This window comes from Solanum dulcamara, chromosome 3 (genome assembly GCF_947179165.1).
Source record: "Solanum dulcamara chromosome 3, daSolDulc1.2, whole genome shotgun sequence".
In the NCBI taxonomy this organism is placed as follows: domain Eukaryota; kingdom Viridiplantae; phylum Streptophyta; class Magnoliopsida; order Solanales; family Solanaceae; genus Solanum; species Solanum dulcamara.
The window spans coordinates 73,834,289-73,896,061 of NC_077239.1; the positions used below are offsets into that span (position 1 = coordinate 73,834,289).

Here is a 61,773-nt window from a genome sequence, read left to right on the forward strand (position 1 = left end):
AAAACACGCCACATAAACTGAGGCAGAGATAGCACATAGGTAAAATTAGGAAATTTTAGCAATTAGTCAATAATATCTAGCATCATCTATCATATAAATCAAATTATTTTAAAAAAAAAAAACATTATTTTCTGAACTTAAGTTCGAGCTTCAAGCTTTTTTACAACTATTGTGATAGAGAACTAGATATTTAGGAGAGAAAAGATATAATAGAGAATTTGGTAAATGTTATTGGTGTATTGAATATATATGTGAAAATGGATCAAAACACCCTTATTTATAACCTAGTTTCGACAGCCATAAGTCCAGAGAACTTTGTCTCGCTCGGCATAAGTTTAGAGAACTTTTGTTTCATTAAGCATAAGTTCTATAGGAATTAAGTTATGATACATAAGTTGTCAATTAGTATTTCTATGTCCTAATTTTCTCTTGGCATAAGTTTAGAGAACTTTTGCCTTGCTCAACATAAGTTATGTAGGAATTAAACTTGTGGGTTCTTTAATTGAAATTTTACTTTTATTGACATAAATTTTGTAGGAATTAAATTATTCGACATAAGTTATGTTAGAATTTTTATGTCCTAATTTTTGCTAGACACAAATTTAAGGAATTTTTGCCTTGCTCAACATAAATTTTGTAGGAATTAAGTTATGCTCTTTGCAACCTGTGCACAATATGGGTAAACTTTACCAAGTAATGATATATTAAAGGAACAACGGCAGAAAATAATAAAAATGGTTCTTTATGTTCGAGCACTCATTGAGAATAGTAGGGGTGTACATGGACCGGGTTGGTTCGGATTTTTTACAAATCAAACCAAACCATTTGTGTCGGGTTATTAAATCTATAAACAAAACCAAAATAATAAAAATTGGGTTTTTCGATATCAATTTTTCTCGAGTTTTTCGGTTTTTCGGGTTTCTCGGATTTTTCATAGTATCTAATAAAAAGCACAGAGAAGTGCTTCTTAAAAAGAGTTCTAGTACAAAATAGCAACATATAAGATGGAGGCAGAACATTGTTTGAAGTTTTAACTTTATAATATAACTTTATAAGATGGACTTTTTTGTATATTATTTAGATGGGCTTCTCAAGTCCAAATCTAAATGTAAGAAAGAAAACAAAAATTATGAAAAAATTTTAAAAAATATTTATAAATTACATTTTAATAAATATTTTTATGTATAACATAATTTAAAAGTAGTAAATCTATAATCGGGTCGGTTTGGGTTCGATTTGACTTTTTTTAGTTAAAACCAAACCAACCATATAATGGTCGGGTTTTTTTTTCAAACACCAAACCAAGTCAAACCAAACCACTAGTCGGGTTTTTTTTCCGGTTTGGTTCGGTTTGTCGGTTTGATGCGGTTTATCAATTTGCCATGTACAGCCCTAGAGAATAGTCTTTTAAGTATGTCTTGAACTGTTTGATATTTTAAGTTTGTCAAAAATTAATATTTTTAGTCTTCATCATATATATTTTTATCAAATTTTGTTTATTAGATCTGACGAAAACTATGAAAAATTTTAAAGCCAGAAGGAACACACTTTTTGAGGTAAATTTTTTATAGTTTAGGTTTTTTTTTCTTTCTAGAGGGAACTCAAAATAGTTTAGTGTCTTGTGTAATTTTTTATGTTGCATATTTTAGAATTTGATGGTATTTTTTTTAAATATTTTTTGTTAATTTTTTTAATTGTTTTCATCAAATCTAATAAATATAAATTGTTAAATATTTGTCGAAGATCAAAAATTTAACTTTCGACAAACTTAAGAGATTAAAATTATTTAGTGCATATTTGAGGGGCTATTTTGATCTTACCCTCAAAATTAACCAAAGCTATGCAGTGCACTTGGTGAATGCAAATTTATAATTTCATCGTATTTGAAGAATGCGTTTTAACAGTAACTTTTTTGCCTAAAATCTGAATGGGATTTATTTGCTACTAATATATATTGTCCATCAAGAATTCTTTAACACTAAGTAGACATTTGTACATGTGATTTTATCTTGTGATTTAAAATTATGAGATGAAAACACCGTTTGGGCTTGCAATTTTATTTCATGAGATGAAATTTCAATTCTCCAAAAAAATTGAATTGAAAATTTCATATCATGATTTCACATTTTTCTAATACAAAATTGACCCACAAATTTATATTTTGTATTTTTGTAAAAGAAAACCTATCATTTTATATCTATATAATTTTTTGCGAGAATACCAAAGTAGTGATGAATACTCACCGAATTATGAACATGATGATATATTTACCAATAAATTGAACAACAAATAGCTCAAAGTAAAGAGTATTTACAAATTTCAATCACAAGCAGCAATTGCCTCCATCAACATAAGTTTGTTAGGAACTAAGTTATACCTTTTAGTTAGGGCATACCTTATGGGTTCTAAACTGAACTTTTGCCTCTATCGACATAAGTTCTGTAGAAATTAAGCGACACAACTTGTTATGCCTTTTAAGGCATAACTTATATTATGTTGTGATACGAAAATACAATCGTATGTCGAGCAAAAATTACTTGTTATTTCAGTATTAAAGATATTTTTGAATCACTTATTTTTTTAATTTGAGACCATCAAATTAATCTAAAGACAACAATTAAAAATCATCTCAAAATAAAAATATTTGTATGAATGACATCAACTTGGGCCACTAATTAGCATAAAACAATTTTAAGCTATTGAATTAGCATATATATATATATATATATATATGATGGCTCACATCATATTTCATATTAAAAAGTTTCACACACACCTCTCCCCTCGGCCTTTCTAAAGCTTGAATCTTTTTACTTTTCCCCAAATATCTTTAATTTTCCAAATTTCTCAATCATTGAACTCGAATTTTTAGGTTGAAATTGATACAATATTTTCAGGCATTTTAAAGTTTTCGGACGCTACGGTAAATGTATTTATTTTCATTTTTTGAACTCTTCATTAATTCATTGTTGGGTTGGAATATTCACTCATTTTTCGAATTTTGTATTGATATTTTGAAAATAAGGACCTAAAAAGACCACTGAAGATTGGTTTGAATTTTTTGATACGGGTTTTCGTGATTCATCGTGACTAAGTTATATCAGATTTTGTTGGAAATACCTTAAGAAGTTTGAATATCAATTTTGGAGATATTTCAAAATGAAGTTAGATGGGTTTAAGTTGAATTTCAGATTAAAATACACGTGATATACAATATGGTATACATTTTTCATAATGATGTCCATGAGAATTAGATGTATGTGATATACATGATATATAATGTGATATACACTGATCGCAATGGCGTTTATTTTGCACATGAAACAAGGTCAAATTACTTCTATATACCTCAATTGTGTATACAATCTTATCAAGGTATCCTTTCAAGTATATCCCACCCACATTCGTTCAATTCAATAAAAGGAGAAGAAAGTTGAAATTTGTTTTTTTTTCTTTCTTTTTGTTCTTGATTTTTACTTCTGGACTTCTTTTATCTGAAATGAAAATAATTATGTTAAATTTTTTGAACGAGATATATATTCCTATTGTATAGTATTAAGAGGAGAGTCTTCAGAATCTCTTATTATCTTAGTTGGATTTTGTTATATATGGTTATAGAATATCAAAAAAAAAAATTGGAGAATTTTCGTATATAGCTACTCAAAAATACATTAATTATGCTCCATAGCTATAGTTTGTTAATTACAATTCGTAGCTATAGTTATAGCAGCGTTTGTATAATTCGCGCAACATTTATATATGTTTGTATAATTCGCTATGCAATTCACAGTTTTTGTATAACGTTTGTATATTTCACTATACAATCAATGCACAATGTTTGTATAATTCGCTATACAATTTGTAGTGTTTATATATTTCGCTATACAATTCGATTCGGGCACAGCGTTTGTATAAATCGCGCAAATTATACAAAACTCAACTGTATAATTAATTCAAACTATATCGATGATAGCTAATTAACTAGTATATATTTGCTTATTCGCATAATTTTTCCAAAACTATTAGCTTTAGCTTCAGGTCAATTTTTTAAAAAAAATAGTCATATTTAATAAATTATTTTAAAATAGCCACTTTTGATATAAAACACCAAAACAGTGCCATGAAATTCAATATCTCATATATTTCGAACTTAAAAGAATAAAATAGAACTCCATGATAGTGTTTTGGATTTGGTCCAAAATACTATGATAGAATTTCATTTTAATGGGAAAACTACACAAATTAGATCTATTAAGGAAAATATTTATTCAAATTAGATCCAATCAAATATATTTATTTTTATTGGACTCATAATCCAAATATGAAAAAATTATCCAAAAAAACACTTTTTAATAACAATTACTGATTTTAGCTACACTTTTTATTTATTATCATCTATAAGAATATATAGCAATATTACGATATATTTATCATGTATTAAAAGTGAATTATGCATATTATATAAATGTATTATAAGTGTTTTAAAATATATTATATTTGTTTGGTAAGAAATTGACAAAATGTATTATAAGTGTATTAAAGTGAGTGATAAATATACTATCCATAAATAAAATTTATATTATATGAGTTTTATAAATTATTCTCGCTATTATGTATTAAAATTGTATTAAAACTATATTATAAATATATTATAAGTGTCTGGCAAAAAAAATATTATTATTATAAATGATAATATAGTATATTTATGTACCCCGTCCCCCCGAAATATTTACCTGAGATGCCCCCACCAATACTGACCTTTCTACGTGGACTTCTCCTTAGACTTAGGGTCCTTTTGTTCTTCTTTTTAATCTTTCGAATTATAGTCTCTGTCTTTCATTTATTATCTTTGTGCTTTAATTTATTATTTTTGCTTATTATTTATTATCTTTATACTTTAATTTATTATTTTTATCTTTTCACTGATTATTTTTGTCCGCTACTCATTTATTATTTGATTCTTGTTGTAAAGTAATGGTGGTTGTCCATGTGACTGGGGCCACCACTATTTTTTATGTAGAAATTTGGCCATAAAAAGGGCAATTTTTAGAGAAATAAGATACACCAAAATCTCACAATTCTCTCTCTTTTTTTACTATTTCTCTTTTTTATTAATTTGCTAAATTTAATTTATTTTATAACACGTTATTAGCATGAAATTTTAATTTTCTCCAGACGAATTAACTTCTATATCAGGTTTATCTACTGAATAAATTTAATTTTAGTTATCTTTTTATTTTTAAATTAATTTCTATCTCAGCTTTTATCATGTCAAATTTATCAAAACTTGAGTTTGTGACACTTGACATTACCGAAAAAAAAATTATTTGTCATGGATTCTTGATGCTGAAATTCACCTTGACGCTAAAGGTCTTGGTGATACTATTAAACAAGAAAATAAAGCATCTAGTCAAGATAAAGCAAAGGCCGTGATTTTTCTCTGTCATCATATTCCTGAAGGATTAAAAACTAAATATTTAATTGTGAAAGACCCTCTTGAATTATGGACTAATTTGAAGAATCGATATCACCACATAAAATTTACGGTGTTACCAAAAGCTCGATATGACTAGATACACCTTCGATTTCAAAATTTTAAAACTGTGACAGAGTATAATTCTGTTATTCACAAGGTAAGTTACATGTTAAAATTATGTGGAGATACTATCACTAATGATGACTTACTTGAAAAAATTCTTTTCCACTTTTCACGCTTTAAATATGTTGCTACAACAACAATATCGTGAAAAGGGATTTAAAAAATATTTTGAATTAATTACATGCCTACTTGTGGCCGAGCAGAATAATACTCTACTAATGAAAAATCATGAAGCCCGTCCCAGCCAAAAGCTTCATGGAGAGCAACAAAAGTCCACAGACCCCCCAATTGACTAGATTTGCTCTATTTCCTGAAGCGAATGTTGTAGCAGTACATAATCATTATGAATCAAGACAAAATAATTATCGTGATCGCGGCTGTGGTCGTGATCGTGGACGTGGGCGAGGACGAAACAATTATCGTCATCATGATAGAAATAAACATGAGAACAATAAAGTTCCTCAAAATAATTCTTCCAGAGGTAATTCAATATTTGCCACCAGTGTGGTATGAAGGGTCATTGGGCATGTGAATGTCGTACGCCCGATCATTTTGTAAAACTTTATCAAGCCTCTCTCAAAAGAAGAGATAATAATGTAGAGGCGCACTTGAATTTTCGGAATGATGATAATGAAGCAACTCCCTCAAATAAATATGAAGATATTGAGGCAAATCTTGCTTATAAAGATGATGATTTTGAAGGTCTATCAAATATTACTCATTTAGAAGCTGAAGCTTTTTATGAATATTGACTAAAGAATTGATATAATTAGGGATAAATATTATACATAGTTATTGTTTTTCTTATTATGTTTGATATTATGTTGTCATTCGTAAAAATATTTCTTAAGGCTGTGCAATTTTCTTAAAGTTTTTTATGTTGTTAGTTTTTCACGTTCTTATAATGTATCTTTTTATTTATGAAGAATATGAAAATTCTCCAGTCATCAGTTGGATCCAAAATCAATTATGATAATATGTGTCTTATTGATAGTGCCACAACACACACTATTTTAAGAGATAAGAAATATTTCTCTTGTTTGATTATGAAAAAAGCTAATATTAATACAATATCTGACAGCACAAGATTAATTGAAGGATCCGAAAAAGCTAAAGTTATACTTGTCAGAGGAACAAATTTAACAATTAATGAAGCATTATATTGTAGTAATTCTCAAAAAAATTTATTAAGTTTCAAAGACATTTATCATTATCATATTGAGATTACAAATGATGAAAATAATGAATATCTTTACATTACTACAATGATGTCGGATAAAAAGTTTATAATTGAAAAGTTACCCGTTCTTTCATCCGGCTTATACTTTACAAGTATTAGCATGGTTAAAACACATGTCATAGTAAACCAAAGGTTTACTAACTCAAATGACTTTATTATTTGGCATGACCGGTTGGGCCATCCCGATTCTAATATGATGCACAAAATAATTGAGAGTTCATATGAACACTCTTTGAAGAACCAAAAGATTCTTCAATTTAAAGAATTCTCTTGTGTTGCATGTTCTCAGGGCAAATTGATTACTAGACCATCAGTAATCAAAGTGGAAATTGAATCCCCAGCATTTCTGAAGCGTATACATGGTGATATATGTGGGCCCATTCACCCATCATGTGGAACATTTAAATATTATATAGTTTTAATAGATGAATCTATAAGATGATCACATGTGTGCTTATTATCAACTCGTAATATGACATTTGCGAGATTACTTACTCAAATAATTAAGTTAAGAGCACAATTTTCAGATTATGCAATAAAAATAATTCGTCTTAATAATACCGGTGAGTTCACATCTCAGGCATTTAATGATTATTGTTTGTCCACTGGAATAACAGTTAAGCATCCGATTGCTCATGTTCATACTCAAAATGATCTAGCAAAATCATTGATTAAACGTCTCCAATTAATTAGTAGACCAATGCTTATGATGGCAAAACTTCCCATTTCATTATGGGGTTAGGCCATTTTGCATGCAACAAGTCTTGTGCGGATCAAATCCACAAGTTATCATAAAGTCTTTCCATTACAGTTGACTTTTGGTCAGGAGCCGAACATTTCCCATCTTAGAATATTTGGATGTGCAGTATATGTTCCAATTGCTCCACCACAACGCACAAAGATGAGACCCCAAAGAATATTGGGGATATATATTGGGTATGAATCTTCTTCTATCATAAAATATTTGGAACCTATGACTGGAGATTTATTTACTGTAAGATTTGTTGATTGTCATTTTGATGAATCAGTGTACCCAATATTAGTGGGAGAAAATAAGAAGGTGAAAAAGGAAATAGATTAGAATGCATTATCACTATCCCATTTAGATCCTCGTACAAATAAATGTGAATTGAAAGTTCAAAAGATAATTCATTTGCAAAATATTGTAAATCAACTGCCAGATACATTCACTAACCTATCAAGAGTTACTAAATCTCATATTCTAGCTGTTAATGCTCTAATTCGAGTTGATGTCCCAGTAGGATAATTAATTAATGCAAATAAGTCGAAACCACATTTAATACGTGGTAGGCCGATCGATTCCAAAGATAAAAATCCTCAAAAAAGAAAAGGAGCAAACAATCATGATGGTCATAATATGAAAGAACCTGCTCAAGAAGAACGATGAGACATAACAATTGATAAGACCTTGAAAGAGATTAAGGCGCCTGCAAATGATAAAAAAATTCAATAAATTATGTATTATCAGGAAAAATATGGAATCGAAATAATGTAATTATCGACAATAGTTTTATTTATAATGTTGCTATTGAAATAATGTAACAAAATAGGGATCTTGAACCAAAATTTGTCGATAAATGTAGACAGAGGAATGATTGGCCAAAATAGAAAAATGCAATTCAAGTTGAATTAGGTTCGCTTGAAAAATGCAAAATTTTTGGACTGATAGTCCAAACACCTGAAGGTATAAAACCAGTGGGGTACAAATGGATCTTTGTGCGAAAATGAAATGAGAAAAATGAAGTCATAAGATATAAAGCACAACTTGTGGCACAAGAATTTTCGCAAAGAGCTGACATTGATTATATGAAAACATATTCTCCTGTGGTGGATGCAATCATTTTTAGATATCTTATAAATCTGGTAGTTCATGAAAAACTTGGCATGCATCTGATGGATGTCGTTACAACCTATTTATATGATTCTCTAGATAACGATATTTTTATGAATATTCCTGAAGAATTTAAAATGCCTGAAATATATAAACATTCCCAGAAAACTTGTTCAATAAAACTTCAAAAATCTTTATACGGGCTGAAACAATCAGGGCGAATGTGGTACAAATGTCTTAGCGAATATTTGCTAAAAGAATGATATAAAAATGATCCAATTTTCCTTGTGTCTTTATGAAAAGGTCTGAATCTGAATTTGTCATAATAGCCGTATATGTTGATGATTTGAATATTATCGAAACTCCTGAAGAACTTTCAAAGGCAGTAAATTGTCTGAAAAGAGAATTTGAAATGAAAGACCTCGGAAAGACAAAATTTTGTCTTGGTCTACAAATTGAATATTTGTCCATCAATCAACATATACAAAAAATATTTTAAAGATATTTTATATTGATAAAGCACACCCACTAAATACCCCAATGGTTGTGAGATCTCTTGATATTAATAAAGATACATTTCGACCTCATGAAAATGATGAAGAGCTTGTTGGTGTTGAAATACCATACCTTAGTTCATTTGGTGCATTAATGTATCTTGCCAACAATTCTAGACCAGATATAGTTTTCTCAGTAAACTTGTTAGAAAGATTTAGTTTTTCCCCAATGCGAAGACACTGGAATGAAATTAAGCATATATTTAGATACCTACGAGGGACCATAAATATGAGATTGTTTTACTCAAATGAATCCACGTCAAAATTAATTGGTTATGCAGATGCAGGATATTTGTCTGATCCCCATAAAGATCGACGCAGACAAGCTACTTATTTACATGTGGTGGTATAGTTATACCATGACGTTCAACAAAGCAAACTATGATTGCTACTTCTTCAAATCATGTAGAGATAATAGTCATTCATGAAGCAAGTTGAGAATGTGTTTGGTTAAGATCAATAACTCAACACATTCAAAAAACATGTGAAATTTCTTTGACAAGAGACGCTCGAATAATATTGTATGAAGACAATTATAGCTCAATTAAAAGGAGGATACATCAAAGGAGACAGAAAAAAAAATTCACTAAAATTCTTCTTTACCTATGATCTTCAAAAGAAAGGTGAAATAGATGTTCAACAAGTTCGTTGAAGTGATAATTTAACAGATATGTTCACCAAGGCATTGCCAACATCAACCTTTGAGAAAATGAGATATCAACGTTTGAGAAATTAAGATACAAGATTGGAATGCGTCATCTTCGAGATACTAAATGATGTCTTCATCAGGGGGAGTATAATATGCGCTGCACTATTTTTTTTAGTTTAGGTTTTGTCCCACTGGATTTTCCTAGCAAGGTTTTTAATGAAACAACAATCAATGCATATTGAGAATACTTATATATATATATATATATATATATTCTAGCACTAATTTTTGTTTTTCTTTTACATGGACATCCAAGGAGAAGTGTTGTAAAGTAATGGTGGCTGGCCATGTGCCTGGGGCTCACCACTACTTTTTATGTAGAAACTTGGCTATACAAAGGCCAATTCTCCTAGAAATAAGACACACCAAAATCTCACAATTCTCTCTCTTTCTCTTACTATCTCTCTTTCTTATTAATTTGCTAAATTTAGTTTATTTTATAACAATTCCTTTTATTTTATGCATTTCTTTTATTACTCTCCTTTTCTCTCTCTCGTTGTTTATCTTTTTTTGTTAGAGTAAAGTTATGTTGTTTCTCTTTTCATCTAATTTTTTTGGTTGTTTGGTAAGATTTTTTCTTTATTTCCTTTTCTTTTCTCCTTTTTTTTGATTATTTCTTTATTTTTTATTTTTTTTTATTTTTTTCTCAAATCATAATATTTTTTATTTTTTTACCATAATTTAATTTCAGATTTTCTGTCACTATATTTTTTCTTTAATTTTATTTGTGCTTTATTTTTTTCATTTTATTTTTAAAAATTCTTATTTTTTTATTTGCTTTAGTATATAATGATACCATCACATTTTATTATTTGTTCATTTTTATACCTTTTTGTCTTTTTTAATAATTTGTCTTGTTTTTAGTTTTTCTCTTTTGATATTTTTATTTTTTAACAAAAGATAAAAATAAACACAAGCTAAAATTATTAGCTAACTACTTTTAGATTAATAAAAATAAAAAAAATATTAAATTCATTAATTTATTTACAAAATTATTCATTCCTTAATAGTATCATTTTAGTATATGATATATTATGATGATATCATTGAGAAATGAGTTGATTGTACATGAATGACTGTAGAAAACCTTAATGATATCATAGTTGTTATGATATCATTAAGGATTGAGTAGTTTTGTAAATAAATAAATGAAGGAAATTTTAGTACTGCCACGACAGTATATTTAGATATTGTAATGGTATTATACATGATCTGAATAGTGCTATAAATTATATGAAATAGTCCTTAACAATACTATGTCAGTATATGATATGTTAACATAATATCATTAAGAAATTATGAGTTCCTCTTCTTCTTCGTCCTCCCTCCTCCTCCTCCTTTTTCTTCTTGTTCTTCTTCTTAGTTGCTTTCCCCTTTTCTTTAAAATTCGACGTATCGCAAACATAAATTATTTTGAGCGAATTATATATCAAAAGGCTCAAAATATCAAGAGGATTTCATATCTAAAAATTGAGACTATTGAGAGGTGATTTTGAGTTTGTCGGGGTTGAATAGTTGATGTATACTTTATGTATAGTTAAATATTAAATTTTTTGAGTTGATTATAATGTATAATCAGTGTATGCTTTTTATGATTTTTTGGTATCTTTTATGTTAATAAAAATATGATTATATTTATTGTAAATTAACGAATTTGTTCTATATATTTTAAACTACCCCTTTTAAATGTATAATTCATGAAAATGTTGACTATTTTTTAATTACAAATTTGAAAAGTGACTATTTTACAAATTTTAATCAACCATATGTTATCACTTATCGAAGCTTCTCCATAAGCAAGTTGAGAAGAAAGACAAGACTCTAACAAGTAATATTGGTCGACCAGGCCTGTTTTGGCAAAACAAGCACTTAATTATGTAATTAATTACACAACCGTAGGCTACGATTATCAAGGGACCAACTGAATTTAATTTCCATATAGATAGAGAAGCTGCAAATGAAACCTATAGCCTAAAGGTAAAAATAGAGGTATCAGATAGATGGATGGATTAAGCTGAATTTGAGTAGGTCAATATGAGTTGAATTAATAATAAACAAATTGTCAATCCACCTAAAACTTATTTAGGTTGAAATGCAGCCATGCAGGTCATAACTTAATCAGTTAAATACTTACTAAATTTTAATCACTTTATTTGTTATTTAATAATTATTATAAAATAAAATTATTTTTTTACCATGATATATATATATATATTTAGACTATAGATGTGCTCAATATAAGGGAAACATTTTGTGTTTCCTAATTTATCCCTGTTCAATTGGTCAAAAATTTTAGAAAATATTTTCTCTATGAAAACAAGTTTCTTTAAAATAGAAAAATGACTTCCAAAATAGAAGTAGAAAAAATAAGTTGGACAAGTAATATTTCACATTGATTGTGTCCTCCCACCCTCCAAGCACACCTACCCAGCTACCCCTATACCCCCATCCCCACCCTCACCCCACCCACCCCTTCACCTGTCATAATATTTGTTTAGATTATATATAAATGCTTTTATGATAACATTTTTTTGTTTACATATCAAATATAAAAAAATAAGTAAGAAATTCACTTATTTTTCTAAAGAATATTTTCCAAAAAAAAACTTTTCCTTCCTATAGAACACACCGTATATGTATGCTCGATTTTTTGTGAGCTTAGCTAATAAATAAATGAATTAACTCGCTTAAATTTAAATGGATCAACCCACTTAAATTTAAATGAATTGAATAAATTATATTTTCATGCACTAATTTTATCATCTTCTCATAAACTATCCAAAATTGTGAAAATTGAAAGAAAGCAGAGAAGTCAAAAAAAGGAGGAAGAAAAAGAAGAAAAGAAAAAGTCAAAAAGAGAAAAAGAAAAGTTGGAAAAAAGGCAAAAGGAAGAAATAGGCAGGAAACAACACGTTTTCTTTTTTAAAAACAGAAAACGCATACTGCCCAACTTTTCTTTTAATTAACGCGCAAACGCGTTTTCATCCTCCTATAAATAGAGGGCCTCATGCCCTCATTTAGATCATCCCATCATCCCAGAAAGAGAGAGTAAAAATACAAAGAGAGTTATACACCAAAATAAATATTGTAGTCTTGAGTGTCCTCTTTAGTAGTTGTTCATTTTACAAGAGAGAAGTGTTAATTATTGTTTTCTTCTTGTATTAGAGAGTCGTGTACTCCATATTAAATAGTGAGATCCTTCTACCCCGTGATTTTTCTCCTCTATCAGTTAGAGGGGTTTTCACATAAAATTTTCGTGTCCAATTTATTTTCATTATTTTCATAATATCAAACTTTAGTTGTGGTGCTTTTTCTTTGCAACAGTGGTATCAGAGCTCTTCGTGAATAGTAAAATTCGTGAATAGTAAAATTTGGTGAATAGTACTATTCACGTGAATAGTAATTTCAGTGACGGTACAGTTTGTCATAATTATTCACAAAAATATTCAAAAACGATCTAGAAGGGTGTGAAGCAAAGAGCAATGTCGAGTACAATAAAGTTTGACGTTGAAAAATTCAATGAGACTAATTTCTCATTGTGGAAAATGAAAATAAAAGCGATATTGAGAAAAGACAATTGCTTAGCTGCAATTGAAGGCAGGACCGCAGACTTTGCTGATGACAGCAAGTGAAATGACATAGACAGCAACGCAGTTGCTGATCTACACTTGGCACTAGCTGATCAAGTATTGTCTAGTATGGCAAAGAAGCGGACGACGAAGAAAATATGGGATACTCATACAGGGTTGTATGAGGCCAAGTCTTTGCATAATAAAATCTTCTTAAAAAAAGATTGTATACTCTGCGAATGACAGAGTCCATGTCAGTTACTGAACATATCAATACTGTGAATACTCTGTTTTCGCAACTTATAACAATGGGTTGCAAAATAGAAGGGACTGAACGTGCGAAGCTTCTACTTCAAAGTCTGCCTGACTCGTATGATCAACTCATCATCAACCTGACGAACAATACAGATAGTCTAGTTTTCGATGAAATTGCAGCCGCTGTCTTGGAAGAAGAAAATTGGCGTAAAAAAAAGGAAGACAGACAAGCAAGTTCGCAGCAAGCTGAAGTTTTGATGATGATGAGAGGAAGACCAATGGAATGTGGCCCCAGTGGGAGTCACAATCATGGCAGATCTCAATCAAGAATCAAGAAGAATATCAAGTGCTACAACTTTGGCAAGAAAGGGCACTTCAAGAAAGATTGTCAGTTCAAGAAGAAGAGTGAACACCCTGAGCCATCAAATGCTCAAGGGAATGTTGCATGTACCTCGAATGATGGCGATATTTTATGTAGTGAGGCAATATCAAATAATGAAGGCAGAAAATGTTTCTCTGATGTCTGGATCATGGACACAGGAGCAACATGGCACATGACTTCCCGGAGAGAATAGTTCTATCAATATAATCCTATCTCAGGAGGGTCTGTGTTCATGGGAGACGATCATGCTTTGGATGCTATTGGTATTGGGTCCATCAAAATAAAAATGTATGATGGCACGATACGCATAGTCTAGTTTTCGATGAAATTGCAGTCGCTGTCTTAGAAGAAGAAAATCAACACAAAAATAAGGAAGATAGACAAGCAAGTTCGTAGCAAGCTGAAGCTTTGATGATAGTGAGAGGAAGATCAATGGCATGTGGCCCCAGTGGGAATCGCAATCATGGTAGATCTCAATCAAGAAGTAAGAAGAATATCAAGTGTTACAATTGTGGCAAGAAATGACACTTCAAGAAAGATTATCGGTTCAAGAAAAAGAGTAAACACCCTGAGTCATCAAATGCTCAAGGGAATATTGCAAGTACCTCGGATGATGGCGATATTTTATGTAGTGAAGCAATATCAAATAATGAAGGAAGAAAATATTTCACTAATGTCTGGATCATGGACACAGGAGCAACATGGCACATGACTTCCCGGAGAAAATGATTCCATCAATATAATCCTATCTCATGAGGGTCTGTGTTCATGGGAGACGATCATGCTTTAGATGTTATTGGTATTGGGTCCATCAAAATAAAGATGTATGATGGCACGGTATGCACCATCTAGGAGGTACGACATGTAAAAGACTTGAAGAAGAATCTATTGTCTTTAGGACAACTAGATGATAATGGATGTTCATATAAGACTCATGGTGGAGTCATGAATATATCAAAAGGAGAGCTTGTACTGATTAAAGCAGAAAAACTTGTTGCAAATCTATATGTACTTAAAGGTGAAACACACCAAGAAGGAGAAGTATCAACCGCGTCAAGAAGTTTATTTGAAGAATCAATGATGATATGGCATCGTAAAATTAGCCATATGTCAAAATGAGGTTTGAAGATTCTTGCTTAGCAAAAGCTTCTTCTAGGGCTCAAAAAGGTTTCAGTACCCTTTTGTCAGCATTGTGTTACTAGTAAGCAACATAGACTGAAGTTTAGCAATTCCTCTATTAAAAGCAAGTAAATATTAGATCTGGTCCATTCTGATGTCTGGAAAGCACCGGTGGTGTCCTTAGAAGGAGCAAGATATTTCATGTCATTTATCAACAATTACTCCAGGAGAAATTGGGTGTGTCCAATCTTAAGAAAGGCAGATGTTTTTTCGATTTTCAAAGAGTTCAAAACACGGGTGGAACTTAAATCTGAGAATAAGATCAATGGTTTGAGGACAGATAATGGAGGAGAATACATTGGTGATGAATTTGATAACTTTTGTAAATAAGAAGGTATTAAAAGGCAGCTCAGGTAGCATATACTCCACAACAAAATGAAGTAGCAGAGCGGATGAACAGAACCTTGTTGGAACGGACAAGAGTTATGTTGGCAACTGTAGGGTTGGAAAAACCATTCCGGACAAAAGCAGTCAAACCGTCAGTTATGTGATCTATCGGTCACCATCAACCGCAATTGATCTGAAAACGCCAATGGAGATGTGGACAGGAAAACCAGCTGATTATTCTTACTTACATATATTCGGAAGTCCTACTTATATAATGTACAACACCCAAGAAAAATTAAAGTTGGATCTGAAATTTAGGGAATGCATTTTCTTAGGGTATGCTGATGGAGTCAAAGGGTATCGCTTGTGGGATCTCATTGCCTGCAAGGTGGTAATCAGTAGGAATGTTGTGTTTGTTGAAAATAGGATACAAGCAAAAGAAGGTAGCCCTTCGAAAGAAAAATTAGAGACTACTATAGTTGAAGTTGAAGAAATAGAAGAAGCTTCAGTTTCTTTTGAGGTAGCACCAGAGCACGAAGAACAAGAGCAAGCTGAGATCAAAACTCCATAAGTTCGACGGTCAACTAGGAAGAGAAGAGAACCATCTTGGAGCTCAGTTTATTCTATGAAGGGCAATGTTGCTTACTATTTATTAATAGAAGATGGAGAGTCTTCAACTTTTCACGAGGCTATGAAAGGCCAAGAATCATCTTTGTGGATGGAAGCAATGAGAGAAGAAATTGATGCTCTTCATAAAAATAAAACATGGGATCTTGTTCAATTTCCACAAGGAAGGAAGGTCATTGGAAACAAATGGGTCTACAAGATCAAACGCAATGGTAATGATCAAGTGGAGAAGTATCGTGCAAGATTGGTGGTGAAAGGATTCGCTCAGAAAGAAGATATAGACTTCAATGAGATATTTTCTCTGGTGGTTTGACTCACAACAATTCGAGTGGTCCTGGCGATGTGTGCTATATTTGACTTGTACTTGGAGCAGTTAGATGTCAAAATTGCATTTCTTCATGGAGAGCTTGAAGAAGAAATTTACATGCTCTAACAAGAAGGTTTTGAAGAACAAGAAAAAGAGAACTTGGTTTGCAGGTTGAACAAATCTCTATACGGTCTCAAACAGGCGCCGAGGTGTTGGTATAAGAGATTTGATTCCTTCATTATAAGCCTTGGATACAACAAACATAGTTCAGATCCTTGTGTTTATTACAAGAGATTTGGTGATGAAGACTTTGTTATTTTGCTGTTGTATGTTTACGACATGTTGGTAGTAGGCCCCAACAAAGATAGTCTTACAAATTTAAAGGCACAGTTGGCTAGGGAGTTTGAAATGTAGGACTTGGGACCAGCAAATAAGATTCTAGAGATGCAAATTCACCGAGACAGAAATAATAGGAAGATTTGGCTTTCTCAAAAGAACTACTTGAAGAAAATCTTGAGACGCTTCAAGATGCAAGACTGTAAGTCAATTTCTACCCCACTTCCTATTAATTTCAAGTTATCCTCAAGTATGAGTCCTAGCAATGAAGTAGAGAGGATGGAGATGTCTCGAGTACCGTATGCATCAGCAGTGGGAAGTTTAATGTTCGTCATGGTATGTACAAGACCTGACATTGCACAAGCAGTGGGAGTGGTTAGTCGATACATGGCTAATCCTGGTAGAGAGCATTGGAATACTGTTAAGAGGATCCTGAGATACATCAAGGGTACCTCAGATGTTGCAATGTGTTATGGAGGATCAGACTTTAATGTTAAAGGTTATATTGATTCAGATTATGCAGGTGATCTTGATAAAAGCAAGTCCACCACAGGTTATGTGTTTACTCTTGCTGGAGGAGCTGTAAGCTGGGTTTCAAAATTGCAGTCTATCGTGGCTACATCTACGACGGAAGCAGAATATGTAGCAGCTACACAAGCTAGCAAAAAGGCAATATGGATGCAGATGTTATTGAAGGAGCTCGGGCACAAACAAGAGAAGATTGATCTATTTTGTGACAGTCAGAGCGCTTTGCATCTTGCAAAAAATCTGGCATTTCATTCAAGGACAAAGCATATGCGAGTTCAGTATCACTTTCTTCGTGAGAAGGTGGAAGAAGGCAGTATGGACATTCAGAAAATTCACACTAATGACAACCTGGCAGATATGTTTACAAAACTAATCAACAGTAACAAATTCATATGGTGTCGATCTTCTATTGGCCTAGCAGAAACGTAACATTGCAGTAATTGGGTAGCAAGGATGGTGTGAAGACTTAATTGATTCTCAATTAAATCTTCAAGTGGGAGAATGAAAGAAAGCAGAGAAGTCAAAAAAGGAGGAAGAAAAAGAAGAAAAGAAAAAAGTCAAAAAGAGAAAAAGAAAAGTTGGAAAAAAGGCAAAAGGAAGAAACAGGCAGGAAACAACACGTTTTCTTTTTGAAAAACAGAAAACGCGTACTGGCCAACTTTTCTTTTAATTAACGCGCAAACACGTTTTCATCCTCCTATAAATATAGGGCCTCTTGCCCTCATTTAGATCATCCCATCATCCCAGAAAGAGAGAGTAAAAATACAAAGAGAGTTATACACCAAGATAAATATTGTAGTCTTGAGTGTCCTCTTTAGTAGTTGTTCATTTTACAAGAGAGAAGTGTTAATTGTTGTTTTCTCCTTGTATTAGAGAGCTGTGTACTCCATATTAAATAGTGAGATCCTTCTACCCCGTGGTTTTTTCTCCTCTATCAGTTAGAGGGGTTTCCACGTAAAATTCTCGTGTCCAATTTATTTTCATTATTTTCATCATATCAAACTTTAGTTGTGATGCTTCCTCCTCCCAACAAAAATACGATTTTCCGGGGATGTTCTGGTGTACCAATAAAGCCCATATAAAGGACAAATTTTTTTGCATAAATACATGGCACGCCATCCAAGGATTCCATCTTAACAGCACCAATCACGGCCAGAAGAGTCATATGTAATAGGTATGATTATAGAATTATTGCAATACTGTTGAGTTTAAAAGTGGATTACATAATTTTATGTGAATATATATGTGTTGAATATCACTAGGAGAAGTTTTTTCGACTCAATTAATACGTAATTTTTTTATTATGGAGTTTGAAAAATAAAAATATAGCACCAAGAAATTGAATTTGAAACCTCAAAATTAATTTTAAAATCCCTTAATCTGCAAGTTGATCTCTAGTCTTATATTCAAGAATCAAGAGTCCTTCTATATAAAGTACAACTTTTTAACAAAGAGGTTTGGATGAACACTTAAGCCTACTTTTAAATCCTCTCCTGGGTGTATCAGTGAGACATGAACTCAAAGCCGTTATATATTTTAATAGCATATCAAACCGTGTGATCGCTTCACCCATAAACTTAAAAATTGAAAAATTATATTTTTATTTAATTAATTATATAATAAATCATAACTACTTCAAGCTACATTCCATATAGGAAGACACATAGTGACAATTTACAAAGTCAAGATCAACGAAAACATCCGTAAGTATGATCAAAATGAGTTAGTGAACTTACCCCTCTACTGTATAGACTAAAGTATTCAAAATCTTAATCGAAATTAAAATCATTGAAAAAGATTGGTGTGAGTGAGGGGGGGGGGGGGGTTCACATGTCAGATACAAGAATCTCACGGACGAACAATGGCTAGCTGGATAAAGCCACAAGAAAACGACACAAGCAGCCTATACAACCTCATGTGTTCTATACAAAAATCCATTCACAAATCCTTGTTCTTTCTATTACCCCACATGTAGTGCCTAGCAGAGTTACTATTTTGAAAATTTAAAAAGTATAAAAAAATAAATACACGAACAAATCAAAGAAAATTCAACATTTATTATGAATACATAAAAATAATTTCAAACTTATATATACAACGTTATTTTTCATTGAACATATGTTAATATGTCTCCTAAGACCAGTGGTGGATCCACCTTGTGATTAGGGATTCATCTGAACGCTCCTTCGGCAGAAAATTCTACTATTTATATATGGTTAAAATAATTTTTTCTGACACCTATCATTCTCATCTCATCACCCCCTCACTCTCCAATTATCCTTCAATCATAACAGCAACTCCCTCAATATTCCTTCATTCCAAAATTATTAGCATTAATGGCTTCCACTTCAATTTCAACTAGACTTTTCTTGATTTATATAGTTATTTTCTTGACATGCAAAGATTTTATTTCTTTATCACTAGCCTTTCACAAAGTACCATCTTCTGCGATTTCAGCTGCACCTGCATTATTACCAAATCCACCTTCATCTAATTCACCTGCTCTGTCTCCTGATATAAGTCATCTTTTTCCTTCACCAGGTGGATCTGAGCTTGCTCCTACTGATTCATCATTACCCTTAATTCCTTCTAGCCCCAGTCCTCCTAATCCTGATGCTATGATTGCTCCTGGACCTATTTATATGCCGTTTACGCCTACTGAGTCTCTGCCGGTTTCCTCCGCTGCTTCTCTGTTTTCATCTCTGTGTACAATGTTGGTCTTGGGATTGATATTGTCCTGGTTTATGCAGCTCCCTGGTGTGTGAAGGTTCAAAGATGTTTGGTTGTGGGATCTTGTGAGGTACATTTGATGAAGTTTCACCCTCTTTTTTATTTTTTTACTCTGTTATGATTTATGTACTATAGTGTATAATTTGTTAGGGTTCATTTCTGTGTTGTATTATATTTTCATTGTCAAATAAGAAGGAAATAAGCACAATTTTGTTTAGTTAATTTGTCTCAAGATCTGCAATCTGGTTCTTTTGTGGAATCCTCCATTTCAAAATAAGTAAACTGTTGAGGCAACGTACATTCAGAAGAAAAACAATTAGGACATAAATCAAATATCATTTTTTATTTTTGCCCGTTTAATTATTACCAAACTATTCTTGAAAATATAAATAATTTAAAGTAAAATCATAAATATGAATAATAAACTCTTTTGAAATTATCACCTAAAAAAATAATAAAATAAGGTGCAAAAAGGAAAGAAATTTCCAACAACTCTCTTGAACTTTGAACAATTCACCTATTTTGAAATATGAAAAAGGTCCAACATTTCACTTATTTTGAAATGCAGGGAGTATAATGTAGTACGTATACCTAATGGCAGAGCCACATGTACTCAAAGAGTGTCAACTGACTGGAAAACATTGTGTAAATCGGTAATAAGTATTTTTTTGTATACATTAGTATGTATTGAATTCTCTTAATTTTTTTGATATATTTACTTGTACATGTTTCGACACCCCTTATTTAAATTTCTAGCTCTGCCACTGCATCGTATAGGCATACATGGCTGACTGATGTGATTGTCAATTGTGGAAGTATCCAAAAAAAATGAAGAAATATTTATATAAATGAATTTTTTAGATTAACTATTATCTTTTTTTGAGATTTTTTATATCACAGTTTATAACCTAACTTACCTTTAATAGTTAAAATCACCCTGTGCTTTCCTCTTCTCTGTCCACCACCAAATCTACTGGCCACTTCTGGATTTACAAATATACCAACAAAACATAAATCAGCAAAAAAAAATGTTGATAAAATTGTAAAATTTGTTCTAAAACTATATAAGAATAAGAACAATTAAGTAGAGAGAAAAGAGAAGTCACCTTTTTCTCTTGAAGGATATTAAAGGATTGAGATATATTCACGATCCATTACAATGAAGGAAAATACTTTTATTTATATGGAAAAATTGATTTGGTCTCTAAGTAGGATTCTTAACTTTTCTCCAAAGAAATCTACATAATAGATATTCATCACAATATAAATATAACACTCCCCCTTGGATGTTTATTTGATAAATAATATGCTTCGTTAAAACCATACTAGATAAAATCCAGTGAAAAAATTCTAGTGAAGGAAAAGAGTACACATATCTAATAATACACATTTTGAATGCATCATGAAAAAATTTACAAGGAAAATCCAATGGGATAAAATTTTGTGAGAAAAAAAGAAGTACATTGTGTATTAACTCCCCCTAATGAGAACATCAATCCACTCGCATTCCAAGTTTGTGCACCATCTGTTGTAGTTGGAGAGACTTGGTGAATAAATCAGTTATATTATTACTTGAACAAATTTATTGCACGTGGAGTTCATGTGTATAGAAAAGCTTTGACGAAAAGTGCTTCGTCCTATCTTTTTTTATGAATCATCCTTTAAATGATATGGTACTTCAAGACCAAAGAATTATGCAAGCTCCTTATTTCAACTTCTTTAAGCAGATAATTTATTTCTTTAGGAAATTCTTGTTGAAAACTCTTCAAAAGTTTCAATAATATTCAAGTCATCAGCTTGCATGAAAGATTCTTGATTTAATCCATAAGAGGGTTATAAACAATTTTTTCAAAAAAATTATATATGCTTTAGGCATTTTAAATCCTATAGGGATTTTTATACCAATTTTATAAAGTGACAATATTTAATACTAAATGCATGATATCTTCTAGTGCCTAAACTATAAGTCAAATTAGTTTTACGCTTATCAAAATGCATCATTCCACTTGATAAACATTTCTATGTCAACATGCTATAATAGATCGTGAATTCAGACCCTCATAATCTTTTATAATATTGCGCTATATTATATCAAAGATATCATCGACGAGATATCACTCTGTATTAATTTACAATACGGCATAACTTATTGAGATCTCAATTCACTTCATTATTTTCAAGTACCTACCCCTATCGTGAAGTTTCATGAAGTGTAATGTTGTAGGCTCTTAAAAGCACACTGCCTTTTTGTTATGACCATTTTGATCCTTTGCTCCTCCTCTTTTTCAAGGATTACTTTACTTAGAACCGATTCTTCTATCATGCTTCATGCATGCTATAGACTTTTTCATCCAGGGACATTCAATGGGAGCATTTTCAACTCCTGGTTGCTTATTACCTCCTCCTTATGTTAGACAAACTAACATATATCTCATTCTATTTTGGAGAATCCATCTTTGTATATCATGGTATATTCATTAATCATATACCATACATCAAAGTTATTAGATGAAAAATATTTATTTCCTGATCCTGAACCAATTGAGAAAGAAAAATTAATTAATCATAATTCATTGGTATGATGCATACAACTAGTTTTATATGCAATATATCATATTTCAGACCAACACATCAAGCTTTGTTCTATAAGCAATAGTTCAACTATTTATTTGAGACATTTGACACCGAACTAGCTTTATTTGGAAGTTGTTCTTTTAATTTAATTATTTGACACAAATAATTTTTATTAATGTCGAACTAAAAGGTTTGCAATAAACTCGCATGTGATCATCTTATTGATGCATCTAATTCAACAAATCACATTACAGGTGAACGGACCCACATTTATCTTTTATATTTTTCAGAATTTAGATTCAATCCCAACATTAGCTGATCCAATTAACTTATCATAAGAACAAACAACATAAAATAAATCTTGAAGAATTTTTTATTTCTTCAATGTATTTCTAATAAGTAAATTCCAAATTTACCATGACGTGTGTCTTTCGCTTTAGTAAATTTTTGATTTACTCGTATATGAGCAAATTTCATAATTATTACTCCAGGAGTAATTTTCAGATTAATTTCTTCTCAATCACTCTACCTCTCCTAGAGGTGAGTCGTGATCTCATCACGATAAAGTGCAAATCCGTATTGTTAAACTTTATTGAATACTATCACATTCACCTCATGAAATGTATTGTATTTGTATATGTAGCATTTATAAAAAATTCTCATTCTTCATGAATGAAACACAATAATTTGATCATATCAAATTATGATAGCTTTGTACCTCATTCCACGTTCATGTGCATTATTCAATCACTTGTGTTCTTTCAGATATGTTATGCATTATTACCACGTTCACTTCAGAGATTGAAGCAAAATCAGTGAGACCTATTTTATGATATTTCACCAAAAGCTCATTATTTTACTTTAATCATCATTATAGTGCATTGAGACTTCAACTTAATGTCTTACTCATATAAAAGGAATCTTAGACCATCAATCAATGGAACTTAAACTCAATATCTTATTATCACGGTGCATCGGAACTTTAACTTGATGTTTTATCCTTTTTGATGCGATATAACTTGAATCTATCATCTTACTCTCAACCAATAACATAATAATCAAACATACCAAAAATAATTTTAAAATTGTCCATAATTTTATCAAAAACTTTGAATACAATAATACAATATTATACTAACAACTTGACAACAATGGTTACATAAAATATTACATAACTATAAATATGTATTTTTGAGATTCGACCAATAACTACACAATCATTACTTATCATTACAACAATAGTGATTAATATTAATTTTGACACGATTAATCACTGCAACAAATATTCATACTAGAGCAAGCAAATAAATTTAAAATATTATTTAATTAACTCAAAATCAAATTAAATTCTATTCAATAATGAACTACAATAATATGACTAAATTAACTAATACTAATTAAAAATTAGTACTCATATAAACAATTATCTTTACATGTTTTATTCAATCTCAATTGATAGGCAATAATCATTAAACGTTTGGATTAAAAACTCTACAACATTATCAAAACGAATGGACTTAATCTAATCATCAAAAAACTATGTTCATAATCATATTGCTTGTGCCAATAGTTTTTCAAATACCAAGTTGCGAGATGAAAAATAGGCACTCATGAGAAACTCTAGAAGAAACATTTATTAGGACCATGAATTATCTAAACAACTCACTAGGTGGGTGAATAGGTCCACAAATATTTTCATGTATACGTTTCAAGAATACAGGGACTCAATTCCAACTTTCGTTGATGATGGTCTTACAATTAACTTGCATCATAATAAGCAATAAAAGAAAATTCACTATTTAAAAAAATCTTTAGGTTCTTTAATGGATGTCTATTGAATTTTCTATAACTCGTCTCATTATTGTAGACCTAGGATGTCCCAGACGATCATGCCAAAGTACGAAAATATTAATATTATTAAACTTCTGATTTTGTATAGAATGTGCCTCAATTGCACTAGTTTTTGTCTAATACAAGGCAACTTTTCTATAACATGCCTGCCCAAGGACATTCTTGGTGATACTAAGATATTCAAGATTATGAACATAGCAGAAATATACTCATGAATAGACTTAAACTCTTTTAGGCTCAGATGCATTCAATCATATCACACTTTTGGATGTATGACAATCTTCAAGTGGTCATATCTTTCTTTTTGGCTTTTTCCACAAAATAAGTGGATTCTTAACTTTGAGATATTTAATTTTCAGAATTTCATCGAGATGATGACGCACAAATATCATAGCATTAGCACAATTTTATTTTTATCCTTAATGGTGTCTCCAAGACCCATAGCATCCAAATGAATTTCAACATCCAAACACCCATAAAGGATAGTTTTTTTCTGAACTAAGAAGGAAAACGAACTCAAATTTCGTAAGATTAGCCATATTAAGATTAGACTTCAAACTTAGCCTTCACTCTTGAGGCGGTAAAGTCTCGTGTTGATAAAGTGTTATTGAACTATATAAGAATCAGAGCAATAAAGTAAAGAGAAGTCATATTATTTCTCTTGAAGGATATTCAGGGATTTAGATATATTCACAGATTCATTACAATGAAGGAAAATTCCTTTATTTATAGGAAAGAACTGACTTGGTCCTAAGTAAGATTCCTAATTTTTCTCCAAAAAAATCTACATAATAAACATTCATTACAAAACAAATGTTTATAACAAAATTAACTTTACCAAGATTGCCAGGAAGATTTCTTGTTCTCTTTACTAAAATTTTTTGTGTATTTGTATCTTCTAATGAGCCACCAATTATTGTTATTGATGAGGATATTCTAAGGAAATTTGGTTGTGGCTTTATGGATTGTTCACCGGAGATAGAATGAAAATCGATAGGTGGCAATGGAATTATGGTAGAGATGAGGAATGTGAGGCGACTGTTTGGAGATGCAATAAATTTTTCCATCGGTGGATTTACTGCATGGTGGTTTGTTTTTGGGTTGTTTGAAGCTATTGATAGTCTGGTGGTCTGATGATGGTGATTCATCGGAGAAGAAGAAGTGAAACTTTGAAAAGTTGTATTAAAATTGTATTAAATATAAATGATAGTTATAATACAATTTGAAATTAATATTATACATTGTTATAAATTTGATAGTTATTATTCCAGAATAAATATAATTCATTTCTAACATTGTAAACTAATTTAGTAGTACTGAAATATTTGAAATTCACATTTAATACTTATAATACATTTTGTATTTAAAATATTTAAGTTATATATTCACCACGTGTGTTGAAACATGTCTTATAATATGTATAATATATTGAACTCAAAATGTATTAAAATTGTTGTTTATTTTTTTCTCTTATTAAAGGTGTTAAAAATTTAGTATACCTAAATTTTAAATATTCAAATACTATTCAAATTAATTTATGTGTTACTTTATTAAAATTGTGTTAGAAATATATATATATATATATTGTAACGACCCGAATCTTCGTTAATTAGGAAAAAAAATCATAGAAAAACTAAGCCAACCAGGCCCCACCATTCGTCAGAACGGGATAGTTTCCGCCACGGCAGTGCCGCTCCGATGAGATTCTTGCCGCCAGAGCGGGAGGTCTCGAGAAAGAACTTAAATCGTAAATTCTTATTTTCCCCCTTTTTCCTAAGTGCCAAAACTGGCAAGGTTTACCCCAAAAACTCTCAGAATACTGCTCTAGGTTTGGGAAGGAGGGAGAAGGAGATTTTAGCACAAAAAAGGTTCCAACCGACAGAATTCAGGCCTACCTTCACCCATCCATTGTCTGAAATCTAGGATCGGAGCCACAATATCTCTAAGCAGTTGCTTGACGCCCTGGTAGACTAGTTTTTCTTATCTAAGTATCTTAAATTTGTACCCATTGTTTAGTATAAGGAAAATTAAAAGGAGGTTTATGGTTAGGCCCTCGGGCACATGCTATGGGCAGAAAAATAGGCATTTTTAGCGGTTAAATTTGATGTGACCTTGGTAAGAAAGGATTGTCTAATGAATTAAGAATAAGTGGTGGTCTTATCTTCCCGTATTATGTCATATGTGCTTGTAATTGCTTCAATTGTATGTATATTGGTAAGGAGATGAGAAAGCATGAAATGAACCATATGAACTGATGGTTGAATGTATTTGTGTGCAAAGAATTTGTTCTGGGTATTTGTAATTGTTCATGTCTACTCATTGTAATTGTGATTATAAATTGGTTGCGCTTGTTGGGATTGAGTGTCACGTTTCGACATATTCTTGGATCGGATGTGACATTCTGACACATTACTGGATCGGGTGACACGTTCCGACATATAATTGGATCGGGTGTCATATTATGGCACGCCATTAGCCTGAATTTGGGTCTCAGGAGATAACCAAATGTGCGTGTTGATAGTCCCATGAGAGGAACACTTGATATTGTCATTCTGTGGAATAAAGTGATTACTTGTTTAGAGGCCGAGGAGTGAGATTTTGATAAATAATCCTACCGGTTCGATGATTGGTTCGATTTGAGGACTGAGAGTAAGATAGACTTATCTGGGGGTATAATTGTGCAACCTTGTGTGGTCATATTGTGGTGCCTGTGATATTCTATGGAGTTGGAACATAAAAGTAGAGGTTGGGTTGTTAGGTTAGGAGTCAGCTACTTAGAGTTCAACCAGGTGGTAGCAGTGTGTATCAGGCAAGTGAGGGTCAGACCTAGCTAAGAGGGTGATTATGGGTTGATTCGGTTCCGTTTGGTAAGGAAGTAGTCAGTCTAAAATGATTGGTAAAGCCTGGTTAACTAGAGGGAACGGGTTAAGGGTAACGTGATGACCTGTGGCCTTGTAAGTGTATATAGCAAGCCTATCGTGGGTTCATAAATTGGAGTTGGCAGCGGACCAATAACTAATAGGTGAGTGTAAATGTACAAGAGTTTTGTGAAAGAAGATAATGGTGAGTTAATGGTTGTCGATGGTGTAATTCCATATTGATTATGTTTCTTCCTATTGTTTTCTATATATTATGCGGTGAGTATCAGGCTGACCAGCGATGCCTATCAGTGTGCGTTGTTTGTACTGAAACTACTCTTGTTATGCCCCTTGATATAATCTAGTTGTAGGGTCAGTAATATTTTTTAGATGAAGACGAAGATGATTCTCCAACAACTTCTACCCTCTTCCACATGGTTGGAACTGTGTCGTTATCTTATTTATACTCTGCCTTTGTAGAAGTTCTTGTACCTGTTTTAGACTAGTATCCTTGGGGGTGTTAGATAGTTCATGTAATGAGACTTGACTTTGTAAATTAATATAAGTGTTTTTATAACCCTTTTTGGGCTTATTATTGTTTGCCATTTAACTTCCGCATGTTAATCCTAATTAGGTATTAAAGTAGGTGCCCATACGATCTGATGGATTGCATCGTGACATATATTTAACTATTTTCGATAAAATAAAAAGTTATGCTATTTTCATTAATAATAAAAGTAGTACTATAATTTAAGATAATATAATACATTATTTAAGTAAACAAAACGCCAAAATTGAATATAGAAGTGAAATTCTTTATTACTATACAACAACAAATTGGTAAAAGTAACCGGGATCCGATCCATTTGGATAAGTTTATAAAAAATAATTTATAAGTCAAAAACTAAAAATTATAAATAGGGAATAACTTACTTTTGATTTTTGGCATATTTTAAAAAAGATTTTAATCAAAAAATAAGTGTTTAAAAAGTAATTTTCAATTTTTTTTCAAATACCCCCAAAACTTAAAAAGAAAAAAATTAAAAATTAAAAGTACTTAAAAATAAGCTAATTCAAACGTCCCTTTAGAGAGAGTAGTAGAATAGCAAATTAGTCGTCTTATCTGCTTTTTCTCCCCTACCAAAAGTCTCCAACAATGGCCGAGACCCCCTCAGTCCCTGCACCAACCGGGTCGGATCCTGATTACTGGTGCTACCAGTGTGAGACACGGGTTGCTGTCGAAACCCTACCGGATCTTCCCGATGTCATCTGCAACAACTGCAAGAGTGGCTTCGTCGAGTCCATACCCTCACGTGTTGTTTCTGTCTCTCCCGTCACGGCTTCCGATCAGATCGATGACCCTACTTTCGGCAATCAGTTTATCCAGGTTCTACGCCTCATCGCTGAGGCGGCGCGTGAAAACGACGCACCCCCTCCCCCGCCTTCTGAGCACGCTGATCCTTCCGATGACGATTACCTCCGTGTCGAGCTGGATGGTTGGGGCAACAACGAGGAGGATGATGATGACGAGGAGGAGGAGGAGGATAATGAAATCGGGGTTAGAAATGGCGATGAAGGAGAAAATCGCGGGAATCGGAGCCAATCTGAGGATGACGACGATGATGATGATGACGGAGGAAACGCCGATGATGTTGATGAGGATGAAGAAGCCGAGAATCGCGATGATGAAGAGGATCTTCGGCAAAGGCGGAGGGATGTGCTACGTCTACGGCTACGTGACTTCGCCGCCAGAGCCGCTAATCGGCGCAATCGGATTCTCGATTGGGCAGAGATTCTGATGGGACTGGAAGACCACTCTATTGAGCTCCGATTACAAGTTCCTGATGTCGATGGCTACATTGGGAACCCTGGAGACTATGTGGACGCAGCGGGTTATGAAGCTTTACTGCAAACCCTAGCAGAGAGCGATGGTAGTGGAAGACGTGGAGCTCCACCAGCTTCCAAGAGTGCAATTGAGGGTCTTGATACATTGATGATCAAGGAAGAGCAGGAGGTAATGGCATGTGCCATTTGTAAAGATGTAGTGAATGTGGGCGAGATGGCAAAGAATTTGCCCTGTGGGCATGGTTACCATGATGATTGTATAGTTCAGTGGTTGGGTTCGAGGAATTCTTGTCCGGTCTGTAGGTTTGAATTGCCCACAGATGATCTTGAATATGAAGAGGAGAGAAAGAAGCGAGGAGGCTATGTTACTAGCAGTGGTTCTTCAAGCTCGGGTGCTGCTACTGATGATAGTAGTCCTAGTTGCCTTTGATTGATGCTTTGTGGTAAAATCATCCATTGTCATTCTTTTTAGCTTTGTTTCTTGCTTCTTTTTTTTTTTTTTTTTTTTTTTTGTATTTGGTGATTGTTTTCCAGTGTAATTCTACCCTCTCCGCTTCTCTTGAATGTAATAATCTGTTTATGTTAATACTGGTATGAATTTGCCATTCCACCATATCTTAAGAGTACTTATGAATCCTACATATTATAGTCTATGGAAACTAAATTACTGCTTTTAGACAACAAGACTAAAAAGAATGAAGCAATATTGCCAACTAGACTATTGAATGATTAATTTGCAGTCTCTGACTAAGGAGCCTCTTCCAGAAGCCCTTCTTGAATGTCTTGAGCTCAATGACGCTTTTCTTCTTTGGAAATGATGTTTTTCGGAACCCCTCTTTAGTTTCTTGAGCTTGATGATGTTTTCCTTCTTTGGAGATGATGCCGGCTTACTAACACTAACACTTTTCCTCGGCATAATATTTTCATCCCTCAGCAAATCCACAGCTAAACTGACCTGCCCTCTCTTTTTCTCTTCATCTTTCTGCACGATAAGCTCCTGCTGAACTGCATTCTCTTCTTTCAGCCTCTCAATTTCTTCCCTCAGCTTGACTACATCATTGTTAACGCGAAAGCCACTTGATACTTCCATTGTTCCTTCTCTGATTTGGGGGTTCGTATTTCTTCTTCGTCGTCTAAGTCAGATCCTCGACCTCAGACATATTATCTGATAACTCAAACTCGGGGTCAAAGGTTTCTGAATAGCTGTCGCTATTTTAGCTATTTTTCTTTATCACTAGCCTTGCACAAAGCATAACAACAACAACAACCCAGTGAAATCCCACAACGTGGGGTCTGGGGAGGGTAAAGTGTACTCCTACCATGGTAGGACGGCTGTTTTCGAGAGACCCTCGGCTCAAAAGCCTTGCACAAAACATCTTTGAAAAAAATCTACCAGCTTCTGCTATTTCAGCTGCACCTGCATTGTTACCAAATGCACTTTCTCTTCTCCTGATATAAGTCCACTTTTTCTTCACCAGGTGGCTCTGAGCTTGCTCCTACTGATTCTTCACTACCCTTAATTCGTTCTAAGCCCATCCCTCCTAATCCTGATGCTATGATTGCTCCTGGACCTATTTATATGCCGCTTTCGCCTACCGAGTCTTTGCCAATTTCCTCTGTTGTTCCTCTGTTGTCATCTGTGTACAATTTTGGTGTTAGGTTTGATAACATCCTGGTTTATGCAGCTCCCCGGTGTGTGAAGGTTCAAAGATGTTTGGTTGTGGGATCTTGTGAGGTACTTTTGATGAAGTTCCACACCTTTTTTTTTACTCTGTTATGATTTATGTACTATACTTTTTGTCATCTTCTTTTCGTAGTGTTTAATTTGTTAGGCTTCATTTCTGTGTTGTATTACATCTTCATTTCCAAATAAGAAGGAAATAAGAACTATTTTGTTTAGTTAATTTGTCTCAAGATCTGCATTCTGGTTCTTTTGTTGAACGAGTATAATGCAGTGGCAGAGCTACATGCATTCAAGGGGTGTCAATTGAGCCTTGGCTGAAAAATTACATTGTGTAGATAGGTCAAAACTTTTTTTTGTGTGTATATATAAACTGTGTTGACCCCCTTGATTTCTTCATATATTTTACTTGTTTATATTTTAACATCCCTATTTATAATCCTAGTTCTGCCACTACATATACGCCTGCATCATGTAGGCATACATGACTGATGAATGATGTAATTGTGGAAGTATCAAAAAATGAATGTAGAACCGAAATTTAATACTTTATTACTATACTGCAACATAATAACATCAAGAATGACTTAAGAGAGTACTAGAGTAGCAAATGAAATAAAACTACTTATGAATCCTAAACACTATAGTAACTAAATTACTGCTTTTAGACAACAAGACTATAAAGAATGAAGCAATATATTGCACAATAACTAGACTATAGAATGATCAAATTGCAGTCTCTGACTAAGGAGATCAATTGAAGAGCCTCTTCCAGAACCCCTCCTTGAATGTCTTGAGCTCAATGACGCTTTCCTTCTTTGGAGATGATGTTTTCCGGAACCCCTCTTTTATTGTCTCGAGCTCGATGATGTTTTCCTTCTTTGGAGGTGATGCCGGCTTAGTCTTCCTCAGCATAATATTTTCCTCCCTCAGCAAATCCACAGCTAAACTGAGCTGCCTGATGACCTCTCTTTTCTCTTCATCTTTCTGCAGTAGAAGCTCCTGCTGAACTCTGCTCTCTTCTTTCAGCCTCTCAATTTCTTCCCTCAGCTTCACTACTTCATCATTGTTGACGCGAAAGCCACTTGATACTGCCATTGTTTCCTTCTCTGATTTGGGTGTTTGTATTTCTTCTTCTTCTTCTAAGTCAGGATCCTCAACCTCAGACATATTATCTGATAACTCAGACTCAGGGTCGAAGGTTTCTGAATAGGTGTCATATGATATTTCAGTGGCGCTCATCATTTTTCTTTGTGGATGATACTTGGTTAAAGACAATGGAGACATCCACGGAGTCATAAGGCGAGTACCAGATTCACACTTGATTTGATCATACTTCTCAGCCAACAAGCGATGTGTCCTATAGAAATCCTCAACCATGTTAATGAGCTGTGGTCGCTTCTTGTAATACATTTCTGCTCTTTGGGCAAAGGAATCTGCATCTAGTTCAACTATCCTCAGCATGGCCTCTGTCTTCTCATCTAGTTCTGCAACATTAACCAATTTAAACAAGCGATCAAGAGCTGGTCCAGAAACATTGCTAGTCCAAGATACTTAAAACATCATTATATTTAATTCATTATTTAAAAGAGAGAAAGATGTCTTAACATAATGCTAATATAGGGTTATGTTAACATAATGTAGGTTTTAACATAATGGTCCTCTCCACTCAACAAGCATTTGAAAAGAGTGCTAGAGTTAACCACAGATACCAGCTTGCACCATTTCAAACAAGTCTAGCTATATACCGCGAATGAGTAAGAAAACTAGCCAGTGTGTTATTAAACATCAACTAACAAATTGATGAATTTTGTGTACAACTAAACATACCCCGTGTAATCTCATAAATGTTGTCTACACTAATAGGGTTTGAGAAAGGTAGGATGTAGGCAAACCTTATAATTCCTACCTTTGTTGGGTAGTGAGATTCTTTTCGAAAATTGAAGAATTCTGTGTAACAGAAGTAAAGTGTGCAAAAAAACACTCAAGGTGAATCAAGTATCAACACAGTAAGAAACTTTTTTCCTTCTTTAATTAGTTGAAAATAAACACAAAAAGATATAAACGATTAAGTTTTTAAACCTTCGATCATGCATAAAAGAATGAAAGAAGCAAGCAAAACACATCTTATTTAAGAAAACCTAGTTGAAAAATCAAAGAAAAAGGTCTCCAACGGTCATGTAGTCACTTAAAGCAAGAACAAAGTTAAAGAAAAAAAACCAGATTCATCACCAAAAGTAAATCAAATATTTGAATTCTAGTGCTTTACAGATAGAGAAAAAACGAAAGAAAAAGAGTAATCACTCACCAGCTAAAGTTGATTGAAGCCATGGTGAGCGATTCAGAGTTCCCTTCTTCTGACTGTCCAACCACCACCAGTGTGACGATAGCTTATCCTTTGACTCAACCATTTTCTTCTAACAAATCTATCGTCACAACAAACTTACAAAATTTAAACTAGAACAAAAGTGTTATGAGACAACGATTAATCAAAGCAATAATAACAAAAAGAAAGATAGATACAGATGCACCAGTTAAGTCATGTTTATATAAACTACTCAAAAATCCTAATCCTAGAATGTTTAGGATTAAGCCCAAAACAAAAATCTAACAAAAAGAGTATGTCAAACACTCAAATTACAACAGCAACAAAACGTTCAACATCTGAAACTGAAAGAACTTCCTGAAGAAATCCGTCTTCTTGTCGAAATCAAACTATATCTAATCAGTCAAAAGGATTAAAAGTACATTTAAGTCCTGCATTTACCTGATGAATTTATGTTCAAAGTAGCTGAAGTTTGAATATAACTGAGATGGAAACTCTGACAAACTCCCCTCTCTCTCTCTCCTCTCTCTCACCTACCCTACTGGGGGGAGAGATTGTAAATTTAAATATGGCATTACTCAACGGCCTCGGTTTTAGTACTTTCTCTTATCTCATGTCCAGTTGGGGATTGCCACGTGTTGCTCGTGTACCAATGCCAAGTTAATGGGCCTCGTGGACCCGGCTTTGTAGTTTTACTGGGGAGCGTCTACACGACTTATAAAGAAAAAAAAGTATATGCACATACAACGGTCGAAATTTGTAATATCAGCGGTGTGTAAAATCTACTCAATTTTTTTCCTTATATAGTGTAGAAAAATGATCTAAGCGGGATTATTTTTCAACAGATGTAAGCATCACAAACATGGTATCTTCCGGGATCCACCTAGATTCAAATACAAAGTGTAAAAAAAAAAAAGTGTTTAGCTATTTTAATTCCAAATACAAAATATTATCTTCACTTTACTAATATATCTTTTTTTGGAAAAAAAACACCTCTAATTCAAAAAATGATTACAAGTGTTAATTTGCGTCTACTGTTTCATACCATCAGAGTATATATATATATACTCATGGTATCAAAGAGAAGTAGAGAACATTATTGTTCAGTTACTTCTTGATACTATTAGAGTATATATATAGTAGACAATGTTTCAATGAAAAAACTACTCAATTACTATTTAATACCATTAGAGAATATAACAGACAGTGTTTCAGCGAAAAGACTACTCAATTAGTGTTTGATGCCACCAGAGTATATATATACTCCGATAGTATCAAGGATGAAGACGCAATGGTTCAATGAGTAGAACAAGGGAGCAAACATGCAAATAGTTTGGGCCGTGAGTCCAATTCGAGTAAATAGTTTGGATTGAGGCAATTTAGATAAACACTTTGACTAATGGTTCAATTTGTGTAGTTTTCCCTTCTTTTTCTTTTCTTTTCAAATTTTACCCTAAATTTTTATATTTGTAAAAATATAAAACAGTGTCTGATGATAATATATATCATGTCTAGCTACAATCCTGTTAATTATATCCTTAATGGTTTCTTCGATCCTCCAAAGAGTAAGCAGCATTGGAATTTTAGTACTTGTTGATTCCAGTAATTTATCACAAGGGACCTTACGTTAATATCCCTGTTCTAATTCTAATTAGGGGCCTTCCACCTAATAAAAAAAAGAATGTCATTGTCCCTCTAAGAAACAACATCATATCCACTGAAATTCCACAAAGTGGTATCTGAACAGGGTAAAATGTATGTAGATCTTATCATTACCTCATGGCTCATGGAGATAGAAAGATTATTTCCGAAAAATCATCGGCTCAAGTGTGTGTCCCTCTAAGAAAAAGACTTGTAAAGGTCTTGCCACCGCAATGTCTCTCTTAAATTGGGACGGGAGGGACTATTTGTTATTGATGACAAAACTAATTCTCTAATTCAAGTATTATGTAGTGGGCGTTTGGCCATGAATTTTTTTTCACTTTATTTGAAATTTTTAAAATTTGAGTTGGAGTTGTGTTTGGTCATATTTTTTGTAAAAGCAATTTAGAATTTGAATCTACGTTTTCTAAATATGGATTATACCCCAATTTCTAAAAACTAAAAAAATCGCTCAACTTGACTAATTTTCCTGAAACACACAATCAAATTTGCTATAAAGAAAGTAATATCTCAAACAGATAGTCGCATAATGTCATAGATTAAATCTCATATACGAGCAATAACATATTATTGCAAATATTTTTTCACTTTGCATAAATTTTTGAAGTAGAAATTATGTTTGGTTATAATTTTTGCAAATAATATTTGATACTTTTCTTAAAAAACATGAAAATAATTTTAAAAAGCTGGCAAAATCACCTAATTCCTATTGTCTCGCTAATAAAATGCTCCTAAATCGCTCTTAAAAGTCGTTGGGGCTACTGGAGTCGTTTCCGAAGTCGTTACGGACGCTACTATGTAAGAATCTAAAAAAATTCGACCCCGACCCCTAGCACCTAAAAATTCCGTATGCAAACACACACGAAAAACTGGCAAAATCGCCTAATTCCTATTGCGTCGCCAATAAAATATTCTTAAACCCCTCTAAAGCACTGTCGGGGCCACTAGAGTCTTTTCCCAGATCGTTACGGACGCTACTATGGAAAAATCCAAAAAAAATCGATCTGAACACCCAGCACCTAAAAAATCCGTGGGCTAACACACTAAAAACTGACAAAATTGCTAATTTTTGTTGCGTCACCACATAATTCTCCTAGACCCCTCTTATGAGCCGCCGGGCTATTGAAGTCGTTCTCTAGGTCGTTACGTATGCTACTATGGAAAATCCAAGAAAATTTGTCCCGGACCTCCGACACTTAAAAAATCAGTGCGCTAACACACGAAAAGCTGGCAAAATCGCCTAATTTTTGTTGTGTCGCCAATAAAATACTCTTAAACCCCTCTAAAGCACCGCCGGGTCTATTGGAGTCATTCCCGAAGTCGTTACAGATGCTACTATGGAAAAATCTAATAAAAATTCAACCCAGACCCCTGACACTTAAAAATTCTGTGGGCTAACACACACACAAAACTGGCAAAATTGCCTAATTCTTGTTGCGTCACCAATAAAATGCTCTTAAACTCCTCTAAAGCACCGATGGGGCCACTAGAGTCATTCCCCAGATCGTTACGGATGCTACTATGGAAGACTCTAAGAAAATTCGATCCGGATCTCCGGCACTTAAAAAATCTGTAGACGCAGATATTTTCATGAAGAATAAGCTCTTAGATGTGGCTAACACACACGAAAAACTAGTAAAATTGCCTAATTCATGTTGCGTCGCCAATAAAATTCTCCTAGACCCCTCTTATTAGCCGCCGGTCTAATAAAGTCGTCCTCTAGGTTGTTACGGATGCTACTATGGAAGAATCGAAAAAAATTTGACCCGTACCCCGGGCACCTAAAAAATCCATGGGCTAACAAACACGAAAAGCTGATAAAATCGCCTAATTTCTGTTGCATCGCCAATAAAATACTCCTAAACCTCTCTAAAGCATCGTCGGGGCTACTAGAGTCGTTCCCGAGGTCGTTACGGACGCTACTATGGAAGAATCTAAGAAAATTCGACCCGAACTCTCAGCACCTAAAATTTTCGTCGGTTAACACATACGAAAAATTGGCAAAATCGCCTAATTCCTATTGCATCGCCAATAAAATGCTCCTAAACCCCTCTAAAGAGTTGTCAGGCTACTGCAGTCATTCCCTAGGTCGTTACGGACGGTACTATGAAAGAATCTAAGAAAATTCGACCTAGACCCCCGACATCAACAAATTCTATAGGCTAACACACACAAAAAACTAGATAAATCTTCTATTTCTTTTTGCGTCGCCAATAAAATGCTCCTAAACCCTTCTAAAGCGCTGTCGGGGCTCAGGAGTCATTTTTCAGGTCGTTACGGATGCTACTATTGAAAAATCCAAGAAAATTTGACTTAGAGCCCCGACACCTAAAAAATCTGTGGGCTAACACACACAAAAAAACTGGCAAAGTCGCCTAGTTCATGTTGTGTGTCGCCAATAAAATGCTCCTAAACCCCTCTAAACCGCCGTCGAGGCTACTGGAGTCGTTCCCCAGATCGTTACGAATGCTACCATGGAAGAATCCGAAAAAATTCGACCTAAACCATTGCACCTAAAATTCTGTGGGCTAATACACACGAAAAACTTACAAAATCGCCTAATTCCTGTCGCCTCACAAATAAAATACTCTTAGACCCCTCTTTTGAACCGCCGGGGCTACTGGAGACGTTCCCTAAATCGTTGCGGATGCTACTATGGAAGAATCCAAGAAAATTTGACCTGGACCCCTGACACCTAAAAAATCTGTGGGCTAACAGCACACACGAAAAGCTAGAAAAATTGCCTAATTTCTGTTGTGTCACCAATAAAATGCTCCAAAATCTCTCTAAAGTGTTGCCGGTGCTACTGGAGTCGTTCCCCAGGTCATTACGAATGCTACTATGAAAGAATCTAAGAAAGTTCAACCCGGACCCCCGACACCTAAAAATCGGTGGGCTAACAAACACGAAAAACTGGCAAAATCGTCTAATTCTTATTGCACCGCCAATAAAATGCTCATACACCCTTATTATGAGACGTCAGGGCTACTGGAGTCATTCCCTAGGTCGTTACATACGCGACTATAGAAAAATCCAAGAAAATTCGATCAGAAACCCCAACACCTAAAATATTCGTGATCTAACACACACGAAAAATAGGCAAAATCGCCTAATTCTTGTTGCCTCGCTAATAAAATGCACCTAAACCCCTCTAAAGCGCTGCCAAGGCTATTAGAGTCATTCTCAGGTCTTTACGAATGCAACTATAGAAGAATCTAAGACAATTCGACCCAAACCCCCGGCACCTAAAAAAATTGTGGGCATTACACACAAAAAACTGATAAAATCGCCTAATTTCTGTTGCGTGTCCAATAAAATGCTCCTAAACCCCTCTAAAGCATCGTCGAGGCTACTGGAGTCGTTCCCCAAGTCATTACGAATTCTACTATGGAAGAATTCAAGAAAATTTGACTCAGACTGTTGCACCTAAATATTCGATAGGCTAATACACACGAAAAACTTACAAAATCACCTAATTTCTGTCGCCTCACTAATAAAATACTCTTAGACCCCTCTTTTGAGCCACCGGGGCTACTGGAGTCGTTTCCTTGGTCGTTGCGAATGCTACTATGGAAGAATCCAAAAAAAATTGACTCAAACCCCCGACAACTAAAATTAGCTAATTTTTATTGCGTCACTAATAAAATGCTCCTAAACCCCTCTAAAGTGTTGCCGGTGCTACTGGAGTCATTCCCAAATCATTACGGATGCTACTATGGAGGAATTCAAGAAAACCTGGACTCCGAGTACCTAAAAAATACATTGGCTAACACACACGAAAAACTGGCAAAATTGTCTAATTCCTAATGTCTCGCTAATAAAATGCTATTAAACCCCCCTTAAGAGTCGTCGGGGCTACTACAGTCGTTTTCTAGGTCATTACAGACGCGACTATAGAAGAATTCAAGAAAATTTGATCAGGACCCCTGGCACCTAAAATAATCGTGGTCTAACACACAAAAAAACTGGCAAAATCGCCTAATTCTTGGTGCATCACCAATAAAATGCTCCTAAACCCCTCTAAAGCATTATCGGGGCTGCCGGAGTCGTTCTCCTAATCGTTACGAATGCTACTATGAAAGAATCCAACAAAATTCAACCCAGACCCCCAGCAACTAAAAATTATATGGGCTAACACACATGAAAAACTGGCAAAATTGCTTAATTCCTAGAGCGTCGCCAATAAAATGCTCCTAAACCCTTCTAAAGCGCCGCCGAAGCTACTGAAGTCGTTCCCCAGATCTTTACGGACGCTACTATGGATGAATGCAAAAAAATTTGATCCAGACACTTGCCACCTAAAAAATCTGTGGGCTAACACACACACAAAAAATTGGCAAAATCGCCTAATTTTTTTGCATCGCCAATAAAATGCACCTGAACCCCTCTAAAGTGCCACTGGCACTACTAGAGTCATTCCCCAGGTCGTTACAGATGCCACTATGGAAGAATCCTAGAAAATTTGACCCAGACCCCCGGCACCTAAAAATCGATAGGCTAACAAATACGAAAAACTAGCAAAATCGCCTAAATCTTGTTGTGTCGCCAATAAAATGCTCCTACACTGCTATTATAAGCCATCAGGGCTACCGAAGACATTTTCCAGGTCGTTACGGACGCTACTATGGAAAAATCTGAGAAAAATTTACTAGGACCTCCAGCACCTAAAATATTCGTGAGCTAACACACACGAAAAACTGGCAAAATCGCTTAATTCCTGTTGCGTCGCCAATAAAATGCACCTAAACCCTCTAAAGCACTGCCAGGGCTATTGAAGTTATTCTTCTGGTCGTTACGAACGCAAGTATGGAAGAATCTAAGAAAATTCAACCCGTATCCCCGGCACCTAAAAAATCTATGGGTGTTACACATGAAAAACTGACAAAATCACCTAATTTCTATTGCGTTGCCAATAAAATACTCCTAAACCCCTCTATAGCGCCGTCGGGGTTACTGGAGTCATTCTCCAAGTCGTGAAGGATGCTACTATGGAAGATTCTAAGAAAATTCAACCCGTACCCCTGGCACCTACAAATTCTGTGGGCTAACACACATGAAAAACTTACAAAATCGTCTAATTCCTGTCGCCTCACTAATAAAATGCACTTAGACCCCTCTTATGAGCCTCTAGGGCTATTGGAGTCGTTTCCTAGGTCGTTGCAGATGCTATTATGGAATAATCCAAGAAAATTTAATCTGGATCCCTGGCACCTAAAAAATCCGTGGGTTAACACACACGAAAAGTTGGCAAAATCGCCTAATTTCTATTGCGGCACCAATAAAATACTCCTAAAGCCCTCTAAAGTGTTGCTAGTGCTACTAGAATCATTCTCCAGGTCGTTACGGATGCTATTATAGAAGAATCCAAAACAGTTCTACTCGGATCCCCGACACCTAAAAAATCCGTGCGCTAACACACATAAAAAACTGGCAAAACCGCATAATTTTTGTTGCCTCGCCAATAAAATGCTCTTAAACCCCTCTTAAGAGTCACCGTGGTTACTAGAGTCATTTTCTAGGTCATTACAGACGCTACTATAGAAGATTTCAAGAAAATTTGACTCGGACTCCGGCACCTAAAAATTTTGTGGGCTAACATCACGAAAAACTGGTAAAATCGCCTAATTCATGTTGCATCGCCAATAAAATACTCTTAAACCCCTCTAAAACGCCGTCGTAGCTACAGGAGTCGTTCCCCAGTTCATTACAGATGCTACTATTGAAGAATCTAAGAAAGTTTGACCCAAACCCCTGGCACCTAAAAAATCCGTTGGCTAAAACACACAAAAAATTGGCAAAATTGCCTAATTCCTGTTGCGTCGCTAATAAAATGCTCCTAGACCCCTCTTAAGAGCCGCCGGAGCTACTTGAGTCATTTCCTAGGTCATTACGGACGCTACTATAGAATAATCAAAGAAAATTATACCCGAACCCCCGGCACCTAAAAAATCTGTGGGCTAACACAAATGAAAAGCTGGCAAAATCTCCTAATTCCTACTTCGTCGCCAATAAGATGCTCCTAAACCCCTCTAAAGCACCGCCGAGACTACTAGAGTCGTTCCTGTTATATTTCGTATTCTTGCTTCTTGGACTATTCGTGAGCTAACGGATATAAATTCAAGGACTTTTAAATTTTGAATTTTAAAATGACATGATTTGTTGTAAATGACTAGTTATATGGATAATTCATGTGAAGTAATAGACATCTCAAGAAGTACCCTTGAGCCAAATCAAAATAGAAGCCATCAAATATTTTTTTCTTAAAGTCACGTTTCTGATAAGCTGACTTCAGGAGGACATAACCCCTTTATAATTTGATAATTTGGGAAAACCCTCAAAATGAAAGTTGTAGAAAATTGAAATATCTTTCCAGCCATAGGTCGTGGGTCTAGAGATGACATCGTAATAAGGAGATATAGATATTTTAAGACAGAGGGGTCAAGCTGGATAGTAGATTCGGCCCAACCCGATTTTAACTCGGGTCAGGCCCAATAACCACATCCTTAAGGGATTTGTTTAAGCTTCTATATTCATCCTCAAATAAGAAAACATCCATAAATTTCCAAAGAGGGAGAGAGGAAGTTCTTGAGAGAAAATACCAAATCCAACCAAAATTCGAGTTCCGAAATCCGAAGCTCATGAAGAGAAAATTATTGTACGTCGCGTTGGCTTCAATTTGAGCTAGATATCAGCCAATAAGGAGAAGATTTAATTTGTTTGCTGCACACTTGAGGTAATATTAAAGTCCCTTTTTCATTTTTAACAAGTTTAGTTAGAGTTTTAACGGATTAGAACGGAGAAAATAGCGTTATAAATTAGTTTGGTGATTTGTTTAGATTTATGGGTTAAAGGGTTGTTTTAGGTAGCTTAAATGGATGGAATTAGCTTAGTGATGATGTATAATAATGGTTGATATTGCTTTGATGTTTTGATGAGTTGTTGTTCTTGAATTTGAAGGAAAAAGGTGTATGAAGATTGTGATGGTTCAAATCCGTTTGGGGGATTGTGTAGCTGGTAGTAATTCTGGAATATCTCATTGTGTAAACCTTTGATTTTATATATTAAACATGTTTTGGAAAGCTAATACACTTACCTACAATGCTTATGTTTATGTTATAGTCTATATCTGTTGTTATTATGTCAAAAAAAAAGGGATGAATCATGAGACAAATTCTGTCCAGATTCTGGATTGAAAAATCCCTCATGTATAGTTGTTAGTGTTTTGATGATATCATTTTGTACAAAATGAGTTTTGAATTGATTTCTTTTAGGTTGCAAACTTAAAACATAGATCTAAAAGTTTCATGAGGGTCATTAAGTCTAGTTGTACCGTTTTCAATTTCAAAATATGGACACAACTTGAGGTACTCGATTTTCCGAACTTACTATTTTGGGCAACATAATTCGGGTGGCAACATTCTAGGCTTATTGTCAATAATAAATTTTGTTTTATGTCAATATTTTGGATTTTTGATATTACTTGATGATTATATGGCTGATTTGAAAGTGGGAAAAGTGAGAGGTATAGGGGAGGTGTTGTCTAATTTTTTTTTAGAAATAACCTACTAACGGTAGAGTACGTTTTATTCATGTCCATAGCTTAATCATAGTGCTTAACGTTTTAATATAGGTTGAGAAAATATTGGGCAACATATTCGTGTAAACGCTAAAGGTATGTACAGCTAACCTTTCTTTTTTTTGGCATGATCTTATGAAACAAATGGATGACGAATGTATAGAATTCCAACGAAGCTCTTATTCTTAGATATACTAGGATGGCGAATGTTCTCAATTTTCAGAATTTATATCAATATGTCTTGATTCATTTGTATGATTCCAGCCATCCAAGGTTGTATAAGTCGTATTTTAGTATAGATCATACTTTTGTATAATTCATATTTGGAATAATTTATAAGGTCAATCGGAGGTTACTTGAAATGAATATTGTCATGATTTTTAAATGATGGTTCATTTGAATTATTCTATTCAGTCTCAAATGATGATTTAAATGCATATGGTTACTCACTACTCTACTCGTGCATGTCTTAATGTATCTTTCAGCGAGTCCCAGGCCGGGTATGTATTCGTGCACAGTTTCACTGCATAATTCACCAGTTCCTCACTAGAGGGTTGGGTACGATATATATGTATATGATGATATGACATGAGGCCATGATTGGCTGAATATGATATGTATGTATACGACAGATTCACTGAGTCCCTAAAGGGCCGGATATGATATATGATATAAGCATGCATGATTTTATTTCATAAGGTACAGGTACAGTGACTTCTTGAGTATCATACTTGTCTCGGAAAACCTCTACTTTAGCTATGATGTTTCTTATTGTATTTTATGCTTATATACTCAGTACATATGTCGTACTAACCCCTTTTCTTCGGGGGGGCTGCGTTTCATGCCCGCAGGTACAGATACTCATTTTGGAGAGCCGCTAACTTAGGATTCTACTCAACGGATTTGAAGTGCTCCATTGTCTCGGAGCCTGAACTTGTGGTACTAATCCTTATAATGTATATGTTTGTGTATTTAGGGGTACGACGGGGCCCTGTCCCGTCATATGCTATTGTTAATCCTCTTAGAGGTCTGTAGACACATGCGTGGGTTTTATATAGATGTTATCCATTTGTACTTGTATGACTCATGTTTTGGAACATTCTCATTCATAGTGGAAGACTTGTCGGCTCGCGTTATGTATATAGTGGGACGTTCGTACATGTAATGAAATCTTTGTCGTCTTACGCACTATGCTATTTTATTTTTGATAATTGTGACTCTCAGGAGACAAATAATTTCGATATACATGTATATGTGACGGTTTTTAGACGACGCTCCATCCGTATAAATTTCATGTCATAGGGGTGTTGATCGATTACAGATAACAAATGTGTATATGAGTGTCCAATTCAGACACCAGTCACGGCCTACGGGGTTGGATCGTGATAGTTCCTCAGATCTTTATGGACGCTACTATGGATGAATTTAGGAAAATTCAACCTGGACCCCCAATACCTAAAAAATCTATGGGCTAACACATACGAAAAACTGGCAAAATTGCGTAATTGTTTTTGCGTCGCCAATGAAATTTTCTTTAACTCCTATAAAATGCCACCGGAGCTACTAGAGTCATTCCCTAGGTTGTTTTGGATGCTACTATTGAAGAATATAAGAAAATCGACTTGGACTGCCGGTACCTAAAAATTGGTGGGCTAACAAACACGAAAAACTGATAAAATTGCCTAATTCCTGTTGTGTCGCTAATAAAATGCTCCTACACCTATATTATGAGCCGTCGGGGCTACTAGAGTTATTTCCTAGATCGTTACGGATGCTAATATGCAAGAATCTAATAAAATTTGACCCGAACCCCCAGCACCTAAAAATTCGTGGGCTAACACACACGAAAAGATGGCAAAATTGCCTAATTTTTGTTGCATCGCCAATAAAATGCTCTTAAACCCTCTAAAGCATTGTCGGGGCTATTGCAGTCATTTTCTAGGTCGTTAAGGATGATACTATGAAAAAATCTAAGAAAAATCGACCTAGACCCCTGACACCAACAGATTCTGTAGGCTAACACACACAAAAAACTGACAAAATTGTCTAATTTCTTTTGCATAGCCAATAAAATACTCTTAAACCCTTCTAAAGCGCTGTCGGGGCTACAAGAGTTGTTCTTCAGGTCGTTACGGATGCTACTATTGAAGAATTCAAGAAAATTTGACTCTGAGCCCCGGCACCTAAAAAATCTGTGGGCTAACACACACGAAAAACTAACAAAATTGCCTAGTTCATATTGTGTCGCCAATAAAATGCTTCTAAACCCTTTTAAAGCGTCGTCGAGGCTACTGGAGTCGTTCCTCAGGTCGTTACGAATGCTACTATAGAAGAATCCAAAAAAATTCAACCCGAACCGTTGCACCTAAAAATTCTGTGGGCTAATACACACGAAAAACTTCCAAAATCGCCTAATTCCTGTCGCCTCACAAATAAAATACTCTTAGACCTCTTTTTTGAAATGTCGGGGCTACTGGAGTCGTTCTCTAGGTCGTTGCGAACGCTACTATTAAAGAATCCAAGAAAAATTGACCTGGACCCTCGGCATCTAAAAAATTCGTGGGCTAACAACACACATGAAAAGTTGGAAAAATCGCCTAATTTTTGTTGTGTCACTAATAAAATGCTCCAAAATTTCCTTTAAAGTGTTGTCGGTACTACTGGAGTTATTTCTCAGGTCATTACGAACGCTACTATGGAAAAATCCAAGAAAGTTTGACCCGGACACCCGACACCTAAAAATTGGTGGGCTAACAAACACGAAAAACTAGAAAAATCGCCTAATTCTTATTGCGCCCCCAATAAAATGCTCATACACCCCTATTATGAGCCGTCAAGACTACTGGAGTCATTCCCTAGGTCGTTACAGACGCGACTATAGAAGAATCCAAAAAAATTCGACCAGAACCCCTGGCACCTAAAATATTCGTGATTTAACACACACGAAAAATAGGCAAAATTGTCTAATTCCTGTTGCGTCGCCAATAAAATGCACCTGAACCCCTCTAAAGCGCTGTCAAGGCTATTAGAGTCATTCCCTAGGTCCTTACAAACGCAACTATAGAAGAATCTAAGACAATTCGACCCAGACCCTCGGCACCTAAAAATCTGTGGGCGTTACATACGAAAAACTGGCAAAATCGCCTAATTTCTATTGCGTAGCCAATAAAATGGTCCTAAACCCTTCTAAAGCATTGTCGGGGCTACGACAGTCGTTCCCTAGGTCGTTACAGACAGTACTATGAAAGAATCTAAGAAAATTCGACCTAGACCCCTGACACCTATAAATTCTATGGGCTGACACACACGAAAAACTAGCAAAATTGTCTAATTCCTTTTGCGTAGCTAATAAAATAGTTCTAAACCCTTCTATAGTACTGCTGGGGCTACAGAAGTCGTTCCCTAAGTCGTTATAGATGCTACTATTGAAGAATCCAAGAAAATTCAACTCAAAGCCCCGGCACCTAAAAAAACTGTGGGCTAACACACACGAAAAACTGGGAAAATCACCTAATTCATGTTGTGTCACCAACAAAATGCTCCTAAACCCCTCTAAAGCGCCGCCAAGGCTACTGAAGTCGTTCCCCAATTCGTTACGAATTCTACTATTGAAGAATCCAAGAAAAATCGACCCGGACTGTTGCACCTAAAAATTCTGTGGGCTAATACACATGAAAAACTTACAAAATCACCTAATTTCTGTCGCCTCACTAATAAAATACTCTTAGACTCCTCTTTTGAGCCGTCGTGCTACTGGAGTCGTTCCCTTGGTCATTGCAAACTCTACTATGGAAGTATTCAAAAAAATTGACCCGGACCCCCGGCACCTAAAAAATCCATGGGCTAACAACACACACAAAAAAGCTGGAAAAATCGGCTAATTTCTATTGCGTTACCAATAAAATGCTCCTAAACCCCTCTAAAGTACTGTCGGTGCTACTAAAGTCGTTCCCAGATCATTACAGATGCTACTATGGAAGAATCCAAGAAAGTTCTACCCGGACTTCTAGCACCTAAAAAATCTGTGGGCTAACACACAAGAAAAGCTGGCAAAATCGCCTATATGGAAGAATCCAAGAAAGGTCGACCTGGACCCCCCAACACCTAAAAATTGTGTAGGATAATACACATGAAAAACTGGCGAAATCGCATAATTCCTGTTGCATCACCAATAAAATGCTCCTTAACCCATCTAAAGCATCACCGGGACAACTAGAGTCATTTCCTAGTTCGGTAAGGACACTACTATTGAAGAATCTAAGATAATTTGACCCGTACCTCCGGCACCTAAAATATTCGTGGGCTAACACAAACAAAAAACTGGAAAAATCGCCTAATTCCTGTTGTCTCGCCAATAAAATGCTCTTAAACCCCTCTTATGAGTCGCAGGGTCTACTGCAGTCGTTCCCTAAGTCGCTATGAACGCTACTATGAAGAATCTAAGAAAATTTGACCTGGACCCCCGGCACCTAAAAAATCTGTGGGCTAACTCACATGAAAAGCTGGCAAAATCACCTAAATTATGTTGCGTCGCCAATAAAATGCTCTTAAACCCCTCTAAAGCACCGTCGGGGCTACTAGAGTTGTTCCCCACGTCACTACGGATGCTACTATAGAAGAATCCAAGAAAATTTGACTCAGATCCCTAGAACCTAAAAAATCTGTGGGCTAATACACACGAAAAAGTGGTAAAATCGCCTAATCTTGTTGCGTCGCTAATAAAATGCTCATAAACCCCTCTAAAGCACTGCTGAGGATACTACAGTCATTCCCTAGGTCGTTATGGATGCTAATGTGAAAGAATCTAGGAAAATTCGACCTGAACCCTCGACACCTACAAATTCTGTGGGCTAACACACACGAAAAACTGACAAAATCGCCTAATTTATTTTCTATCGCCAATAAAATACTCCTAAACCCCTATAAAGCACCACCAGAGCTACTGGAGTCGTTCTCTAGGTCGTTATGGATTAAATGGGCAGAAGTTGTTTCTCTTAGAGAAGTGAAGAAAGAGAATGTCTTTAACTTTATTTGAGTCAATATTATCTACCGTTTTGGTATTCCTCGATACATATTTACAGATAATGTCAAGCCATTTGATAACAAGTTAATGATGAAGATATGTGATTTTTTTGCCTTCAAGCAACCCAATTCCTCTATGTATTATGCGGCTACTAATGGTCTCGCTGAAGCATTTAACAAGACACTCTGCAACTTGTTGAAGAAAGTTGTTTCAGATTCTAAGAGAGATTGGCATGAAAGAATGGAAGAAGCTCTTTGGGCATATAGGACTATGTATCGCACACCAACACAAGCGACTCTATATTCTCTTATTTATGGAGTTGAAGCAGTTCTTCCACTTGAGCGTCAAATCCCTTCATTGCGCCTTGCCATTCAAGAAGGACTCACTAATGAAGAAAATGCTCGGTTACACCTTGAAGAATTGGAGGCTCTTGATGAAAAAAGACTAGAGGCCCAACAAAGTCTGGAATGTTATCAAGCTCGTCTAGCTTGATCTTTTAATAAGAAAGTTCATCTGAGATGCTTTTAAGTAGGTGATCAAGTTCTTGTTGTAAGAAGGCCTATTATTACTTCTCATCGGTCTGGAAGCAAGTTCTCCGCTAAATGGGATGGACCATATGTGGTACAAGAAGTATACTCAAGTGGCGCTTACAAACTGGTTGACTCAGAATGATTGTGCATTGGCCCCATTAATGGAAAGTTCATAAAGAGATACTATCCTTGAAAAAAAGAAACACGCTCCTTAAGGTATGAGCATAAACTGCATGTTACTCCTGGCCCGCAAGAGTATAAACTATGCAAGGCATCAAAAAAAATATCTGTTAGGTTAAAAATCTCAAAAGAGGCGGCCCAGGCAAAAGTTAGGACACAATAATAATAATAATAATAATAATAATAATAATAATAATAATAAATAAAATAAAAAATCACTCTTTCAGAACTACGTTATGACTTGATCCTCTTCACTAAGGTACGTAGGCGTTTGGAATTACATTCTAAGTTCAGTCGTATGAGTATCAAAAAAACTTAGTCTCTCTTGACCCTCTTCACCGTGGTCCGTGGAGCTTAGAATTACATCCTAAGTTTAGTCTCATAAGTACAAAAGAAATGGGGCACGCTATTATTTGAGCATCACGATGTTCTTGTAGATTGTCATATATAACGTGTGAATTAAAGAAAGCCAATCAAGACAGAATTTGAATTGACTTCAAAGAAATATCCGTACAAATCCGCAAAGCTATTAGCTGTGATTATTGTACATGTTGTAGTTCTATGAACCTTTTTTCGGCTTCTCTACGCTGAGATATGAGTGCATTTAATAAGATCATGCGAATATGAATCTGTCAGCTTTCCTGCATGTGAAGTTCATTTTTAAAGTTTGTTTAAAACGATCCTGAGGGACTTGAGCTATAAATTTTGGATATGTTTTAGATTAAGAAGTTTGGTTTCTGATAAATTAAGTCTCTCTGGCTTTGGTGCTCTCATACAATGATATATCTCTTGTACTATCGAAACACACAAGGTATCGCAACTCTGAAGAAGAGAAAATCAAATCTCTAAAGTAAATCATGATCCAATCTGTAAAAAAAGTATTTTATTAGCGGTTAAATTAGTAATTCGATAATCATGGTCATAAATCTCAATAATAAACGATTATATTCTTTGAACAAGACCTATGCCTAATCTAGATGGTGGAAAGTCTTTACAAATCATGTAAAGTCTTTGCCTTAGACGGTGTAAAGTCTTTGGCTTAGACTATGAATGCTTTTGACTCAGATGGTGTAAAGTATTTGTCACGAATCATGTAAAGTCTTTGCCTCAGATGGTGTAAAGTCTTTAGCTCGGACTATGAAATGTCTTTGACTCAGATGGTGTAAAGTCCTTGCTACAAATCATATAAAGTCTTTGCCTTAGACGGTGTAAAGTCTTTAGCTCGAACTATGGAATGCCTTTGACTCAGATGGTGTAAAGTTTTTGTCACAAATCATGTAAAGTCTTTTCCTTAGACGGTGTAAAGTCTTTATCTCGGACTATGAAATGTCTTTGACTCAGACGGTGTAAAGTTTTTGCCACAACTCATGTAAAGTTTTTGCCTTAGATGGTGTAAAGTATTTAGCTAGGACTATGGAATACCTTTGACTCAGACGGTGTAAAGTCTTTGCCACAAATCATATAAAGTTTTTGCCTTAGACGGTGTAAAGTCTTTAGCTCGGACTATGGAATGCCTTTGACTCAGATGGTGTAAAGTCTTTGCCACAAATCATGTAAAGTCTTTATCTTAAACGGTGTAAAGTCTTTGGCTTGGACTATGGGATGTCTTTGACTCAAACGATGTAAAGTCTTTGCCTCAGACGGTGTAAAGTCTTTGCCACAAATCATGTAAAGTCTTTGCCTTAGACAGTGTAAAGTCTTTGCCACAAATTATGTAAAGTATTTGTCTTAGACAGTGTAAAGACTTTGGCTCGAACAATGCAGCACCTTTGGGTCAAACGGTGTAAAGTCTTTGACAAGAATGATGTAAAATTATTGGCTCAAACAATGCAACACCTTTGACTCTAATAGAATAAAAGTTCATTGCATATGAAGTAATATCTTCACTTCCAAAAAAAATGACCTAAACAAATAAAACGGCCTAAACAAAAGAAATGTACCTCGTATCTTGATGAACTCAAGAGTGTATGCAAAAAGGAGCATCAAAATTCTCAATGTCAATGATAAAAATAAGTAAAATGAGAGAGTCTATTTATAGACAAATAGTGATAGTGAGGAAGTCCTTCTCCCAAAGTAACTATAATTACTTTTTGAGTTAGGACTCTAGTGAAATGGTACAAATTTATTCTCTCCACTAAAAAAATGGCCTAAACAAAATAAAATGTACCTCGTATCTTGATGAACTCAAGAGTGTATGCAAAAAGGAGCATCAAAATTGTCATTGTCAATGATAAAAATAAGTAAAATGAGAGAGTCTATTTATAGACAAATAGTGATAGTGAGGAAGTCCTTCTCCCAAAGTAACTATAATTACTTTTTGAGTTAGGACTCTAGTGAAATGGTACAAATTTATTCTCTCCACTAAAAAAAATGGCCTAAACAAACAAAATGTACCTCGTATCTTGATGAACTCAAGAGTGTATGCAAAAAGGAGCATCAAAATTGTCAATGCCAATGATAAAAAAATAAATAAAAGGAGAGAATCTATTTATAGACAAATAGTGATGGTGAGAAAGTCCTTCTCCCAAAGTAACTATAATTACTTTTTGGGTTAGGACTCTAGTAGAATGATACAAATTTATTCTCTCTCAGACAAAAAAAAACTTCGGCCCAGACAAAAAAAAGGAAGGAGAAGAAATTACCTTGTGCTCCCTGGTTGTGGCTTGCAACACTGCAATTGATGCAAAATATGAAGAGCATATCTCTATTTATAGAGATCCCTAAGGTTGCTGTGAAAGTATTTGTTTTCATGTGAAACACTTAAAACAATTATACTCCTAAAAGGACTTGAATTATTGGACTACTAATTGAGTCATTGACCGACATTAACTATCTCTCTAAGTGGACTATGGTTTCAAGCTTAAAGAATACAATAATAATTATTATCATAACTTCGATCATCATGCTTATATAAGGTCCTTCAATTTTTAGTTTTTATCCGATTATGGCGTGCGAGATTTATATATATAATTTAATATTGATCTCAATTAAAATAATACTTCAAGTTTAGTCTTCAAAAAAATAAAATATTTTGACAAGACTTGAAGTAGGGGGCATTTGTAAACATTAAAATTATATTGGATTTAAATCCGTAAATTAATTTGGACTATATTAAATTCAAGAAAATAGTCCAAATGATGTGACAATCCAAGTCAAATAAATGATCCACTAAAAGCACACCATGTGTCAAAGTTATGTGGCAATCCAAGTCAAATTAAATGAGCCACTAAAATCACACAACGTGTCAAAGTTATATGGCAATTCAAGTCAAATTAAATGAGTCATTAGAATCATGCCATGTGCCAAAATTATGTTGCAATCCAAGTCAAATTAAATAAGCCACTAAAATCTATACTAATCTAGCAGTTCTCATTTGTGGTCTTTGGCCAATTATTGCTAAATAGCTTCTAGTAATAGAATAGTTCCCATTCTGAGTTAGTATGTATCTACCTTGATTGTACCATCCCTGCATGTGTGTTTTAATTGCATTGAGCTTCTTCCAATACCAGCTGCAGTCCATCTCCATATGGTTGTATCCTTTTTTTTATAGACTCCATGGACCCATTTAACCCACGATGATTCCTTATTCACTATAATCTGCCATAACAGTTGTCCCACTGATGCTATATTCCAGTTACAGCTTCCTTTGATGCTCAGTCCTCCTTGCCTTTTAGGATAGCATATGTTGTCCTAAGAGACCAAAGTCACGTGTCGAAGTTATGTGGCAATCTAAGTCAAATTAAATGAGCCACTAAAATAATGTCATGTATATATGTGACATGTTCTGACCAATCAAATTAAAACTCTTCACTAAAGAAATCTGATTGGTCAATTCAAACCAACCAATCAAATCACACCTTCATATCACTCCCTACAACTATAAATAGGGGTCTTCATTATTCTCAGAGGAGGGTTTTTTGGAAGAACAAGAAGCAAGAAGAGAGCTCGTGGATCAAAGACCATAAATTTTCTACAAAGCTACAAAGTTAAAGTAATCAAATTAAGCTCAAGTTCAAGATCAAGAACGAAGGAAAATATCAAGAAGTTCAAGATCAAGTTACTTGTTCATATTTATTATTCGTCATAACCATACAAGTGTTCGTGACGAATAATTCATATCCAAATTTGAAGACGAAGATTCAAGATCAAGTTATTCAAGCCCTTGACTCTAAATCAAATTCAAGTTCAACATATTCTATATTATTTGAAGAATCAGAGGATTATCATAGAGATTGTAACACGCACTACATTTTGAAATCAAATATTACACTTTGTTACTCCAGTTTTCCGGTCTTGATTATTTATTTTTCTCGGCTCGAAAATTTGTTGTTTACACAGTCCTAGCACAGTACTTGCAGTAAATAGGTATACAAAATTTTCAGTGAACGATAAGGCCACTCGTGAATTGATGTTTGAGAGATCAAATTTCTGGATTGCATTAAGAAGTACCACTGATGTAGCGTCATTTACTACACCATCTCCAAATACAAGGCTATACAGAAGAGGCGTCTCGTATAGCCTTGTAACGTGCTAGCACAGTACCACTGATTAAGCACTTGTAACGTGCAAACAGAGTCCGTTGCTGAAAATATAGCTCCGATTGCAAGATAATCCCTTAACTCAAGTAAACCTGTATCCATCTTTCTGAGTAACTCTACTGCACCAAATGATATAATCGCGAAAGATATCAATGTGCCTATGACACCAAACAGCAAAATCGTCCCTAAATTCCTGAAAAAATGCTTCTTTTTCACCTGAAAACTGGAGAAAATGATCTATCAGTCTCAATAGATCACCTAGATTAAAATAAAATTAAGTTTCCATAGACTAAATCTTGCCCGGCATTGAATATAATGGATGGTATAACATAAATAAAGAACAATTGTTCGTCGAATTCTAAAAGACGAGAGCTTTTTCCTTTAGTAGTTAGGAGAAAAATGCCTCATGCACATAAACCCTGCATCCATAACAAAATATTGTAACGCGACCAAAAATCGTGTGAACAAGAGATGAAATTACGTACTGTCAAGTATATATAAGTTAAATTAAGCAGAAGAAAACTTACGATAAGAAGAGAAGTGATGAACTCGTTAATCCATTTGCTCTCTTCAAGAAGATGGCCAAGAACAATGCATCCACAAAGAAGTGCCACAAAGAGAGTTAAATTTACTAACACTTGATCATCTGAGGCTGACAATGCCCCCAATGTAGCTAACGCGTCCAATGCCATAATGATATCTACACAATAAGTCGAGAAAAATATTTTTCAAAATAAGCTGATTTTAGAAGCTTAAATATGCTATAAGTTATTCCATCTGAGAGACGGAATTAACGAGAGAGGGACGCTATTTGTAGGAGAGAAACTGAGAATTATTCCGTATTAGATTAGATATAGGAATTACTATTTAAGGAAAGAACTAATTATATTATTCCATATTAGATTAGATTTAGGATTAACGAAACTGTGAGGAAAAATTAGGAGAGTATTGTTTGTATTTGGCTAAATTATTTGAGATAGTGCTTTTATTAGTACTTAATGATTGGCAAAAAATTATAAAAATTATTTTAAAATGTCAAATATCGGGGGGAAATTACATATAAGGTATCACCTATTTATCAATTAAAAATGCGGCTTCTAAAAATTGGTTAAACATATTATAAAAGAAAGGAAAGTGGATGCTCCATTTTCAAAATGTGACCCACTTAAAGGAGATAACATTGCTTTCTCTCTTTTATCTTCGACCATAAATAGTATTATGCAGTGTGTAATAAACAGACAGATTATAATTCTCTCCATTCTCTCTTTCCATTTTTGTCTTCCTTTTTTGTTAATTTAATTTGTTAAGTTAGTTTGTTTTATAACACGTTATCAGCAAGATACTCTGTTATCTTGAGCTATTTAAAACAGGTAAAGAGGATAAAAAATTTATTTTTCTAAAAATATCTAATCTTTCTAAACTTGAATTTGTTGTCTTGGATATATCGAACAAAGGCTACTCTTCATGGGCTTTAGATGCTGAAATACACCTGAATTCGATGGGTCTAATAGACACCATCAAAGATGATAACCAGAATCTAGACAGAATCGTGCCAAAGCTATGATATTTCTCCTTCACCATCTTGACGAGGGGTTAAAAATGCAATACACCTCACAATTAAAGATCCCCTTAAATTTAGGAAAAAAATTGAAAAAAAGATATGACCACCTAAAGTTGGTCATTCTTCCACAGGTACGTCATGATTGATTCAATTTCAAATTACTAGACTTTAAAAGTATAACTGAATATAATTCTTTCATGTTTAGAATTATATCACAGTTAAATTTATGCGGAGAAGAGGTCACTGAACATGACAAGTTTGAAAAAACATACTCCACATCCCCCCTCGCGAATATGCTCCTATAATAGCAATATCACGGAATGGGTTTTAAAAATTATTCTGAATTACTTTCACATCTTCTTATTGCTGAACAACATAATGACTTATTAATGAAGAATTATAAAAATCAGCTCATTGGTTCTATACCACTCCCTCAAGTGAACCAGACAAATTATAACCAACGAGAAAAAGGTTGTGACGTGATCGTGGTCATGGTCGTAAAAGAAATTATCATCATGATTGTCGCCTTGCACCAAAGAATAACCAACAATATAAAAAGAATGGTCAAAAATATGAAACTACGCAAAAGAAAAATTTTAAAAGTGTATGTCATAGATGTGGATGAATGGGGCACTCGTCACTTACATATCGATCCTCAAAGCTTCTGGTTCAGCTCTATCAAACATCCTTGAAAAAGAGTGAAAATAATCCAGAGACAAATTTTATCTCTGAAGATAATATTGAGCCTATGCATCTGGATGTAGCTGATTTTTTTGAAATCTCTGAAGGAAAAATGATTATGAATGAGCCCGCTATAATCTAGATAATTTTTCTTTTCCGTTTGTTTATGCTAGTTTGTATTTTTATTTTTTTCTAATCCTTTAAATAAATAAAGTTTGTATAATAGTCTTGTTTAATAATAATAATTACTTTGTTTATATCTTCTTTTTGAAGAAAATTTGGATATTCCTCAAATTTTATTTGGATCAATAATCAATCATGAAGATATTTGTGTGATTGATAGTGGAACAACTCATGTCATATTCAAAGACAAGAAATATTTTTCTTACTTGCTTAAAAGGAAAGCATATGTTACAACAATTTCTGGTAATTCGAAATTGATTGAAGGCTTCAGAAGAGCTATTATATTTTTGCCTAAGGGAACAAAACTTGTTATACAAGATGCATTATTCTCTTCTAAATCCACAAGAAACTTGCTAAGTTACAAAGATATCCGCTGAAATAGATATCATGTTGAGATACTAAATAAAATGAATATTAAATACCTTAGTATAACCAAGAGTGTCTCAGGCCAGAAGTATATTTTGGTAAAATTATCAACCTTGTCTTCTGACCTATATTATATAAAAATTAGTACAATTGAAGCATATTCGATCGTAAATTAGAAGTTTACTGATTTAAATGCCTTTCTGCTATGACATGACCGAATTGGTCATCCTAGATCAATAATAATGAGACGAATTCTTAAAAATTCAATGAACATCCATTAAAGAACCTGAAGATTCTTATAAATGATGAATTTTTATGTGCAGGCAAGTTAATTGCCAGAACATCATCACTGAAGGTTGGCATTGAATCCCTTGGCTTTTTAGAACATATACATGGGGATACATATAGACCTATTCATCCACCTAGTAGGTTGTTTAGATACTTTATGGTTCTAATAGATGCATCTTCAAGATGGTCTCATGTGTGTCTCTTATCATTTCGCGACCTGGCATTTGCGAAGTTATTATCACAAATGATAAGATTAAGGACGCAATTCCCAAATTATCCTATTAAGGTTATTCACCTCGATAATGCTGGAGAATTTACATCCAAGCTTTTGATGATTACTTCTTATCAGTCGGATAAGAATTGAACATCCCGTTGCTCATGTTCATACTCAAAATGGCCTCGTAGAGTCATTTATTAAGCACCTACAATTGATAGCAAAACCATTACTTATAAAAATAAAATGGCCCACTGTTGTTTGGGGTCATGATATCTTACGTGCAGCAGCACTCGTTCATCTCAGACTGACTAATTATAATAAATACTCTCCGTCACAATTAATATTTGGTCATGAGCCAAATATAGCTCATCTACGAATTTTTAATTGTGCGATTTATGTGCCTGTAGCACCATCACAACGCACTAAGATGGGTCCTCAATGAAGGATAGACATATATATTGGGTTTGACTCACCCTCCATAATTCGCTATCTTAAACCGTTGATCAGAGATTTGTTCGCTGCTCGTTTTGCAGATTATCGATTTGATGAAATGAATTTCCCACAATTAGGGGTAAAGAAAAAGGAACCCCAAAGGAAAATTGAGTCGGAAGTTTTATCACCATCTCATTTTAATCCACATGCCCCTATATGTGAGCAGGAGGTCCAGAAGATCATCCACTTACAGAAAATAACAAATCAAATGTCAGATGCATATATTGATTTGAAACGGATAACTAAGTCACATATTCCTGCAGTCAATGTCCCTATCCGAATTGACATTCTAAAAAGACAATCTACTACTGCCATAACTTCTGAATCTCAAACACGCCTGAAGTATGGTAGACCATTGGGTTCAAAGGATAAAAATACAAGAAAAAAACGCGCGAAAAATGATAAAGATGACACTATAAAGAATTTCTTGAAGAAGTTCAAGATCTGATTAATCTTGATTAGTGAATTCGAGACTCAAATGAATAAAGAATTTTCAATAAGTTCTACTGGTGATGGATAAATTTAGATCGATTGAAAAATTATTGTGGATAATATTTTTGCACATAATGTTGCAATTATCTTATGCAAGATGGTGATGATTTTGAGCCTAAATCTGTCGAAGAATGTCGATAAAGATGTGATTGGCTAAAATAGAAAGAAGCAACTCAATTAGAATTATAATTACTTATTAAACGTGAGGTTTTTGGATTTGTAGTCCAAACCCCTGATGATCTAAAATCAATTGGCTATAAATGAGTTTTTGTTCAAAAATGAAATGAGAAAAATGAAATTGTAAGATACAAGGCACGGCTTATTGCACAAGGATTCTCTCAAAGACTCGACATCGACTATGAAGAAACATATTCACCTGTTATGGATGCAAAAACTTTTCGATATCTCATTGATTTAGCTGTACATGAAAATCTTGAAATGCATCTATTGATGTAGTTACAGGTTATTTTTATGGTTCACTTGATAATGAAATTTATATGAAAATCCCAGAAGGAATAAAATTACCTGAATCATGTAATTCTAAGTCTCGAAAGATGTTCTCAATTAGATTACAAAGATCATTATATGGTCTAAAACAATCAGGGGGCATATGTGGTATAATCGCTTTAGTGAGTACTTGATAAATGAAGGTTATATAAATAATGTCATTTGTCCTTGTATTTTTACTAAGAAAGTAAAATCAGAGTTTGTTATACTTGCCGTTTATGTTAATGACATAAATCTCATTGGAACCCCTGAAAAGGTTCAAAAGGCAATTGAATATCTAAAGAAAGAATTTGAGATGAAAGATCTTGGAAAGACAAAACTTTGCCTCGGTCTACAAATTGAACATTTAGTAGACGGGGTCTTCATCCACCAATTTGCCTACGTTGAAAAAATTTTAAGTACTCCAATGGTTGTTCGATCAATTGGTTTGAATAAAAATCTGTTTCGACCTCTAGATGAGAATGAAGAACTTCTTGATCCTGAAGTACCATATCTCAGTGCCATTGGAGAGCTTATGTATCTTGCTAATGCAACCTGACCTGATATATCATTTTCTGTTAATATGCTAGCAAGGTATAGTTCTTCTCCGATGCGAAGACATTGGAAAGGTGTCAAACATATTCTGTGATATTTAAAGGGGACTATTGATATGAGTCTGTTTTATACTAGCAAAGGTTGTGTAGACTTTGCTGGTTATGCAGATGCAGGTTATTTATCGGACCCACATAAAGCTTGATCTCAAACAGGCTATTTGTTTACATACGAAGGAACCGCTATATCATGGCGATCTACGAAGTAATCCATTGTTGTTACTTCTTCAAATCATGCTGAGATAATAATGATTCATGAAGCAAGTAGAGAATGTGTGTGACTGAGGTCATTGACACAATTCATCAAAGAAAGGTGCGGCCTAAAGTATGATGTCAAAGTACCCACGGTCATGTTCGAAGACAATGCTGCATGCATATCTCAATTAAAAGAAGGCTTCATAAAAAGAGACAGAACAAAACACATTTCACCAAAACTATTCTTCACACATGATCTACATAAGAATGGTGATATTGATGTACAACAAATTCGTTCAAGTAATAACTAGCAGATTTATTCATCAAATCTTTACCAGCCTCAACTCTTGAAAAGATGGTACACAAGATTGGAATGCGAAAACTTAACCATTTGAATCGTGGTCTTCATGAGGGGGAGTAGAATACGCACTGCACTCTTTTTTTCTTAGATTAGGTTTTGTACCACTGGATTTTTTTAGCAAGGTTTTTAATGAGGCAGCAATCAATGCGTATTAAGAAAAACTATATATATATATTTATTTTTTCACTAGAATTTTTATTTTTTCATGGATATCCAAGAAGGAGTATTATAAAATAAAGGAAAATGGATGCTCCATTTTCAAAATGGGACCCACTTAAAGGGGATAACATTGCTTTCTCTCCCTTATCTTTTTAGATCTTTAAAAGAACAAGGGAGACATTCAAAGCTGCAACAACTATAGAGGTATCAAGCTGCTAAGTCACACTATGAAAGTGTGGGAAAGGGTGATAGAAATGAGAGTGAGGAGTAGTGTGTCTATTTCAGAGAACCAGTTTGGATTTATGCCGGGGCGCTCGACTACAGAAGCCATTCATATCTTAAGGAGATTGGTAAAGCAGTATAGGGAGCGGAAAAGGGACTTACACATGATATTTATTGACCTAGAAAAGGCTTATGACAAAGTTCCAAGGGAGGTCCTATGGAGATGCTTGGAGGCGAAATGTTTACCTGTGGCATACATTAGAGCGATTAAAGACATGTATGATGGAGCTAAGACCAGGGTAAGGACGGTAGGGGGGACTCAGAGCACTTTTCTGTTACGATGGGGTTGCACCAGGGATCGACTCTTAGCCCGTTTCTATTCGCCCTGGTGATGGATCAATTGACTAGACAAATACAAGGTGAGGTGCCTTGGTGTATGTTGTTCGCGGATGACATAGTCCTGATTGACGAGACTCACAACGGAGTTAACGACAAGCTGGAGGGCTGGAGACAGACGTTGGAGTCTAAAGGATTTAAATTGAGTAGGACCAAGACAGAATACTTGGAGTGCAGTTTCAGTGGCCTGTCGCGTGAGGCTGACGGGGAAGTGAGGCTTGGTACCCAGGCCATTCAAAAGAAAAGAAGCTTCAAATACCTTGGGTCTATTATACAGGAAGATGGGGATATCGACGACGATGTTTCACACCGCATCAGTGCAGGGTGGATGAAATGGAGGCTCGCCTCCGGAGTGCTGTGTGACAAGAAAGTGCCACCAAAACTCAAAGGCAAGTTCTATAAAGTGGTGGTTAGACCGACCCTATTGTACGGGGTGGAGTGTTGGCCAATCAAGAAACTTCATGTCCAGAAGATGAGAGTCACGGAAATGCGAATGCTGCGGTGGATGTGTGGGCACACTAGGATGGATAGAATTAGGAATGAAGATATCCGAGACAAGGTGGGAGTGGCATCGGTGGAGGACAAGATGCGGGAAGTGAGACTGAGATGGTTTGGGCATGTGAAGAGGAGAGACACAGATGCTCCAGTGCGGAGGTGCGAGAGGTTGGCTATGGACGGTTTCAGGAGGGGCAAAGGGAGGCCGAAGAAATATTGGGAAGAGGTCATTAGACATGATATGGCACAGTTGCAGCTCTCCGAGGACATGACCTTAGATAGGAGGCTATGGAGGACTCGGACTAAGATAGTGGGCTAGGTGGCCGATCGGTTCTCCATAGTTGTCGTAGTCGCGCTCATCTGTCTTAACATATGATTTTGCATGGGATTACTGCTTATATTAGTTGGCCCAGTCTACTTTGGGTATCCTATTTTATCTATAGTAGTTAATGCTCCTTTATCCCCGATCTTTCCTACCCTGACTTTATCGCTTTATCGCTCTCATTATTCATATCTTTATATTGTCTGTTATATGCCTGGCTTTACTGACCTATGTCTTGTTTTTCCTTGTTTCTCCTCCCTTGTTTCTTCTCTCCTAAGCCGAGGGTCTTTCGGAAACATCCGCCCTACCTTTTAAGGTGGGGGTTAGGTCTGCGTACACTCTACCCTCCCCAGACCCCACATGGTGGGATCACACTGGGTTCGTTGTTGTTGTTGTTGTTGGCTATAAATAGCCTTATGCAGTGTGTAATAAACACACAGATACCAATTCTCTCCATTCTCTCTGTCCATTTCTGTCTCCCTTCTTTATTAATTTAATTTGCTAAGTTAGTTTGTTTTATAACAAAAACACATTTTTTGTTAATAAATTAATGTTATACCTAATAAAATAGGGGTATTATTTTTAAAAGATTAATCCCATTTACAATAAATGAACCTGCAATTATGATTTTAAATTTATAATTTTTAGTTTAATTACTCTTAAATTTAATAGGGGAGCAAACCTAATCCAAAAACAACTTACAATTTATAAAAGAGTTCCAATTAATGAATATATAGTGTTGTAAAAGAAAATAGAGCAAAATCAACATTCAATACTATAACCGGATGAAAAGAACAACCTTCTAGTTTTACATATTACTATCATTTTAATCATTCCTCTCATTTACTGTCATCAAGCGTGGGTATGATAGATATCATATATCATATTTTAATCAAAATTTTTGATATTGCAATTTCAGTATGATATTTGGTATGCTTCTTTAAAATATTTTGGTATTTGCTATGATATCAGGTATTTATAAATTAAAAAAAAAACTAAAATTCGAATACCATGTCGAAACATATTGTTACATATATAATTTATATATATTATTATTATAATAAAAAATATATAAATTAGTATTAGTAGTAAGAGCCCTTGTTCTGGAGCTGTGGATACAAATGATTGTTAAATAGTGATTCTATGGATGAGGTTGATTATGGTTTAAATTACTTTTGTGCTCTTGAATTAGTATTTTGATGCTTGATCACCATTAGAATAAGTATATTGTCATTTCTTGAACTGGAGAGAGGAATAGAAGGATAGAACGTGGAATACAAGGAGCATGATCAACACTAGAATTGGTTTATATCTAGAATATACCTAGAACCGTGCTTGGTTATGAAACAGAATGAAAACTTGATGCTCAACAATTGATTTAATCAATCCATGCTCAACGATATAATTA

The 61,773-nt window shown here is 34.5% G+C and overlaps 3 protein-coding genes and 2 pseudogenes across 4 annotated transcripts; 2 read left to right on the top strand and 3 right to left on the bottom strand.

Moving 5' to 3' along the window:
* The first annotated feature begins 19,800 nt into the window (after positions 1–19,800).
* LOC129883669 (classical arabinogalactan protein 26-like) lies at positions 19,801–20,229 on the top strand. Its single transcript, XM_055958288.1, has one exon. It carries the CDS (start codon positions 19,801–19,803, stop codon positions 20,227–20,229), a length of 429 nt encoding a protein of 142 aa, XP_055814263.1.
* Positions 20,230–28,555: 8,326 nt separating this feature from the next.
* On the top strand, positions 28,556–29,908 carry LOC129882897 (E3 ubiquitin-protein ligase CIP8). The gene has a single exon (XM_055957384.1). The coding sequence runs from the start codon at positions 28,634–28,636 to the stop codon at positions 29,750–29,752; it is 1,119 nt and encodes a 372-aa protein (XP_055813359.1). The 5' UTR covers positions 28,556–28,633; the 3' UTR covers positions 29,753–29,908.
* Positions 29,808–30,858, bottom strand: LOC129883670 (protein NETWORKED 3A-like; annotated as a pseudogene).
* Positions 30,859–31,538: 680 nt separating this feature from the next.
* Positions 31,539–33,943, bottom strand: LOC129881776 (protein NETWORKED 3C-like). 2 transcript variants are annotated; one of them, XM_055955884.1, is made up of 3 exons: positions 33,771–33,943; positions 33,312–33,429; positions 31,539–32,490 (listed from the first exon to the last, which is right to left on the bottom strand). In XM_055955884.1, exons 2-3 carry the CDS (start codon positions 33,412–33,414, stop codon positions 31,757–31,759), a joined length of 837 nt encoding a protein of 278 aa, XP_055811859.1. In that variant the 5' UTR covers positions 33,415–33,429; positions 33,771–33,943; the 3' UTR covers positions 31,539–31,756. The 2 variants fall into 2 exon arrangements, with proteins under 2 accessions (XP_055811859.1, XP_055811860.1); XM_055955885.1 differs by lacking the exon at positions 33,771–33,943 and having other exon boundaries at positions 33,312–33,717.
* Positions 33,944–52,270: 18,327 nt separating this feature from the next.
* Positions 52,271–53,601, bottom strand: LOC129883671 (sodium/hydrogen exchanger 3-like; annotated as a pseudogene).
* Positions 53,602–61,773: the final 8,172 nt, after the last annotated feature.

What these genes read in the sequence shown, in the direction of transcription:
- LOC129882897 (XM_055957384.1), top strand. Translation starts at nt 28,634, where the DNA reads ATGGCCGAGACCCCCTCAGTCCCTGCACCAACCGGGTCGGATCCTGAT.
- LOC129881776 (XM_055955884.1), bottom strand. Translation starts at nt 33,414, where the DNA reads ATGGTTGAGTCAAAGGATAAGCTATCGTCACACTGGTGGTGGTTGGAC. An exon ending in GCTTCAATCAACTTTAGCTG is followed by an intron (nt 32,491 to 33,311) that starts GTGAGTGATTAC and finishes TTAATGTTGCAG; the next exon opens with AACTAGATGAGAAGACAGAG.
- LOC129883669 (XM_055958288.1), top strand. Translation starts at nt 19,801, where the DNA reads ATGGCTTCCACTTCAATTTCAACTAGACTTTTCTTGATTTATATAGTT.